At 43.4% G+C, this 70,885-nt stretch overlaps 4 protein-coding genes and 1 long non-coding RNA gene across 9 annotated transcripts in view; 3 read left to right on the forward strand and 2 right to left on the reverse strand.

The window, feature by feature from the left end:
• GALNT7 (polypeptide N-acetylgalactosaminyltransferase 7) overlaps nucleotides 1-1,948 on the forward strand; it is a 72,420-nt gene extending 70,472 nt beyond the window's left edge. For all 5 annotated transcript variants that reach the window (XM_053254220.1, XM_053254221.1, XM_053254223.1 and 2 more), the window contains exon 12: nucleotides 1-1,948. This exon is cut by the window's left edge and continues 787 nt beyond it. The gene's annotated coding sequence lies outside the window, so the exon portion shown is untranslated.
• A 9,061-nt stretch (nucleotides 1,949-11,009) lies between these two features.
• HMGB2 (high mobility group box 2) lies at nucleotides 11,010-14,872 on the reverse strand. Its single transcript, XM_053254392.1, has 5 exons — nucleotides 14,719-14,872; nucleotides 14,148-14,308; nucleotides 12,362-12,504; nucleotides 11,982-12,156; nucleotides 11,010-11,541 (listed from the first exon to the last, which is right to left on the reverse strand). The coding sequence occupies exons 2-5, from the start codon at nucleotides 14,295-14,297 to the stop codon at nucleotides 11,371-11,373; spliced, it is 639 nt and encodes a 212-aa protein (XP_053110367.1). The 5' UTR covers nucleotides 14,298-14,308; nucleotides 14,719-14,872; the 3' UTR covers nucleotides 11,010-11,370.
• A 395-nt stretch (nucleotides 14,873-15,267) lies between these two features.
• On the forward strand, nucleotides 15,268-17,344 carry LOC128326810 (uncharacterized). The gene is made up of 3 exons (XR_008308286.1): nucleotides 15,268-16,204; nucleotides 16,305-16,430; nucleotides 16,965-17,344. It is a non-coding gene; the product is annotated as an uncharacterized LOC128326810 (long non-coding RNA).
• A 25,506-nt stretch (nucleotides 17,345-42,850) lies between these two features.
• On the forward strand, nucleotides 42,851-53,584 carry SAP30 (Sin3A associated protein 30). The gene is made up of 4 exons (XM_053254391.1): nucleotides 42,851-44,173; nucleotides 46,364-46,486; nucleotides 51,217-51,315; nucleotides 53,285-53,584. Exons 1-4 carry the CDS (start codon nucleotides 43,835-43,837, stop codon nucleotides 53,405-53,407), a joined length of 684 nt encoding a protein of 227 aa, XP_053110366.1. The 5' UTR covers nucleotides 42,851-43,834; the 3' UTR covers nucleotides 53,408-53,584.
• Nucleotides 53,585-61,898: 8,314 nt separating this feature from the next.
• Nucleotides 61,899-69,412, reverse strand: SCRG1 (stimulator of chondrogenesis 1). The gene is made up of 3 exons (XM_053251999.1): nucleotides 69,101-69,412; nucleotides 64,824-65,090; nucleotides 61,899-62,664 (listed from the first exon to the last, which is right to left on the reverse strand). Exons 2-3 carry the CDS (start codon nucleotides 65,057-65,059, stop codon nucleotides 62,610-62,612), a joined length of 291 nt encoding a protein of 96 aa, XP_053107974.1. The 5' UTR covers nucleotides 65,060-65,090; nucleotides 69,101-69,412; the 3' UTR covers nucleotides 61,899-62,609.
• Between the last annotated feature and the right edge of the window lie 1,473 nt (nucleotides 69,413-70,885).

A 70,885-nucleotide genomic window follows, 5' to 3' on the forward strand; every position in this document is an offset into this window, starting at 1 on the left:
TCTAATGTGATGATTATCAACCTGTTCTACGTTGTTTTGATTTTACATCTTACCAAGCACTGCCACAGGTTTTTAGCCAGGGTGGCCTTCCTTCACAGTCATGCTGCTTTTTTGAAAGGTGAATTTTCAACATATTTAGTGCCTCCTTCATTTTTTCTCTCTAGTTCACGAGAAAAGCATTTGTCATAGTATGGGTATGTTGAGGTTCTCTTTAGTAGGAATTAATTGGTCCTGCCCTTGTCATGATTAGAGAGATTTCCAACTTGACTGTTGTACTACTTATTCTATATCGATAAAGTAACCAACTGAGGCACAGATCATGACGAACCCAAAATAATGATGCTATAACATCAATGGAACCTTTTGGAGAAGTTTGTAGTTGGTATAGTGAGTAGCACTTAAATCCATGAACCACTTGTGTAAGATGACATTAAAGCAGCTGAAGTCTTCTATTTTGCAATATCAAACTGAAATTTAGCACTAAGTGATGCATTCAGTGGAAGTGAGCACTCCAAATGTCAGCTAGAAACATACAGGCACTAACTTCCCTGCTGCATCATGCCTTACAAAACTTCTGTATATGTCTACATCTGCACAATGTAGAAGAGTAAAACTGATCCAATTATTTACTTGTGCTAAATGGAAGTTGGTTGAAGATGACTGAAATGTTTCAAAAACTTCAAAATTATTTTACGAACAATTACTATGTAAAGAGGTGTTGTAAATTAGAGATCCATGTGTAGATTAGAATGGTCGGGATAAACTATTTTGTATAGAAATGGCTTCAAAAGTTCCCTTTGGTTCTAATATACTAAGAGCCTGGAATTTGTCTCAAATCCCTGGTGTTCTGATCCGAAATGATCTAATGGTGCCATAGCATGAACAAAGATAGATACCAAGAAGTCCAAAGACTGGGAAATTATTTCTTAAATATTTGAATTTGAACATTGCCCTAAAATCTTTCATTTTGAAAAAGTATATGAAAGATCAAGACCTATTTCAATATTTTACCCTGAATTCAAAAAGTCAGAACGTGCTTAATGATCTGTTGGATTAGGGCCTCTGTGCAGATGCATTCCTATCCAAAACAGTTTGATTGATAACTCAATTTCAGCTCAAAATTAAACTCCCAAGTGATTTTATTTGAAAACACAAATATACCTTGAGTTCATAGTATAACTCTCTAACTCTCTTCAATCAACTCCTACAATTGCATAATGAAGACACTTCAATTTTAAGGTCAAATTCTTTCTCTTAGGTATGGATCAATTATGGATAACAACTAAGGAACATGGCAATTTGGTCTTAAGAAGGCCAAGTGCTTATAGCTTGGGATCTTTTCCGGTTTCTTTAATCTTCTCAGACTTCCCTTAAAAGGTGTGAATAATTACAATAGAAAATAAAGGAAGAAGAAACTGAAAGAAGTATAATAAGGGTGTGGGTACATTTATTATTTTTTGTGTGTATGGAAAAACATTCATTTTATTTGGGTAGAGGTTAATTTAATCACATTACTATGCATAAGTGAAGGAAATTGCACATAGATTGTGCAGGGGGGGGGTGTTTGTGTGTGCGCGTGCGAGAGAGAAATGGGTACTGTGTGCAATTCCATTAAAATCCAATACTATATGTGAATATGGATCTGTATTTTTAAACTCCAGGTCTTACAAGACGACAAAAGCTGTTACTCTAATGACTTTTCTTACTGTAACCCGCTTTTAAAAAAATATCCCATATCCTTGCTTTGTAAGTTGATCACTATGCATTTCTACACATTTTATAAATTTGATTTATGCAGATTTTGATACACTGTATGTTTCTGTAAAGATTGTTTAAATCTTAAAAGGGTTTATTAGGGATAAATCTGGGAATCCTATGTATATCTCAATTCTAGGTTGCTTGTTTTTTTAGATGAGGAAAATAAATATTTTAACTTGTGGTTTATTAATATACTTGCACCAAAAACAATATTTTTTTTGCTAGTCATATTCCCATTGAATCCCAATTCCTTCAGAAACTTCTGTATTTATGCATATATGAGTGTTAAAGAAAAATAGAATATTTTTTGTTCATTATTTGACAGAGCCTAATTATTCTAAAGAAATCAATAGGGAAAACTCCTTCACATTGATCCATCTTATAAATATAGAAGAAGGGCTATATGTGTACGGATGGAATCAGGTTTCTGTGTACACATACTTGGTTGAATGAGGGAACTTGTGCCTAAGAGTGTTGTTAGTCAGATCTTTGCCTAATTTTTAAAATAGATTTCCTGGTACAGATCAACAGGAAGCATACTTGAAGGTTAATGCCTTGAAAAGGCATACCAAGGTTAAGCAGAAGGTGGCACTGATGCCTAAATGATAGATCTTGAGGATTCCACTTGCAAATCAATCCTTTCCTTTTTGAAGGGAGGGGAATTCTGCCATACAAATATTGCTTTCCTCTTGCACTGTATTACAGCATCTTTAGCTGAACTATGGTAAATTGGGTGATGGGTGTGGTGGTGTTCCATGCAAGATATTTTAACAAGCTGGAAACAGAACATTTTAGGCCAACAAATACTTCTTGAGGATTATGTGCTGACTCTTAGGATGTTTTCTTTCTGCATGGAGTATGCTAATACAGATAGGGACCACACTATGGTATCTGATCAAAACTGAGGACATAAGAACAGCCCTGCTGGATCAGGCCCATGGCCTATCTAGTCCAGTATCCTGTTTCATACAGTGGCCCCCCAGATGCCTCTGAGAAACACACAGGCAGGGACTTGAGGGCTTGCTTTCTCTCCTGCTGTTGCTCCCCTGTAACTGGTATTCAGAGGCATCTTGCCTATGAGACTGGAGGGGGCCTATAGCCACTAGACAAGTAGCCAGTGATAGACCTGTCCTCCATGACTTTGTCTAAGCTAGTGGCCATCACCACATCTTGTGGCAGAGAATTCCATAGGTTAATTATATGCTGTGTGAAAAAGTACTTACTTTTGTCGGTCTTGAATTTCCCGACCTTCAGTTTCACGGGATGACCCCTGCTTCTAGTGCTGTGAGGAAGGTGAACAATTTCTGTTCACTTACTACTCCATGCATAATTCTATACACCTCTATCATGTCTCCCTGTAGTCACTTGTTTTCCAAAGTAAAGAGCCCCAGATGCTTAGCCTTACTTCATAAGTTGGTTGCTCTCTTCTGTACCTTTTCCAGTTCTACAGTGTGCTCCTTAAGATATGGTGAACAGAACTAAACACAATACTCCCAAGTGTAGCTGCACCATAGTTTTGAATAAAGGCATTATAATATTAGCAGTTTTATTTTCGATCCCCTTCCTAATGATCCCTAGTATAGAATTAGCCTTTTTCACAGCTGCCGTGCACCGAGCCGACACTTTCAACAAGCTGTCTACTATGACCCCAGTATCTTTCTCCTGGTTAGTCACCAATAGCTCAGATCCCATCAGCATATATGTGAAGTTCAGAGTTTTTGCCCCAATATGTATCACTTTACACTTGGTAACACTGAACTGCATTTGCCAGCTTGTTGCCCACTGACCCAGTTTGGAGATATCTTTTTGAAGCTTACAATCTGGGATTTCACTACCCTAAATAGTTTAGTGTCTTCTGTTCATTTGAGCACTTCACTACTTAACCCAGCTTCTAGATCATTTATGAACAAGTTAAAGAGCACTGGTCCCCGTACAGATCCTTGGGGGACCCCATGTCTTACTTCCCTCCATTGTGAAAACTCTCCATTTATTCCCACCCTCTGTCCTTCAATCAGTTACTGATCCACACATGAACCTGTCCCCTTATCCCATGACTGCTAAGTTTACTCAAGAGCCTTTGGTGGGGAACTTTTGTCAGAAACGTTTTGGAAGTCCAAGTATACAACTGGATCACCTTTGTCTACATGCGTGTTGACTCGCGCAAAAAACTCCAAGGCAAGACTTGCCCCTGCAGAAGCCATGCTGGTTCTCATTCAGCAAGGCCCATTCTTCTATGTGTTTAACCATTTTGTCCTTAAGTATGCTTTCCATCAATTTGCCCAGCACAGAAGTTAAGCTAACCAGGCTGTAATTTCCTGGATCCCAGCTAGATCCCTTTTTAAAATTCAGAGTTACAGGTGAAACTCGGAAAATTAGAATATCGTGCAAAAGTCCATTAATTTCAGTAATGCAAATTAAAAGGTGAAACTGATATATGAGACAGACGCATTACATACAAAGCGAGATAAGTCAAGCCTTAATTTGTTATAATTGTGATGATCAAGGCGTACAGCTCATGAAAACCCCAAATCCACAATCCCAGAAAATTAGAATATTACATGGAACCAAGAAGACAAGGATTGTAGACTAGGACAATATCGCACCTCTGAAAAGTATACAGTGTACTGTGCTTGATTGGCCAGCAAACTCGCCTGACCTGACCCCCATAGAGAATCTATGAGGCATTGCCAAGAGAAGGATGAGAGACATGAGACCAAACAATGCAGAAGAGCTGAAGGCCGCTAATGAAGCATCCTGGTCTTCCATAACACCTCATCAGTGCCACAGGCTGATAGCATCTATGCCACGCCGCATTGAGGCAGTAATTGCTGCAAAAGGGGCCCAAACCAAGTACTGAATACATATGCATGCTTATACTTTTCAGAGGTCCAATATTGTTCTATTCTACAATCCTTGTCTTTTTGGTTCCATGTAATATTCTAATTTTCTGGGATTGTGGATTTGGGGTTTTCATGAGCTGTACGCCATGATCATCACAATTATAACAAATTAAGGCTTGACTTTTCTCGCTTTGCATGTAATGCATCTGTCTCATATATCAGTTTCACCTTTTAATTTGCATTACTGAAATTAATGGACTTTTGCACGATATTCTAATTTTCCGAGTTTCACCTGTACATTAGCTACTTTCCAGTCCTCTGGTACAGAGCCTGATTGTAGGGACAAGTTGCGTATTTTTGCTAGGAGATCAGCAGTTTCACATTTGAGTTCCTTAGGAACTCTTGGCTGGAACAAATCTGGCCTTGGTGATTTGTTAATTTTTAGTTTTCCAAAACAGTTAAGAACATCCTCTCTCATCACCTCAAATTGGCCCAGTTCTTCAGCTTCCAAGCCTGAGAAGCTAAGTTCTGAGGAGGGTGTATGGTCAGTATGCTCTGCCATGAAGACAAATGCAAAGAACTCATTCAGCATTTCTGCAATCTCATTATCTTCCTTAATAATCCCTTTCATGCCCCTCATCAACTAAGGGTCCAACCACCTCTCTGGCAGGTGTTCTGCTTCTTATATATTTAAAGAAGTTTTTGTTATTCCCCTTGACACTTCTAGCTATATGCTCCTCAAATTCTCTTTTTGCATCCCTTATTGTCTCCTTGGATTTCTTTTGCCAGAATTTATGTTCCTTCCTGTTCTCTTCATTTGGACAGGATTTCCATTTTCTGAAGGAAATCATCTTCCCTTTTATGGCTTCCTTCCATTCACAGTTGTGAAAGGGGAATCTGGATGTCCAAAAGGAAGAATTGAGCACCTTGTTGGTTTTCTTATCCTCCTTAGAAGGAGGAGATGGCATGGCCTTTTTGTCTTTAGTCTCAAGCAGAGCCAGGTCAAAACTTTCACCAGTTAACTGAACCCTTGAAGGGTTTGGTAGCCAGATTGGAATGAGACTTCCAACTCTTGAAGCTTAAGTCAAGTCATATAGTCATATTGCATGCCAGGGCTCTGGCAGAAATCTGCATGGCATACAGCGTGGGTAAATATGGATGAGACCACAGAGGCGTTGTGTGACTGCATAGCACCTTTTATCATCTGGATTTTTCCATAATTTGCCCCCATCCCTAGGATCTGGCCTTTAACCAAGGCAGCCATGGGCACCTCAACCAAAATAACCCAGCATGTCCATGATCGCCATAGGGGCCAGATAAAAGCACTTCATGATACCTGAAAGGTTTCTGCCCTTGTCCGAGTTAGGACATTTTGAATTGATGGTCTGTGTAAAAGGTTGGGGGCATGGCCTACTATTCTCAGTGGGTGGGGAAGGTGGAAAGACCTCCTGGTTACCCGCTGATTCTATGGGTGGAGAAGTCCCTTGCCCTTCTAGATTGAGGGTCCTGTGGGCCTTGTGCAGTAACCCTGCAAAATCTCCCTGGAAGAAAATCCTGAAAGAAGCAGAATGTTCCGGGCCGGCTTTCTCCTTGCATAGTTCACCCTCCTCCTTGCCTGAAGGGGGATTGTCTGAGTCCTCCCTAGGATGACAGAAATCAATAGGATCCAACTGGAGTGGAGCCCTGGGGGCTGGAAACCCATTAGGAGAAAGGGATGGGCCCTTGGGGGCTGGAGAGCCTTGAGGAGAGAGGGTGGGTGCCTCTAGGCAACCCACAGAGCTGTGGTGATCCCGGATCAGAGCCTTCACAGGAGCAAACAAAGGCCTCTCTGCTTCTCTGGAGTGGCAATTGCCCTCTGTCTGCAGACCTCAGTTCAGCAAAGTCAGGGCCAAATCTTGTATAATGGAGTATTTTCCCACCTTCTTTGGAACTCTGCCAAGTTCAAAGGGAGATGGCTGGATAGGCTTAAGGAGAGTGGATGGGTGCCTCCAGCTCCTCTCCAGATTATCTGGGTGGCCTAGACTCCTGATCAGAGCCCACCTGGAGGGAACAGAAGCCTCTCTGTGTCAGTCACCCTCTATCTGCAGAAGCTGCCACTGCAGAGTCAGAAGTCCCCTGAGGCTTCTGTAGGAGGTTTTTTTCCACCTTTGGGGGGACTCTTCCAAGATGGTCAGAAAACCTTTTCCTCACTTTCCCTTTCCTTGCATACAGAACTTCCTCTAGGACCAGATCCTTCAGCCAGACTTGAATGTATTTGGGGATTTCCTCCACCCACACCAGCACTGAGCTCTTTGAACCCTACAGCCATTGGGAGCTGCCAAGACTCGCCACATCTGATGTATCCCAGCTAGGCTGCATGTGCTAGTCCTTGGGAACTTTATGACCCTCCTCCAGGCTGATTAAGGGCTGCCTGAGCCCCCAATATCACCTACTTCATACACAGCCAATTCCGAACCATCAGGGGCATTGGGCTACAGCTGAGCTGGACGGGCAAGTGGCAGCCTCTCCATTTGGGAGACCATGGCCACACCACCTTAAGAGTCCCACCACTTCTTCATTTGGGACTCAAAGTCTACCTGAGATTTGCATCGCTCACAGCATGTGGAAGAGGCACTCAGCCTAAAAGGGAAGCCTCTTTCTCTCGCTGCTTCCTTCACACTCCGCCGTCCCAGCATTTCATTGATGATGCTTAGCGGGCTAAAAGCAAAAGTCCCAGCTGGCTGATGCAGCCATGCCCCTTCTTTATTCTATTAGAGACACAGGGACAGACAAGGCACTGGAGCCAGACAGGTCGGAAACTGGCAGGCAGTGGGTCTGCCCCTCCTACATGGGTTATCTGAGCTGCTTTGCTATTGGCCCTGTCTCAGGAGTAAGTAGGAGGCACAACCGACCTATGCATACACTCCTCCACTAATGAAGAATATTTACCATCCTCACTTCTTGTGAAGTTAGTCCACTTCTGTCTCAACATATCCATCATCTTGAATTTGCGTGGATTGAGATGTCCCTACAACTGTACCAAATCTGGCCCAACTTGGTCTCTAGGCATTGTGATGTTGATAGGGGGATGGACGGACACACACAGCTGGCTTATCTCAAACTTACTTTCCATAAGGAATGTGGCTACAAACTCTATCAGAGTACAAGAAACTGTATTTCTAATATTACTTAGCAAGATGATCTACAGCCAATCTCAAATTAAAGGATAAATTCAAAAGGGTTACCAGTCACCTTAGCTTCACCCCCACCTTTTTAAAGTTGGTTATAATTCAGTTTGAGAGCAAGTTCCTCCCAATGTACAGAAAATATTTAAAGGCAACCCCAATACTGCAAAGAATCATGACAGAAGACAGCCACAGAACACCACCCTGCAAATCAGGGGTGCACAAAGTTGTCCTTCCAGCTGTTTTGGGATTACACGTCCCATCATCTTCAGCAAGTCAGGAATGTTGGGAGTTGTAGTCCAACAACAGCTGGAGGGACACAGTTGAGCTACCCTGCTATAAATATAACAATGCTTCATGCAGAACTTAAATCCAGTTTCTCAAACAGTTGGATTTATGTGAATATTTAAGACAACTCTTGCTACAGTAAATCTACATCCCACCTGTTCATGGTTATGTACCTATTCCATAGCAAAGCTAAAATAAAAATCTGTCTATATACTTATTTCTTGTAGACGGGCCATGCGCGGTGACGTGGTAGGAAGGAGGCGATTGGCTGAGTTTGCAAGCAGAAGCACCTGATTGGGCAGTGGGGATTCCATATGCAGATAGGGAGAAGGAGCCTGTGATGGTTATAGTCAGTTTGAATGCAACTGTTACTGGTCGGAAGATGTTCTTGATTGTAGAAGAGGAATATATCTATTACTAGCCGACCCCCGCACAGAGCATCTATGTGCTCATGGCCGGCTACCTCTCCCCCCCCATACCTGCCCGTCTCCGGCCGGGCTCAGGCTGCCAGGCCGAGGTGCCGCCATGGTGGCCAGGCCCGCCACCTTACCTCAGCGGCCAGGCGCGCACCGCTGCCTCGCCTCTGCGGCCAGGCCCGCTGCTGCCTCACCGTGGCAGCGGCAGGCCTGGCCAGAGGCAGCTGTGGGCCAGCCCAGCCGCGGAGGCAAGGCGGAGGGGAGGGGAGGGGGGGAAGTGGGGCCAGAGGTCGCAGAGGGAAGGAGGCAGCTGGGCCTGGAAGTGGAGACTGGGGCAGAAGGTGGGGGGGGAGGTAAGCACCAGCCCCAAAGAGCACACAGATGCTCTGTGCAGGGTCAGCTAGTAGTTTTTAATGCTGTATCAAAAGAACTTCCCCTGCTTAATCTTGTGTTCTGTGTGTCCACCTTGACAACCAACACTTTTTGTAACTGATTATCTCAGGAGAATCTCCTGAGATTTAATAAATCAGGCACACAGCAAAGCTTGTTCCAAATCCTACACTGGATTACTTGAACTAGCACACTATCTACAGCCAATCTTTATATCCCACATAGCTTAAAATAAAGCGGGGATCTCCTCATATAGCTATATGCCCTGCACCACAGGACCCTCCGGCAAAAGTTCATCTTGGCCTCCTCAGAAACTACCATCCCCTCCTGTAATAAGGAATCTAACTTATCTGCCAAAAACCAATCACCCAATTCAATTTGGGTTTGATTAGGATTGATTTGGACCACTTAGAGCACCAAATTTGCATGGTGGGTAGCTCCCCATGGGTGCCACCTACCATCCAAATTTTAAGGCACTTGCTTTTTATTTTCTTTTTTACTGATTTTATATATTTCCACCATAGGAAATAATGGAGATTTGAAGTTACCCTATCCTAACCCTAACATGGATCCCCAGCTTTATTTTATTTTTAAAAGGTAAACTCTAGCCCTTGGAGTAGTAAAATCATGAACCAAATGTGTGGTCACTATTCAAGTTTGGATTTTGGTGTATTTTCCCCCTCATAATGAATCCCCGAGGACTCACTGCACATCTTCATTTCTTCTGTTCATTTTGACTGTCATTGGACAGTGCCAACTGTCAAGTGTCAACTACACATACTCCACTTGCAAGGTATTGGGGTACTCAAGTTTATTTTTTAGAAATTTTTGAAGTCTTTACATTCTTCGGTGTGCAACGAATCCTCGTATTCATTATGAGGAAAGGTTATTAGGCACCAGTCAACACTTGGAAAAAATTCCTAGAACATGAACTGAGTAGTACCCCACTGCCTTGCAGGTGGGAGGGAGTATAATTTGCATGTTTCATCTGACCTCTTCTCTGAAATATACCAGCAAGTATGCAAGCGCAAGGTAAAAGGTAAAGTGTGCCATCAAGTCAATTTCAACTTCTGTGACCAGAGAGCTCTGTGGTTTTCTCTGGTAGAATACAGGAGGGGTTTATCATTGCCTCCTCCCACACAGTCTGAGATTATGCCTTTCAGCATCTTCCTATAGCACTGCTGCTCAGGGGATTCGAACTGGCAACAAGCATTTCCCTGCTGCAGCACTTAAGGTGTAAATGCTTAAGACTAGGCTTGCAGAAGGGGATGCAAGGAGAACATAAGAGACTACCTGGGGTGTGAGCTTACTCCCCACTTCCCCTTCTACCTTTGCTACAGTAAGAGCAAGCTCAAAGCCAAGCAGACACTTGGCTTTCCAGGTAGAGTTGGCAACATACACAAAGGAAACTCTAAAGCTTTGTTGTGCTACATTAAAACCCAATCATCTCAATTAAGGTGGGGGTTTTAGTTTTCTACTAGACTTGGGTCTCATTTACATAAGTTATTTCATACTGTATTCTGTTAAATGCAGCTCTATGTAGTAGGGATGTGCACAGAACCGGCAGGGGGTGGCTCGAAGGCAGGAGCATACCTTTAAGGGCCCTTACCCCTCCTGTTGCATTTCCCCTGCTGGTGCTCCATTTAAAAAGTCTCCAACATGGCAGCAGCATACTTCTCTGCCACCCCAGTGTCCTCCTGAGCCAGAAGTAAAAAGGAAGTACCTGGCACACGTACTTTTACTTCTGGTCAAGGACACCGGGGCAGCAGCTCCCTGCCATCCCAACAGACTTAAAGGCAACTTCCTCACCATAAAAAAAAATATATACCACCCTGCCTTTGAACCTGTGGAACCGCCAGTCATTCTGAGGACCATAAAGGGCCTCCAAACCAGTTCCATGCACATCCCTACTACATGTAGTAGTAGGACCATGTAAGTACTACATGGAGTAGCATGATTGCTACTGACAAACTTATAGTATACAGTTACTTATACAAAGAAATTTACAATGCTTTAAAATATGAAAATTGTTGGCAGAGATGCAACTATTAATCTGGTCAAAAATAGCTACTCCTAATTTATAAACCATCAAACTTTCAGAACAGTTCCAGCAATGAGAAAGTTAAATTAACACAACAGTGTAGTAGAAAAAGTAGTGTACATCATTTTATTACAAAATTGTTAAAAAAGTAATACAATGCAATAGGATGCAGGACAAAGTTGACTATTTTACTATCTATGTTTTACTTTGCTGAAAATTGAGCAGTCACTGAATTTCAGAAGAACCATTAAATATGCCAGAACATTTGACAATATCAGCCTTTAAATTCTAACAGTAGCAGCATTTAGCTACTACTTACATTACAATACAGGTCTCCCTACAGAGAATCACATTACCTATACACAATTCTGTACAGTTTTTATACTGAAGCTAACAATGAGCTGCACTTGACTTCACATTCTTAGCAAAATCATTGACTTTTTGAGCACAAATCTTTACAGCAAGTTATCGCTTTACTCTTCATCATCTTCTTCTTCTTCCTCCTCATCTTCTTCCTCCTCTTCTTCTTCTTCCTCCTCATCTTCCTCCTCGTCTGGTTCTGCCTTCTTCTTAGAGCCTTGTGGCCTACCTGGACCCTTCTTCCCTACATCACCCTTACCCTTGGCACGGTATGCTGCAACATCCTGCAAAAAGAATGATACTCTGAACTCCTAAACTCAGGTTTGGGTTTTTATTTATTTGATGTATTTTTATACCACCCAAAACTTGTGTCTCTGGGTGATTTACAATTAAAATCATTTAAAAACCAACATCAAAAATTAAAACCATAAATCTAATTAAAAGCTTGGGTGAATAAATGTGTCTTCAGTGTCTTTTTAAAAGTTGCCAGAGGTGACATTTAAACATGACAATATGTAAGGCATCAAATGTTTGTGGAGCTGTCAACATACCTTAGGAAATACAGTATAGTATCTCCCACCAGTTTGAGGCCATTTTCATCCTCCCACCCCCATATTAGTTTAGACAAGCTATATTGTCAACAATAGTTTTCAATGTGTGGCATAATATAACAAATCCTCACGTGTTACAGAGCACAAACTGAGAAATAGCAGCTTTTACTTACCTTCTCATATTTCTCCTTTAGTTTTGCTGCCTTCTGCTCAAAGGGTAGCTTGTCTTTAGCAGTCTGCTCAGACCACATTTCACCTAGTTTCTTTGCTGTATCCCCAATAGACAGACCTGGATGGTCACTTTTGATCTTTGGACGATGTTCAGAACAGAACAGGAAGAAAGCAGATCTAGAAGGCAAACAGCAAGAATGTGTCACAGACAACTCCTCCCATGCTTCCTTAAGCTGGGATTGTTCTAGCACTCAAGCAGCAATAAATCACTGAAATACACCTAGCTTACTTTTCAAGCCAATACCTATAGGCGTAACAGATATAAAAGCCAGTTAAAGTCTACGAATGTATTTTAGAAGATTCCTAAAGAAGATCAACTTACGGTGGTCTTTTTGGAGCATTGGGATCCTTTTTCTTCTTCTTCTCACCTTTAGGAGGAATATAGCTTTTCATCTCTCTGTCATAACGGGCTTTGTCACCCTTTGCCATGTCCTCAAACTTAGATTTTTCTTTTGCAGACATAGTCTACAGCAAAGGAAGAGAAAGGGATACCCACAAACAAATTCAAATTTTTGAGTCTTGAAATGTTAAGTATCTTCCATATAAAACAGTGGGGGCAGCACCATTACACATCCACAGCCTCTGCTGTAACTGTGGGTTGTACAGAGAACATAGTGGCAGCCAATAAAAGGCACCACCAATTCCAATTTGCTGTTCCTATTGCTTTAAAAAAAAAACTGAGCTGGTTCCAGTGTGCCCTGTTCACTTACGCCCAAGAAAGCCACACCCTTCCTCAGTAACTTTGTCTATACTGACCCTGTTCCACCTTTAGAACAGGGCAGAGAAATCCGCTTTGGGAACTAGGAACCTGCAAGTCCTAGGAAAATGCTGAAAGGTATTAGCAAAAGCTCCACACAACTACAGTAAAAAAGGAACTATACACACATTTTTGTTGGTGTTTTTTAGTAAGCTTAAGTAACTTGATGTTAGGAACTCTTGAACCAGGCCCCTGAAATGAAGCAATTCCTAGATTATAGATCTTGTGTAGCCACAAGACAGAGCACAAGCATATATTAGAATACCTCTAAATTGCCAAAACACCACTGTGCTGCTTATTATGCATTTCTAAAGAGGTCCTATAGAAGGCACGACTCATCCAGGTTACTACAAAAGTTGTCCTGGGAAAAGGCCAAGCACAACATGCTTTATCCTACTTTCTCTCTTCCTTAGTAGCAAAGCAATTCCATGAGCACAGCTGTTATGTCAACTTTCCTGCAATACATCCATATTCAAATTCATGAAAATGGATGGGAAATGGGAACAAGGGGAAGAATACCCAATAGGATAGGGTAATTCTATCTTACCCTTGATGCTGAAGACCTGTGAGAGACATTCAGATTCAACTCCCATTGGCCACAGAGTGGGGAAAGCACACTCACGAATTTTGGCAACAGTAGACTATTTTGAGCTTCCCCCACAAGGTGCTTGTGTGTCTGCCTTTTCTCCATAATCCAGGATGCTTAATGTTCAAAATTGCAGTCCTTATTGTTCCACATACCAAAATAGCAAGAATCCTCTCAGTTTAAACCACTGGGAATCCAGATATCAGTGCTATTCACCCCTAGCAAAGCCAATTTTCAAAGGTCAAGATGCAAAAAAAGATTAAAGTTAAAATATTTGCTATTATCTTGTTTATATAGCATTTTAGCACTTCCTTCCTACTTGTACTTTGCCATCCCAACAACTTTCAATTTGAGGATTGGCTTCCTAAAGGCCTAAAATGCACATTTTTGTGACACAGGCAAAAACTTTTAGCGGGTTCTTTAAAACTGCAACTTTCAGCCGTGGTGGCAAGGCCCGTCGTTCTGACGGCACTGTAACTTTCGACCACACACTGAGGGGCCCCACTGGGGAAGAAAGAGAGCCAGCCACGAAAGAGAGAGAGAGAGAGAGCCAGCTTGCTTAGCGGGCTGGAAGCAACCATAAGGCCCGACTACGCCGACGCAAGTTCCCGCCTTTTAAAGAGTTGGGCGGGCGCCTGCCCTGCAACTGCAACGCGCGCCAAGGCCGCTGGGGGTGGGGGAGGGACAGAGGCGAGGCGGGGCGGAGGGGGCCAGGCCAGGCGGGCTGGGCTAGGCCTCTCTAGGCCTGGCGGGGGAGACGCTTACCCGCCATCGCTCGGAGCATTTCTTGGAGAACTCGGCAAAGTTAACCGAAGAATCCGGGTGCTTCTTCTTGTGCTCTTCGCGGCACGTTTGCACGAAGTAAGCGTACGAGGACATTTTGCCCCGAGGCTTGTTGGGGTCGCCTTTACCCATGGCTGGGGTCGCTGTGGAGAAAAAGGGAGAGGAGGAAGGCAGGAGACGGGGGGAGGTTAAGGACGACGGAAGAGGTAGCCAGCTGCAACCCCTGCCCAACCCCAGGGACCTGTGGCGGCAACACTTTCCCGCCCAAATACTCCTGCGCCCCTCACCAGCGCGTTTTTCCCGCCTTCGGAGAGTTTCTCTCCACCCACCCACAGAGCAAGCGGCTGGCCGAGTAGCTCAGGATCCACTCCTGTTAAGGACTCCCCTGTAAACTCTCCCCTCAAAAAACTTTGCCTCTCAGTGGGTACCGTCGCTGCTCCCTCCATAAAAACAGCCCCGTCACCATTACGCAGCCGCGCCCCATAGCTCCAGGCACTCCAACTCCGTTTCCTTAAGCAAAAGAAATACACGCGTGTGGTACTCAGCCTCTTGCCTCAAGGGGTGGTGAGGAGGAACAGTAGCAGCCGCGAGCAACGCGTGAAGATCCGGCCGAGCGCTTAGATCGTCTCCTTCGTTCGCGACAACCGACTAGATCGCGTCCAACGCACTTGATATCCTCTTGTTTTCCACAGCCCTACCCGCCACAGCAACTTGACCCGCTAAGCTCTTTGGTAAGGCCCACCCACTAAGCCACTTTATTGGCTGCCCGGTGGGTTTGAATCTCTGGAAGCCACACCCCCGTATCCTTTAAAGTACGTGGTTGGTCAGGAATCCGATCAACGTCACAACTACTTTTGGTTGAGAAAGGGGTGGAAAGAAGGGGGGTTGCTTGCGCTTCATACCCGTTGAAACCGGTTAGGGAGTGTGGAAAGAGGGTGAGTGGGATTAAGAGCCCGCCTCCTATTGGAGGGCTGATCTTGTTGAAAAAAATACCTCAAAGGGGCCTGCTATTGGCTAAGGAAAAGGTTCAGAGTTACTATTGGCCCGAGGTGAGTGAAATAGCGTGGTTTAAAAATACAATAGAGGAGGAAATGGGGCGGGAAACATGAGAAAACCAAGAAGCGCTCTAGAGAGAGGGGAGGGGAAAATACGTGCGGGTGGCAATAATTTACGAGCAGAAGTTAGTCGAGTAAAAGAACTCGAGCGAGGATGTTTTATGTTTTACTTTCATGCTTAAATCAATGTGCTGGGTAGATAGGTTACGCTGTGGTTTAGGGGGAGATTACCATTTTTCTTCGTCTGCCTTTAAAAGGAGAAACGTGAAGACTGGGGTTTGTTTGGGGCTCTTTGTTTTTGTAACCGTCTAGTACAGGCCTGTATAAATCGGAAGTTAATTTTTTGCGTGCAGTGTTTATTTCCTAGTTGAGTTGTAGTCCTAACGGCACATTAAATTACGTTTCCCATTGGATGCAGTGGAATTACTTCCTAATGAATCTATTAATTAGATGGTTTTATACTAAAAGACTATTTTGCTCACATAGATGCTTTTTGTATCTTTTTAAAAAAGTAACCTTGTTTCCGAATGCATAGGATTGCGCTTTAATTGTGCAAAGGACTACTGTCTGTCCTATGATTTAAGCTTTTTATAACTGCGTCTACACTTTTAAGATACCAACAGGACCTCTGCGGTTGGTGAAATTAGTATGAAGTGTTGAAATATGGCTTCTCCTTATTTGCTTTGTGCAATGGAAAACAATTTCCGTTTTGAGAGAGTGAGGAAATAACGACTCAGCTTTGTTTATGTCACAACAAAACTGATGTCTTTAGGTATCGCAGGATTAGGCTTTGTTCTTCTTTTGAGAGACTAGCACAGCTGCCCTCTCTAGAATCTACTTTGTTTCCCCGTGTTTCTGTCCCAACGGCTTTTTTTTTTAACCTGCGGGCAACTTCAAACAATTTTGCATGTTGCTGTTTGCCACCTCCTTCGGTTTCTCTGAATTTGTTCCAACTCTTCCTCCTCCCGCGCCGTCTGCCTCATGGTAGGTTAGCCAGCTGTCTCTTGCTTCAAGTCGGGTCTTCGATCGCCATAATCTGAAAGTGGTGTGCTTGTTCCTCCCATCTATTCTCATTGCCCCAAAGGATGCTGGAAAAGGAGAGGTGAAGGAAAAAGAAGAGCCTATGCTTAGCTTTAATGCCTCGAAGGATTACAAGCAGACAAGAAGAAGCGTCCGTCATGGTTTCTGTTTGGACTAAGGCTTTTCTGTGGTAGGCAGTAACAACGGATCCAGACTAGTCATAACTACCATTGAAATCAATGAGACAAACTGGTCATAACTGACTTAATTCCCATTCTTCTGGGTTCTGCCCAACAAAAAATAGCTTGATTAAACACCGTCTTATTAGCACGTAAGACTCTCACACTTTAAAACACTCTTATTGAAACTGATAGGATGAACAAAGGGTAGCTAATGAAGAACAAGTAACCTTGGTTGTCTATGCTTTTTGGAAGCTATGATCTATGGGCATGACCCTTTTGGAGCTCATGGTTAACACATTTTCAGACCCCTGCAGCTTCCAAATTTGCCTTAGTTTTAAACTGTAATTTTCAATCATATCTGAAAGTAGTGCCTTAAGAAATTTTTCTCATATGGCCATTGTCAGTTCTGAAGGAGGAAGTACTAAGAAAAGGGAAAAAAATTAGGAAATATTTAGAGAGGTAGAAGAGTGTAGTGAGGAAAGACTCCCTATCAGTTGTTGCCTCTCAAAATTCTGACTACAGGTTTTGGTGTCTCCATTCAGGAGAGGAGCAGGCAGGACTGAAGAATTCTTGGCTGTGTACAGGGGAGAACTGATGGTTCCCATCCCACCTCCTTAAGAACAGGTGTGGCAGTTGAGACTATATGGACTGAACAACATTACTTCCCAGGGACTTTCTTGAGTAATTTAACTAAGTATCTGGATTTCATGAACCCATTTTATGTTTAGAATTGGCGGCTTGAATCATCTGAACAGAATTAATTCTTGGAAGTAACTGCTGAAACAACTGTATGGATTTTATTTTTTCATGAAATAAGCTGAAACATTGTTATGGTTGATGGTAATGTCTGTGTCAAAACTCACCTGGAATGCAGTCCAGAAAAGATTCTCTCAGAGGAGGAGTGCACCTCTACTGAGACCCTTGGCCCTAGTGAAAACCGCCTATATCTAGGAACATAGGAAACTGCCATATACTGAGTCAGACCATTGGTCTATCTAGCTCAGTATTGTCTTCACAGACTGGCAGCGGCTTCTCCAAGGTTGCAGGCAGGAATCTCTCTCAGCCCTATCTTGGAGAAGCCAGGGAGGGAACTTGCAACCTTCTGCTCTTCCCAAAGCGGCTTCATCCCCTGAGGGGAATATCTTGCTTGCAGTGATCACACATCAAGTCTCTCATTCATATGCAACCAGGGCAGACCCTGCTTAGCTATGGGGACAAGCCATGCTTGCTACCACAAGACAAGCTCTCCTCTCTAGCAGGTGCTGAGCAGCCAGAACTTCTTGCTCTCCCCCTGAACAGTCAGCCCTTCATGAGCCCAAATGACCTGGTATGCTCCAGTGGAGCTGTTGCCTTATTCCTAGAATGCCTTCCATCCCCAGAACTCTGAGAGCAAAGGTGATGTAGTGCTGAGCACCAGGGAGCTAAGAGTGAAATCATGAGAGGAGGTTCTAATGGCATAACAAATCCAGTGATTATAGATAATGTCCAAATAAAGAATCTACTTCCTATCTCCCCAGAATTTTTTTGAGGATTAGAATATTTTCATCTAAAAGATATATGAAGGCTTTATCCCAATACTGATTAGCATTGTTCTTAATCAAAATTGTTCTAGAAGACTAGTACTATTACAAATATTTATATACCACTTTTCAACAAAAGTTCTCAAAGTGGCTTAGATAGAAAGAGAAATAAATGAGATGGTTCCCTGTCCCCAAAGGCCTCACAATCTTATATACTCTTTTCTATGTATATTAGCCCTTCTGATATTTGTGATTCTGAAGTTTTTCAACAAAACAGTATCTGACCATGCCATATGCTTGTAACTTGGAAAATAAGGCACACAAATATCAAAAAGAGGAATAAGATATGGAGGCTAGACACTCTTAAAATATATACTATAATATATGTTAAATTTGAATTAAGGGAATTTTATGAATTCAACTGTAGTGTAGCTATGATGTGGAAAGTGATATGGGACACTATGAAGACATATTGCAGATGTCACCCCTGCTAACTTAGCAAAGAGGCATCTTTCAAAGTGGTGATTCTCTTATATTTAGCAGGGGGAGAGCAACTGGCCCTCTCCAACCCTAGCACATCGTCCCTTCAGTGGCTGTTGCTGGCATCTGCCTTATGTTTCTTTTTAGCTTGTGAGCCCTTTGGGGACAGAGGACCATCTTCTTTATGTATTTATTTTTTCTATGTAAACTGCTTTGAGAACTTGGTTGACAAGTGGTATATAAATATTGTAGTAATAGTAGTAGCAGTATTTTCCAGTGACTGACACGCTGCACAGACTTACAAGGGTAGAGCAAGAGCTCTGTCCTCACAAGGAGCAACTTAACTAACAGTGTGTGAGGTTTGCCTTGGAGTGCTGGATAGGCTGTAGGAGAGGCAAGTGATTTTTGCTTTTCTCCCACACAAAAGCCCTTTTTGTGTCCAGGAATATGTCCATGATGGTCACACAGCCCTCACAGACATTTTCCTAAAAACAAAAAGGGCTTTTGCAGAAGCAAAAATCACTCCCTTCCATCCATCTAGTGCTGTAAAGCAAACCTCTTTAAGTCACCCATTGTGAGTATGATGCTCTGCTCTTTTCTTGTAAGCCTGCATAGCATGTCAACTAGTGAGTTTACTTTCCTAATATAAAAATTTGACTGGTAACTACAGGGCACCAGTCAATGATCATTTACTCATGGGGAAAATGCAATTGATAATAGTGGTATAGGATCCTCTACTTGCAAAATAACATAAGAACAACCCTGCTGGATTAGACCCAAGGCCTATCTAGTCCAGCATCCTGTCTCACACAGTGGCCCACCGGATGCCTCTGTGGAGCCCCCAGGCAATAGGTGAGGGCATACCCTCTCTCTTGCTGCTGCTCCCCTGCAACTGGTATTGAGAGGCACTGTGCCTCTGAGGCTAGAGATGGCCTACAGCCATCAGACTAGTAGCCACTGATAGACCTGTCCTCCATGAATCTGTCTAAGCCCCTTTTAAAGCCATCCAGGCTGGTGGCCATCACCACATCCCGTGGCAATGAAGGAAAAGTGTTGTTTGCCCTGGGACATGTGCCTGGAATGTTTGAGTGCTCCCCTGACCTTGTTTAGATCATGGAGGAGGCTTTAGGTGGGGGCATATGCTGGACTCCAATTAAGATTCCAGGTCTGTGGCTGTGACCACCTTTCGTCCATGACCTGTCTCCCTTCTCCCAGATCTGTGCTGTAATGCAAAGGGGAGGGATAGACAGTGCACCTTCTCCCTGTTCCATTCTGGGAGCAGAAGAGGAAATGGGGCAAAGGTGCTTGGTCCATTCCTCCCCTTTTTATTGCAGTGCATACAGATTGGAAAGCGGAGGCATGGCTGGGGCTCTCTTGAGGTAGTGACCCCAGCCCCAGTGCCCTGGAGACTGTCTTGGTGGCCCAGCCGATGAGACAGAGCTATGGGGGCTGTGGCCTCTCTTTAGTGTCCTGGCAGCCCTTCAGTTTGTACGAAGCAGCAACGTGTGCTGCTGGGCTAAAGCAGAAGGTTGTGGTGGTGGAGTCCAGAGGAGGAGGTCAGTCAACACAAAAGCAAAATTGCAGAAAAATTGAGGAAGAAGGAGAAAAACAGAATATGGGGGTGTTATGGAGGTGGTACAATAAATGAATGAGCCATGCCACCACAAAATAGCTACTGATGTGGGGGGTGGGTGGGTTAGGGTTAGATTACGAGCCAGGAGCTGTGGGCCCCATTCCTTTTACTACCTAGTGTGCCCCAGGTACAGGCGAAACTTGAAAAATTAGAATATCGTGCAAAAGTTCATTAATTTCAGTAATGCAAATTAAAAGGTGAAACTGATATATGAGATAGATGCATTACATGCAAAGCGAGATAAGTCAAGCCTTAATTTGTTATAATTGTGATGATCATGGCGTACAGCTCATGAAAACCCCAAATCCACAATCCCAGAAAATTAGAATATTACATGAAACCAATAAAACAAGGATTGTAAATAGAACAATATCGGACCTCTAAAAAGTATAAGCATGCATATGTATTCAGTACTTGGTTTGGGCCCCTTTTGCAGCAATTACTGCCTCAATGCGGCGTGGCATGGATGCTATCAGCCTGTGGCACTGCTGAGGTGTTATGGAAGACCAGGATGCTTCAATAGCGGCCTTCAGCTCTTCTGCATTGTTTGGTCTCATGTCTCTCATCCTTCTCTTGGCAATGCCCCATAGATTCTCTATGGGGTTCAGGTCAGGTGAGTTTGCTGGCCAATCAAACACAGTAATCCCATGGTCACTGAACCAGGTTTTGGTACTTTTGGCAGTGTGGGCAGGTGCCAAGTCCTGCTGGAAAATGAAGTCAGCATCCCCATACAGCTCGTCTGCGGAAGGAAGCATGAAGTGCTCCAAAATCTCCTGATAGACGGCCGCGTTGACGGCAGGACTTAATGAAGCACAGTGGACCAACACCAGCAGATGACATGGCTCCCCAAATCAACACAGACTGTGGAAACTTCACACTGGACTTCAAGCATCTTGCATTGTGTGCCTCTCCATTCTTCCTCCAGACTCTGGGTCCTTGGTTTCCAAATGAGATGCAAAAGTTGCTCTCATCAGAAAAGAGGACTTTGGACTACTGAGCAACAGACCAGTTCTTTTTTTCTTGAGCCCAGGTAAGACGCTTCTAACATTGTTTGTTGTTCAGGAGCGGCTTGACAAGAGGAATACGACATTTGAAGCCCATGTCCAGGATCCGTCTGTGTGTGGTGGCTCTTGATGCACTAACTCCAGCCTCAGTCCACTCCTTGTGAAAGTCCCCAACACTTTTGAATGGCCTTTTCCTGACAATCCTCTCCAGGCTGCGGGCATCCCTGCTGCTTGTGCACCTTTTTCTTCCACACTTTTCCCTTCCATATAACTTTCTATTAATGTGCTTTGATACAGCACTTTGGGAACATCCAACTTCTTTTGCAATTACCTTTTGAGGCTTTCCCTCCTTATGGAGGGTGTCAATGATGGTTTTCTGCACAACTGTCAAGTCAGCAGTCTTTCCCATGATTGTGATTCCTAATGAACCAGACTGAGAGGCCATTTAAAGGCTCAGGAACCCTTTGCAGGTGTTATGGATTGATTAGCTGATTGGAGTGGGACACCTGGAGCCTAGACTGTTGAACCTTTTCACAATATTCTAATTTTCTGGGATTGTGGATTTGGGGTTCTCATGAGCTGTACGCCATGATCATCACAATTATAACAAATTAAGGCTTGACTTATTTCGCTTTGCATGTAATGCGTCTATCTCATATATCAGTTTCACCTTTTAATTTGCATTACTGAAATTAATGAACTTTTGCACGATATTCTAATTTTTCGAGTTTCACCTGTATGTAGGATTGCATATTTGTGTGGATCTAGAATCTTGCAATTATTTGGTTGATGTACAAAGAGACCTGCTCCATCACACCAACACTCCATCTAGCCTAATATTTGGTTTCCAAATGTGCCCAGCAAGATGCTTCTGGAAAGCCTACAGCGGAGCATAAAGGCAACAGGACACTGTGGCTGTTTGCCTCCCAGCAACTAGTATTCAGAGGCATACCATTGCTGATGCTGGAGATGTTATATATAGGCTGGATTTAGACATAACACAAAACTGGAGGTTGGCAAACCCGCAGTTCAGTTTTGAACTGTAAATCACACCACAGATGTCCGTCAAACCACGGCCCGCCAACCTCCTGTTCCAGGACAGGGGAGCCCTTCCCTGCTTCTCAGCTGCTGAGGCTGATCCCAGCAAGCTCCATGCCCAGACTAAGGGCAAAGCATCAGTGCATCACAATTGGCCACCATCTTGAAGGCGGTGTGCTGAGTGAGATTGTGCGTTTTCGGAGCGGTTGGCCCACCCTCGGCATGTAAAGGGCATTTAAGTCCCTTTAAATGCCATGCCATGCCAGTGCTTCTTACATAGGAATATAGGAAGCTGCCATATACTGAGTCAGACCATTGGTCTATCTAGGTCCGTATTGTCTTCACAGATTGGCAGCGGCTTCTCCAAGGTTGCAGACAGGAATCTCTGTCAGCCCTATTTTGGAGAAGCCAAGGAGGGAACTTAAAACCCTCTGCTCTTCCCAGAGCGGCTTCATTCCCCTGAGGGGAATATCTTACAGTGCTCACAGATCAAGTCTCCCATTGAAATGCAACCAGGGCAGATCCTGCTTAGCTATGGGGACAAGTCATGCTTGTTACCACAAGACCAGCTCTCCTCTCCTTCTGAAAGCAATGGCACTACTGCCTCAGAAAGAGCACTGTACCCAAATAGTCCCGCACAAGCACAATCTTGGTGGGGGGTGGGGTTCTGGTTGGGGCACTGTTTCCCTGTTACTCTGGAAAGGGAAAGGAACATGCAGACTTCCAAGGAGGGGACATACATATAAGTGAGGACAAAGGATTGGGGGTCGGGGTGGTGTCCTGTCTCGCTGTGACCTAGGATGGTGTTATGAGGGATCACCCGCTCAAAACAGTCCATGCAGACCAATCTACACTCCTGCTCCACTGGCAGTTAGCTGCTGGTGTGCCTGCCCTCTCGTGAGAGGGCCAGGCTACTGGGAAAGACCATGTGGCTGTGACCCCTAGGTCTCCCTTCAGACGGCACTCTCACAAGTTGAGCTAAACCACCAAAGGGGGCTCTGCTTGTGTGGGGCCCCCAGCTCTCCATGGTAAAAAATAGAAGAGAATCACTTCAAACTCCCCTTCCCTGTGAAGCCTTGCACACACCCAGAGGAGATTTTGACACCCCATATGTCAGATCTGGGCCACATGTGGCTCTGGGGGAAACACCAGGTGGGTGGACAGATCTTTAAAATCCATTTAAAATTCCTGGGCTCAGTCCAGCATTGCACCATATACAGATCTGTTGGCATGGGGAATTGCGGGAGAGAGGAGCCTGAATTCCAGCGATCCCAGGTCAGCGGACAGGTATTAAGTGTTTTGCTCCCTGAGAAGGAAGCGGCAATGGTGTATGTTCACCAGCACAAAGACTCCAGGTCTTTGTGTGACATAATTGGGGCACCCCATCACAGCACCGGGAGTGGAACATTTGGCGGGGTGTTTAAAAGGCAGCCCCAAGCAGGGATTCTCGAGCAACCAAGTTCTATTTTTTTTTCACAGGAAGGTTGGAGAAGCCCTTTCCCCTTAGGGGTTTGCGCTCCCTAGACCTAGCAGAGCCGGTCAGCAGTACTCCAGTCGGGGTGCTCGGAAGCGGCAGTGGAACAAAAGGAGCATGCTGTGCCAGGCCATGGGGATACCCCCTTACAACTCATGAGAAGGACCACAGAGGGGAGGGGAGAGAATTGCCAAGCAAAATCTCTAATGATGCCCGATGGCAAAACATCCCCTTCTCCCACTGACTGCTCTCTCATGAAAGTGCCAGGCCATTGGGGCTCTATGAAGGAAAGCCATGGGGATGGGTACCCTGGCAACTGCTCTCCCTGTCTTGGCAACTGCTGCTAAGTAGCTGTCAAAGCTTGCCCCCTGCCAGCCTATCCGCCCATGTGTGCACCCTTGCTTGTGCCCTGAAATAGCAACCCTGCTCTAGCTTGCCAGGAAGGGGGGGGGGAGCAAGGGGCAGAGTGGGAAAAGGGAATGTCCCTGTGTGACTGTGCCTCATGACAGGCTGACAAGCCTGGCATGGAACATGGCGGCATCCCTGTTGCCCAGCAACTGCATTTCTGGATTGGAAACAGGAAGAGCAGGGCTGGTGCTCAGAAAGCTGGCCAGTGCGAAGCACTGCAGGCATGGAGCGGGTGCGATCCTGGGCATATCTGCACTGCCACCTCTATGACTGCAGTTTGAAAATAGGCACGAAACCACAGTTATGGTGGTATCTGAGTTCAGACATAACCCTCCAGAAGCCAAACTGGAAGTCTCGGCGGCAAATCTTTGTGCAAACTGAAGGTTCTAATTGGAGTTTAGTGCGGCAAACTGGAGGTAGCTTTTGCTGCGAAATCGTGGTTTCATGAATTTGGACATACTGGAGTTCCAACCTCTGTCCCATTTAACTCTGGTTTCATGTTATGTCTGACTCCAGCCATAGTCATCCTGGCTAATATCCATCACTAATATCCATCCCTTCCTTTGTCTAATCCTCTTTTAAAGCCTCCTGGGCCTATGGCCACTGCCACATTTAAGGCAGTGAACTCTATACATTAACTATGTATTATTTCTTTTGACAGTCTGGAATACTGCTGCCAATTTATTTAATATGGTGCTTCCACATTCTAAGATTATAGGAGAAACATTTCTACTCACTATTTTCAGACTATGTGGAATCTTATAAGTCTCTGTCATATTCCACCCCCCACCCCCCCTCAATCTCTTCTAAACCCGTTACTTGTATGGAAGATGCTTGAACCCCTCAGCCATTTTGGATGCCGTTTTCTGTACTGTTTCCATATTCCCCTCAGGGGATGGAGCTGCTCTGGGAAGAGCGGGAGGGTTTCCAGTTCCCTCCCTGGCTTCTCCAAGATAGGACAAAATTTTATTTTTTTTATAGGACAAAAATTTTTTTATTGAACCAACAAACTACCAAAGCATACAGTATGTTCTCCAAGATAGGGCTGAGAGAAATTCCTGCCTGCAACCTTGAAGAAGCCGCTGCCAGTCTGTGAAGACAATACTGAGCTAGATAGACCAATGGTCTGACTCAGTATATGGCAGCTTCCTATGTTCCTAATCTTTTAATGATTGTAATGTTGTGTTAAAGTACTCTTTTAATGTTGAGTTAAAATACTCATATGCTTCTGAATTCTCTTGGAGAGGGAGCGGGGAGAGGGCAGGAATTTTCAAATGAAACCAAAGAGTATGTAATGCCCCTTAGACGATCTGCATATATCTCTGTTGAGGGTTTTTGTTGAAGTGTGTCAGTTGTTAGGGTTAAATGGAAAGGGCAGGGACATTTTTTCTGTTCTGCATACATTTTATCCCCCTCTATGTGCACAAAAGTTGTTTGCACTTGATGGTGAGAGATGTGTATTAGGCTGGTTAAAAAAAAATGGTGGCTTGATCAGCCATTTCAGCTTTCTACCCTAGAAATTAATAGTTTCCAGTGCCGGTTTACTACTGTGTTAGTAATCTACAACCTTTCACAACAATAAAATATGAAAAAGGAAGCATGTTAAACCTCTCTCTTCAATCTCTGGGGCATGTTTATTCTAAGGCAGAATTTACAGGAGCTGGAAGATAAGAACATAAATGGGCTTGCTCACATCAGAGAGAAGCATATACATCAGATAAAATCTTTTTGAAATCATTTAATTATGTGCCAAATCATCAAGGCCTACAAAGCCTCTGTTTAAACTTAATATTTTTCATCTGTGTAGCTCATTCTATTCACATCCATGTTAATTTCCATATTCATTATATGGCCACAGTGGCCCATTTTTGTCCTTGTTTGTGCTAATGTACATGTGATTTTTTTTTCTTTTTGTTTTAACTACTTGAAGAGTTTATGAGAGGAGGAGGAGGAAGAGCAATGGCTTTTATCCTCCGGTGAATGTGTGTCTGAGTTTAAACAGGCATTTTGCATCCATGTATATAGGAAACAGACTAGCACAATTTATAGAATTTACCAAAATGATTTCCTCAAGATACATATCACTAATAAGAAATGCCACTGCATAAGGGCATTTGAAATGACAAGTGTGCTAAAGCTACAAGCCTATGTGCACTTCATCAGGGAATAAGCCCAACTGAACACAGCAGGATATACTTTGGAGTAAATATGCATAATACTGCACTGCATGTGTGCATTGTGAGAACTCAAATGAGTCTGATTTGTGTTTTCTGTAGTGCGATAAGTCTTATGACTTCCTATGCTCCTTAAATTCTTTACTGCTAAGTTTTAACAGGGAGTGATATTATTAGGAGTACCAGTAATGTAAAAGTTACGTAGGAATAAAAAAATCGACGTTCCACCAAAATGTCTTGTTTGAGAATTGTGCTTAAATTGCCCTGGAGCTGTGACTAAGGAATTGGGTTTGCCCTTTTTTCCTGGCATTGGGATTAAGTCAGATTGTTCCTTGAGGGAGAGAGTTTCATTCTGCCTTTATACTGTGGTTTCCTTTCCTGCAGAGTTGAAGCCATAGCTGAAAGCCTAGTGTAACAATAAAACAGTAAACTATTCAGTAACAATGAATCTGCCTTTTGCAGCACAAAGTGCTGGTAGTATTGTTGCTTATGGGAGAAGCATGTTATATGAGAAATGAATTCAACTCTTGACTTTAGAAACAAATGTCATTCGTACACTTGCCAACAAAATATTAGAAATGGGCATTCTTAGGAGAATTTGCAAATAATCACCATCTAATTCAGATCTACTTCTAGGTTTCAGAAATTAATTGGGTTCTCATATCCATGTAACCAGAGTAATGATTTTAAGGGGGGAATGAAGTAAGTTGAAAAATAGTTCTATTTCTTTTTCATATAATTAAAGAAGGGAGGCAAACATGTCTCTGTTCCCAACATAAAAATCATAGAGTTTCCTGTACAAATACTCTTTCTTGAAGCATGGTTTAGCATTATGTGAACAAGATGAAGGGAACACTGGACTCACACATGCTCCCATTCCTTCTTGCACATGAGACAGAAAGCTTTCACTTTAAGAATAAATTGCAATTCTGCATTACATATGCCTGCTGCCCACTTCCGTGAGAGATGAGACATTTCACAGGCAATGCTACTTGGATTCTGGTTTCCTTTGGAGGAAGATCACTGGAAGTTTATAGTGCTTTGTAATATTGGATTTACTACAAATGTACAACTTGAGCATCTGAGCATTAGGTGGAAGGATGCAAAATGTGCACTACTACTACTGCTACTAGTCAGTAGCAGATTACATTGAATCACTCGAGAGACACTCCTGCACTCTAAGGTGCCTTCCATCGGATTCAGTTCTGTCTCCATTCAACACGAGAGAGTGTCTTTTACACTCATCACATACACATCATTGGCAGGATGCGGATGGTGGTGGGGAAGTAAACTTTTTATGACTTTTCCATTTTCTAAGTCTCCCATTCAGGAAGCAGTCTGGACCATTCAGGCAGCTTAGCTGTTTTGTCCCAGATTCTGACCAGGCATTGCTTCAGGGCAACAATACAAAATGTGGTTTGTTAACAAACAGCGAACAGTGGGCCACTTTGGGCAGTATCTTGCCAGCCCACATGACTAGAAAAGGGATGTGCCAAGAATGCATTCATCCTGACATCTTTTATGACATTCTAACACCATGCTGGCATGTCCCTTTTATCATATGGGGATGCTATTCATCCAAATAGCCTCTCTAGATGTGCTCCAAATACATTAGTATTTATTATGATTTATTATATATTGTTTTCTAACAAAAAAAAGTTCTCGGTTGATATTTGAGATGCATGTAGAGTGGCCATTCAGATGTATAGCCCACCACCACACCATATATCAAACCATGGTTCGTTCTCCTGTTTTATGTTAGTGAACCACAGTTCCCTGAGATAGTATGTAACATGGATCTCCAATTCTTGTCTTTTGGGGTATGTTTAAGTGAACATTTTCACTCTCTTTAGGAACACATGAAGGTACTTTATACTGGGTCAGACCCTTGGTCCAGCTAGCTCATTATTGTCTCCACTGCCTGGCAGGAGTTTCTTCAGGGTTTCAAGCAGGAGTCTTTCCCAGCCCCACCTGGAGATGCCAAGGAGGAACTGAAACTAGGATGTTCTGTATGCAGAGGATATGCTACCGCCCCATTCCCAACTCCCTCCCTTGTGAGAGGGGAAGGGGAGTATGGAAGCCCAGGGCTCTCTTTGGCTTGTTCACATAGAGCATGATTTAATGTTACATCTGAACTGGACCTCTGAGTTCCAGAGGAAGGCCTCCTGGGCAGAAGGTCAAGATTGATCCCCCACTGGGAAGAGTAACCCTAAGCAGGCACACCCAAAAGACTGAAGTCAGTCAGTCATGTTTATTTACGGTCATAGACCAAAATTTCAAAAGACTGAAGCATCTCAGCCAATCAGAGGGATAATTGGCTGAGATACTGCAGCATCTCAGCCAATCATCTGGCTCTTGCATCACATAGGTTGGCTCTTGCTCCAGCCAGCCCATCTAGCCACATGCCTGCTGCATATTTGCTTGTCCATCCAGCAGACCTTATTGCTCCTCCCTGACTGCTTCATTTATGATGGAAGCAGTTGGCCAGCTGCTTGTGAGCCTTAGAAGGCTGCTCCTTTATTCACCACAGAGTCTGTGACATCAGAAAGCAGTAGTCCTGGTAACAGAGGTTTCCATCCTCCTTGGAAAATCCCATCTTAGGCCAACTGCAGTAAGATGCAATTAGGGTGGGTGACAAGGATTCCTCTCCGGTAACAGCGGTACCAAAATGAAAGCTTTCAGTGAAAAGCATCTGAGATGCAGTGGCATTTGAAATAAAGACTTCTGTGCAGTTAACTATTTTACCCTAGTAGGGTTTGCTCATTTGATTTGTATCCTGTTCTATCCCATAGGCTCAGAGTAGCTTATGCATTTTTATTTCTAATAATCCTGTCTCTAAGGGGCTCAAAATCTTTAAAAAGATGGGGGGAGGGGCCTGTATCTTTGCAAGCTGTGTGACTGGCAGCAGAATAGAATCTGGTATTGGAATCTGACCGTGCTGATTGTGTAATTGCAAATCCTGGAGCTTGTAAGACTATGGAGGCCTGGTTTTTTTGTTTGCTACAAGTGACTTAGTATCCCCACAGAGAAACATCTGGATCACACTGGGCACTTTTACTGGCCCTGCTGTGGGCTGTTCTTGTGGTCTATATGTCCCTGAGCCTTTGGACAGTCCAATGTCCTGCATTGGTTGGAAGATAAGTAAAGAGAGATGACTCTGCTGCCACTGATTCATTGGTTAGTGGCAGCAATAGATGGTCTCCAGACCTGCCTGCATGATCTGTGTATGCGGGTGTGCATGCTTGATCTAGTCCCAGGCACCATTGTTGCCCCCTTTTGGGGGCGAGCAGCCAGTGGCTGAGGCTCCTTAAACTCTCCTGTGGGGAGTTGCACTCTGCATTTGATGACTGTCTCCATGTTTAGGATTGCCAGGCAGGGTGCAATCCTAAAAAACCCAAAAGGTTTCATCATGAGCATTAGGTCAGCAGTAGCAGTGGTGGGGGTGGACTGAAGTACCTTTCATTCATCCAGAGATAACATATTAGCTGACATTCTGACTAAATTACTCAGGAGCACTGTTCCCTCTAGGAGGGATTCCCAGATGTTGTTGACTACAACTCCCACAATTCCTAGCCAAAGGTCACTGCAGCTGGGGATGCTGGGAGTTGTAGTGAACAACATCTGGGAATCCCTGTTAGAGGGAACAGTGCTCAGGAGTCACTCTAGATCAGGGTTTCTTAACCTTGGGCCCCCAGATGTTGTTGGAAGGTAAATCTTGCCTCAGCAACCTTTTGGACTTCTTTGAGGGTGTCAACGAGTGTTTGGATCAAGGTGATCAAGTTGACATAGTATACCTGGACTTCCAAAAAGCTTTTGACAAAGTTCCTCATCTCATCAAAGACTCCTGAGGAAACTTAGCAGTCATGGGATAAGGAGACAGGTACATGTGTGGATTGCTAACTGGCTGAAGGACAGGAAACAGAGGGTAGGTATAAATGGAGAGTTTTCACAATGGAGGGAAGTAAGAAGTGGGGTCCCCCAGGGATCTGTCTTTTAATTTATTCATAAATGATCTAGAAGCAGGGGTAAGTAGCGAGGTGGCCAAATTCGCAGATGATACCAAACTCTTCCGGGTAGTGAAATCCAAAACGGCTTGTGAGCAGCTCCAAAAGGATCTCTCCAAACTGGGGGAGTGGGCGACAAAATGGCAAATGTGGTTCAATGTTAGCAAGTGTAAAGTGATGCACATTGGGACGAAAAACCCCAACTTCAAGTATATGCTGATGGGATCCAAGCTGTTGGTGACTGACCAGGAGAGGGATCTTGGGGTTGTGGTGGACTGCTCACTGAAAGTGTTGACTCAATGTGGGGCAGCTGTGAAAAACGCCAATTCCATGCTAGGGATCATTAGGAAGGGGACTGAAGATAAAATTGCTAATATTATCATGCCCTTCTACAAAACTAGGTGCAGCCACACCTGGAGTACTAGTACAATTCTGGTCACCACATCTTAAAAAGGACATTGTTGAACTGGAAAAGGTGCAGAAGAGGGCAACCAAGATGATCAGGGGCCTAGAGTACCTTTCTTATGAGGCAAGACTACAACACCTGAGGCTTTTTAGCTTAGAAAAAAGACGACTGCGGGAAGACCTGATAGAGGTCTATAAAATCATGCATGGTTTGAAGAATTTGGAGAGAGAGAAATTCTTTTCCCTCTCACACAACACTAGAACCAGGGGTCACTCCATGAAATTGATTGCCAGGAGGTGTAGGACCAACAAACGGAAGTACTTTTTCACACAACACGTGATCCACTTGTGGAACTCTTTGCCACAGGATGTGGTGACAGCCAACAACCTGGATGGCTTTAAGAGGGGTTTGGATAACTTCATGGAGAAGAGGTCCATCAATGGCTACTAGTCGGAGGGCTGTGGGCCACCTCCAGCCTCAAAGGCAGGATGCCTCTGAGAACCAGTTGCAGGGGAGTAATGGCAGGAGAGAGGGCACGCCCTCAACTCCTGCCTGTGGCTTCCAGCAGCATCTGGTGGGCCACTATGAGAAACAGGATGCTGGACTAGATGGGCCTTGGGCCTGATCCAGCAGGGTTGTTATGACTACAACTCCCAGAATCCCTAGCCACAAAGGCCCTGTCTGGGGATTCTGGGAGTTGTAGTCCAACATCTAGGGGCCCAAGGTTAAGAAACCCTGCTCTAGATAATTTTCAGTTGGACTTCCTGACTATCTTTAGAGATGGTGGCTGACATCCTGTGCGGGAGACACTGTTCATGGGAACAGGTTAGTCTTGATGGCATCTCTTTCTTGGTGTGGGTTGGGCCACGTTTTTCTTATTGGGATTGGATCATGCAGAACTACCAAATTCAAAGCTCTAGCCTTCATTAGGATTTATGTCAACTGAGTACTGTTGTGCATTGGTGGTGTTTGGCCCAGAAGTGAGTAGCTTACCCTTTTTGTCTCTTTCAAGAGAGGCAATTGTACATACTAATGCAAGGCAACTGCAAAGTATAGAGTTAATACAAAAACAGATGATAAGCAATAAGTGTGATACATTTTTAAATGCATGCAGTTGTTCTGGCCTTAGAATATTATGCTCACATTTAACTGAACATTCTTTTTTATAAAATGGGAAATTATATACACTTGCTCTTTGCTGTGTGTGTGTTTGTATTTCTTCCCCCTCATTTTTCTCTTATGCCTGTCACATTCTGCTAGACCCATTTGAATGTCTCCAGGCAACTGTCTCTGTAAACAATGCTACTTCCACACTGGACAGCATACAGAAATTTTCTTTGACTTGGATAAAACTTTATTCCAGGAATAAGGAAGTTCATCCTTGATGTTCAGTGAATTTTTTAAAAAATGAGAAATGCATCAAAGAGATTGATCAGGTATGACCAGTTTGAACAACATAGCTATTGAATCAACTAAAACTTTTAGAGTAACTGAACAAGTTTGAATCACAGACTTTAATAAATGTTTGATTTACAATTCCATTGTTTAGAGATGAGCTTCCTGGTTATTTTGATGCCATTTCCCCCTCCCCTACAGGTCAAAAGTGACAGCTGCCAATAGGAGAAAATGGGGAAATGCAGGTCTCTTGCATAATTATGATTGGGCAGCAGCATGTTTTCCCCAGTTCTAACAACAACAACAACAACAACAAAAGTAGCATAGGCAAATGCATGCTTTTCCTAACTGTTCTTGTTTTGTTTGCAAAATGGAGTGTATGCTTTGAGTTCTAAATCATTTTTTCAAGTGTGCAGCAAACACAAATATTTTCCATAGTCATTTTCCATAGTCGTTCTCCCATGTAGCAGCAGTGAGAGGGGGTGGCTGCGAATGGCTTACAATGCTCTTGCAGTGCAGCGTTGTTCCATATTGCAAGGGAAACTGAAACAATGTAGTTTGTGACAGCCTGCACTGCCTCTTTTGTATTTAAGTAGCCTCTAATGCACTGTATCTACCCTCAGCACTGTCAAATAGTGCTTTAAAACGCTGTGGTAGAAACTACTACAGATATTCCATATAAAACACACTCTGGGTTACAGCAATGGTAGCTATACTGCCCCTTCTTGCTGGTCTCTCAAACCTGCTCTTAACTCAAAGCCAGCATTCAGCTGAATGCAGACACCTTGTGCTCCGTTCATTTTCATCCAGACATCTGTGCTTTTAGCCCTATCACAGTGCCAAGTGTAAAGAAAATCTAGGGAATGGTGTGACCCTAATCCTCTCCCTGCCAACTAGGCAAGAAGCACCTCTTTAAGTGATGGTTCTTGTATATTAAGCAGGGGAGAGCAACTGTCCAATTTCATCCCAGCCTGGCATCTCTCCAGTACCTTTTGCTGGGTGTCTGCTTTGTAGGGTTGTTTGTGAGTTCTTTTGAAACAGGGAGCCATACTCTCCTACATTTTACTATGTACTCTGCTTTGAAAACATTTTGCTGTGAAGTGGAATATAAATACAAGGGTTGATCAATAAGTTCATATAATGACATAGAAAGAAAGCAGCAGTGGTGGGTTAGGTATCCACAAAACATGTGGATGGTTTCCCTGGACTTAAATATACGTACTATCATGTTTCGATACACCCTCAGCATCGACGCTTCCTACGGTTTCAGATCAGGGGGGTCTCCTATAAATTTAAGGTCTTGCCGTTCAGCCTCACGACCGCACCGAGGGTCTTTATGAAATGTCTGGCCCTGGTGGTGGCGTTTCTGCAGGAACAAGGTTTTCAGGTGCTGCTGTATTTAGACGATTGGCTCATTGTGGTGAGCACCAGGTTGCGGTTCTGGACGCTCTCAAGATCGTGATAGATACGCTGCAGGAGCTGGGTTTCCAAATAAACTTCAAAAAATCTCAGTTGGAACCCACCCGTCAATTCAGTTCATTGGACTGATTTTCGACACAACCTTGGAAAAGGTCTTCCTCCCAATGGGTTGTATAGTTTATCTCCAGAGACTAGCAGCCATTTTTCTAGCCGGTGGCCCACAGACTATGCGTTCCATACAGTGCCTGATGGGTCACATGGCATCGAGTACATATGTACTACCTCAGGCGCGTCTTCAAATGTGCATCATTCAGAGATGGGTTTGGGATGTATTCAATCCCCTTCGGGATCCGGGCCATCTAGAGTGCACGCCCCCTTGATGGGTGCAGGCGACGGCAGAGTGGTGGACGAAGTTTTGGCATTTGAGTGTCAGTACTCCCTTTTAAGCTCCTCGAGCTGGGTGGTCACAACAGACTATCAGAGCTCAGTTGGGGAGCACACATGAACGGGCTTCATCTGAGTGGACACTGGTCCCCCAAAGAGAGGACTCAGCACATCAATTATTTGGTGCTGTTGGCCATTTTCAACGTTCTCAAAAGTTTCTTACTCATTATCGGTGGTCACACAGTGACCATACAAAACAACAATTCAATGGTGAAAGCCAACGTCAATTGACAGGGTGGCACGCCATCGCGGAGCCTTATGTTTCAGTCTCGGGACCTTTGGCTTGGCATGTAGCACATGTGGTAATGCCTTAGGCAGTTCACATACAGGGTTCCCTGAATGTTCAGACAGACACTTTGAGCAGAATGACGGTGGTCTCCCACGAGTGGGCATTGCATCAAGGTGTTTTGAGGGACATATTTGTAACTTGGGGGGTCCCAACTCTGGACTTATTTGCATTCCGGGACAATACACAATGTGTCCGTTACTGCTCCAAGGGAGAAGAGGGTGAGGGTTCTCTGGGCGATGCCTTTATCTGGTCTTGGATGGGCCCTCTTGTTTATGTGCCCCCCCCCGTTTCCCCTGATTCCGAGGGTCCTGCACAAACTGAAGGTGGCTTGGGCCTGGGCAATCCTGATAGCCCCATGGTGGCCCAGGAGGCCTTGGCTTCTGACCCGGAGGCACTTGGCGATGGACTGGAAATGCCTGTCTGCCCTGACGGACCTGCTGTCTCAGGAACAGGTGCTCCACCCGGATGTTCAGTCTCTCCATCTGATGGCGTGCAAGGTCCTGCCTACTTCCCGTTGAGACTTAAGGAAGTTTTAGTTTCTGCTAGAAAGCAGTCCACATGGAAGTCATATGAGCACAAGTGGACTCGTTTCACTTCCTTCGCTTCCCTACATGGGTTTGATGCATTTAATTCATCAGTGCAAGATGTATGTAACTATCTATTGTCCTTTAAGGAATCTAGTTTAAAGCTTTCATCCCTTAAGGTGTATTTGGCTGCCATTGTGGCACGTTTTCCCTCTGACTAGGCTTCATAGTTTAACGATCCGGTAGTAAAAAGTTTTCTGAAAGGTATAACACACATGTTCCCAGACAATCCAGTTATGTCACTGGATTGGGACCTGTCAGTAGTCTTGGCTGGTCTACTACGGCTGCCATTTGAGCCTTTGGCTTCAATCGATCCCCATCTCCTGACCTGGAAGGTCACCTTTTTGGTGGCCATTACCTCCACCAGAAGGGTGAGTGAGTTAAGGGCCCTGAGGGCTGACCAACTGTACCTTAAGTTCCATAAGGACAAGGTCGTACTCAGGACAGATGTCAAGTTCCTGCCCAAAGTGGTGTCTATGTTTCACCGTTCATCCCCACTCACTTTGCCTGTGTTTTTTCCAAATCCTTCATCGGATGCGGAAACGAGGTTACACCATTTAGACGTTTGAAGAGCATTGTCCTTCTACATTCAGAGGTCTGCTGAGTGGAGAAAATCTCCTTGTTTGTTCTGTACGATGCACCACGTGAAGATCTCCAAGTCTCTGCCCAAACCATGTCTAGGTGGATAGTTTCCACGATTGAACTTTGTTATCAGTTGGCTCATAAGCAGTTGCCTGCAACAGTTAAAACACACTCTGTTAGGTCCACGGTGGCCTCTGTGGCCTTTGATCGGGCAGTCCCATTGGACACTATATGTCAGGCAGCTACTTGGGCTTCACTCCATTCCTTTATCTGTCATTATGCAATTGATACCAGGGCACAGAATGATGCTGTATTTGGCAGGAGTGTCCTGCAATCCATTTTCAGTTGATGTACTTGTTTCTGAAATAAAGAATTCTGGCAGATTATATTTGCTTCTGTTCTTCCCTCCTCCTTGGGTGCTAGATTGTTATGCGCCCATTTGTGTAGAAGACAGAGACCATGTTGAAGAAAACAGGTTACTCACCTGTAACTGGTTCTTCTAGTGGTCATCTGTACTTCTACACACCCTCCTGTCCTCCCTGCTGGGTTCACTGAAGCTGGCTGAGGGGGATGAGGAGTGGCGCAGCCGCATATAGTGGCTGGGGGCAGGGTTCTTGTCCAAAACAGGAGAAATCAAGCTTGTTAGATTCCGACATGGTCTCTGCACAGGTGCATAGCCCATTTGTGTAGAAGTACAGATGACTACTAGAAGAACCAAAGTTACAGGTGAGTAACCTGTTGTTTTTGAAGAGGTAGAAGTCACTGGTGGCCAAATCTGGGTAATAGGGAGGGTATGGAACTAATTGGAGCCCCACTTTTTTTGATGGCAGCCATTGCAACGATGGACCTTGTCCTGCTGAAAGAGCACACCATGGTGCAATTTGCCACACCATTTATTTGGCTTGTCATAATTTCCAATCAACTGTGGATAATAGTAACCAGTGATCATTGCTCCACATTGGAGACAGTCATTCATCAAAATTCCTGATGCATCCCAAAAAACTGATGCCATGACCTTGCCTGACTGCTGACTGCAAAACACAAAATTTCATCTGAAGTGGTGAAGATGGGTGTTTTCATACCATGCTTTGCTGTTTCATCTTTGGATCAAAATGGTGAAGCCATGTTTCATCCATGGTAACGTATCAGAAAAAGTCTGCAGGATCTCTCCTGAACTTTTTCAAAAGTTGTATTGAATCTCACAGTTGAGTTGTCCTTTGCTCATCCATCAACATTTGTGGCACCCATCTTGCAGAATCCTTTCAGCTTGAGATGTTCCTTCAAAATTGTGTATTGCCATATGAAATGCCAAAAATGTAAAAAATATACCTGGCAGTCAATCATTGATCATTCACAAGAGCAATCATTTTTGCGATAATTTCCTCAAGACCATTTTGCAATTATCTTAATGGCCATCTACAGCGGTTGTCATCTGCCCCACTTAAATTCAGCACACCACTTAGCAACTATTGAGTATGCAAGGGAGAGAATCTCCCCATGTCTCTTGCAAATCCTCATGAACTTCCTGCATGGACATGCCATACAGGTACTTGATGATTGCACGTACCTCTGTTTTCTCCATTTTTCATTTTTCTGTTTTTCAGCTGGCATGCATCACAGAAGTGTTCCCAGGAAAAAGCAACAAAACCTATGGATACCAAATTTGCTATGGAGTCCTCCAAAGAGTACTAGGATGCACTAACACACTTTAAAACTAATATATCATTTCTTTCAATGAAGTTATTGATCAGCCCTTGTATTTTTTTATTAGTAATCTGTGTGTGTGTGTATAGTTTAAAGAACCATGAATGCTTTGGAATGTGGTGTCCCTTCCTCTTATTGTCACATCAATTTCTTCAAGAAAACAAGCAGCTTTAATGTTATGACAGCTGTCATACCAGGCCTGAATAGCACTTCTGCATTATGTGGGTTATTGTGATGTTGCATTTGGTGACCAACTGGAAAAATTGCATTGTGCAGCAGGGGTGGCCAACCTTGGGCTCTGCAGGATGCGTACATGTCCTTGCAGTTTGATATGTTTGGGGAATAGGCCACTGTTGGGTGAGTGGCTTTATGGCTACTGGGTAGAGGTGCCCAGAGATATGTGGTGGAAACCTTTCTGCAGAATTTCCCCATATTTAATTTTTTCAACAAAAAAGTTTCCATTTCAAAGATTTCATTGACTGACATCCGGACTATCTATCAGTGTGAGACAGACTATTGCCCTGTTGCTTGAGTGGGGAAGAGGCAACTTTCACCAGTCTTTCCTTCCCTCTCAAGCCCACTGTGCATCACCAATATATGTCCCTGGAGGTCGCACAATCTTCAGGGAGTTGTAATTAATGCTTTTCAGGTGATTATGCCTAGGAAATGTATGTGAGGGTTCATGTATTTCACTGATTTATTGAGCATTCCAGGAAAAACAATATTCCATATAAAGCTTTGAATTTGTTTTGGTATAACAAAGCACATGAGATGTCTTTTATTGAACTCCCCTCCCCATCAAATATTTCTGTTCAACAATTTGGCTACTTGACAAACTTTAGAGATTCAGTGATGGAAATTAATGTGGTAGAGATGGGGTGAGTGTTTGTGAGTGTAGGTCAAATGATATGCCAAATCAGATCATAATCTATTTTCATCAGGAAAATTTGTGTAGTGGTGTGTTAGGAAAAGATGCACATTTTATGCAAAGGAGGGGGAAGTTTGCATGGGAAACTTTTCCAGTAAACTCTGAACTACAAATTGTAGGTGTCACATCCTCGTTGCATTTTCAGCAGCTCCTACATGGTAGTCAGTTGACAGATAAATGAAAAAGAATTAAACTAGGCAATGGGAAAAGAAAAATTCAGTTCCAATATTATTAGGGAAGACCCGGGGGGGAGGGGGCAGTGTGTCAAGAGCTACAAGCACATGCTATCTTTAATCCATAAAAATCATGAAGCAACTGTGGATGACAGGGCTCTGCTCTAATGCTATGGTTGCAAAACAATGAAGGATGGCATATTTTTCTTACAGCCACTTCTTTGGGTTAAGAATTACTTTCATTACAGATGTAAGGTAAAGTGTGCCATCGAGTCAGTGTGGGTGAATGCTAAATATAGGGTTTTCACTGCAGGGCTAACAACTTCCATAGGCACTGGCACAAGGCAAAAATTGTCAGTTTGCCAACTTCTTGAACATGTAAAGTTGTGTGTTAAATAGATGAATGGTTCTGAACTGGTTTAATCTCTGGGACAATTAATTGAAAGTAGTACACAGTGGCTCACATCATATACCATGCATCAAGGCATGGGCAGCTGGATGTATGTAAATACTGCCAGTAGTGTTGCAGAACAGGGCTGTTCCACTCTTGTCTTAAACATGCTTGTGCAAATGCAGTTGCAAGATGCCCATTGGAAATAATGTACGTCGTGCAACTGCATTTGTACAACTGTAAGACTGAGCAGAATAACCCTATTCCACAACACCAGCAGCTCAGTAGTGCTAACATATGCTCTAGTGTGGGTGGCAGTGCTCCAGCTGCCCTTAGAGGCTTTATCTCCTTGGATTGAGCACACCAAAAACAAAATTATTCTGTCCAAATAGCCTGCTGTAATTCTAATTGTCACTTCTGTTGGACTTAAATTTAAAAGCAGTCCTATGCACTCTTATCTGTAAGCCCACTGAAGATAAGACTTGCTTCCATGCATGGGGTCAGGCTGCCCATAACAGCACTGGACTGGACTGGACTGTTAATCCAGTGTTGCCCATCTATGCAAGGTGGGAAAGGGGTGATTTTCATGAATCTGCTCTGCATGAAAATATATCTCTGAGTAGTGGGGGTCCCTCAGCTTTTTTTCAGGAAATACAAGGAGCTGCAGAGGGAAGGAAGGGAACGGCAAAAACCATCGCCTGACTCCTTGCATGAACAGAACATTCTTCTGTTTCAATATCTGCTAGTCTGGATAATGCCCATGGTCTGAACTATAGAAACTAAATAATACATGTAAATTATGAAGTTTTCCTCAGGACATAATGGTCTGCATGCATATACTGCTGTTAAAGGCCCAGGAACAGGTTATAAATCTATATAATGTACTAAAATGGAAAATACAACAGGGTCCTCTTATTTGATTAACCTGAGCACAATCGGGGCCATTCCCTGTCTATTCTAGCCTTGATTCTGTAATGCTTTTAAGACGTAGTGAAGATGACAGACTCTGCTGCCACCCCCCACCCCTTCTGTAATATATCCTTCTTTATATAGCTCCTGCTAAACTAATCAGAGGTACTTCTTAAAGCAGTGACTCTTATATTTAGAAGAGGGAGAGCAACTGTCCATAGTGAATTCAGAATAGCATCTGTCCTTTGACTGTTGCTGGTGTCTCCTTTGTGTTTGTGAGCCTCTTTGGGATGGGGAGTTGTTGTTTACACAGTCAGACAAGTGTTATTGACTGGTTTGTTTTATCCAGACATCGAGTCCTTCCCAAGGACCTGGGATGGCTGAATTTTATTATCAGTGTATTGCTGTTATTATTATAGATATCATCACAGAATATAGGCTGTTCCCAGTAATGTTGCTTTTTGTAATTGGCTGATGGTGATTTCTGTGGCCCTTATGGTGTTGAGGTGCTCTTCAAGGTCTTTTGGAATTGCACCTAGGGTGCCAATTACCACTGGGATTATTTTGGTCTTCTTCTGCCACAGCCTTTCAATTTCAATTTGTAGATCTTTTTATTTTGTGATTTTTTTCTATTTCTTTTTCTTCTATTCTACTATCCCCTGGTATTGCTATGTTGATTATTTTGACTTGTTTTTCTTTCTTCTCGACTAAAGTTATATCTGGTGTATTGTGTGGCAGATGTTTGCCTGTTTGTAGTCGGAAGTCCCATAATATTTTTGCATCTTTATTTTCTACAACTTTTTCAATTTTATGGTCCCACCAATGTTTGGCTACAGGTAGCTTGTATTTTTTGCAGATGTTCCAGTGTATCATCCCTGCTACCTTGTCATGCCTTTGTTTGTAGTCAGTCTGTGCGATCTTTTTACAACAGCTGATTAGGTGGTCCACGCTTTCATCTGCTTCTTTACAAAGGCGGCACTTGCTGTTTGTTGTTGACTTTTCTACTTTGGCTCTGATTGCATTTGTTCTTAGTGCTTGTTTTTGTGCAGCCAGTATTAAACCCTCTGTTTCTTTCTTCAAGTTGCCATTCTTAAGCCATTGCAAGATCTTGGTTATGTCTGATTTTCCACTTATACTGTGCAAATATTGACCATGCAGTGGCTTATTTTTCCATTGTTCTGCTCGGTTCTTGACTTGTTCTTTCTTGTAGGCCTGCTTTGTTTCATTGGTGTTGAATAGTTTCTCGTTATTGACCATTTGAAGTGCATCTTCTTCACTGTTCTTGATATATTCTTCAAGGCCTCTTTTCTCCTCCTCTACTATTTGATGGACTTGCAGCATTCCCCTTCCACCTGAGCTGCAAGGGAGGTATAACCTATCTACATCACTGTGGGGGTGCAGAGCATGATTGATGGTCATGATTTTCCTGGTCTTACGATCTAGCGTCTCTAGCTCTGCCTGGGTCCAGTCTATTATTCCTGCAGTGTATCTGATAACAGGTATAGCCCAGGTGTTTATGGCATGTATGGTGTTCCCGCCATTGAGTTTGGACTTGAGGATTTTTCTAACTCTCTTGATGTATTCATTTGCAATTTTTTCTTTTAATTTCTGTGTGTGTGATGTTATCAACCTGGAGAATGCCCAAGTATTTGTAATGTTCTTTCTCTTCCAGGTTCTTGATGTTGCTTCCATTGGACAGTTCTATTCCTTCGGTTTTTGGTATTTTTCCTCTGTTATTATTAATGCAGCACACTTGTCTAGTCCAAACTCCATTGCTATATCGCTACTGAATTATTAATTATTATTATTGCTATGCAAATAGCTTTGAGAACTTTTCTGTTGAAAACCAGTAAATATTACTATATACTTAAAATATAGTAACTGAATTGTAATCTCTTTGTAGATTCTGTAGCAATGGACTAATTTGCCATAAGTGGAAGAAACTATTTAGATGAAACTATAACCTTTAGAAATAGAAGAGATATAACGATGAGGAAAATTGATATTTTAGCAAAAATATTCAAAATAAAAGCAGGAAGAGTGCAGAATTTTTAAGGACAAGGTAATATTCCAAGCTAACTTTTAAGGATAAATGTTTAAAAAGAGTATTATGCAAAGGATAGATGTATAGTATAAACTAAAACATATATATCCTGTAAAACAACTGTGTTTTGTTTTGTTTTTAATCACCTCTAAAAATGAGCTTGGATCAATACCTTATTGTAAAATGTTCTGCTTTCTTCCTGCTTTTAACTTTGTTTGAAGGATGGATCACAAAACTGAACCAAACCAAACCAGGCCCATTTTGAGCATTTGCCTTTTTTAAAAAAGTTGCTGTAGAAAATAATTTCTGTAATCTGTTTGCTTTCCAAAACATTGTTTGGAACTAAAAGGCTAAGCTCTATCATTATCCAAAGGATGGAAATAAGATACAGAAACAGAGGAGCGGGAGCTTTAAAACATTAATTTTATATCCTTTAAAGTCAGTTTTGAGTTGAGGTGTTTCAAAGTCCCTGAAAAAAAATAAGGAAAGATGGCTCAAGGGGAAATTCCAAAGAAATGGAAAGCTATGGTTCTATGAAAACTCCATCCTTTATCGTGTGGAGCCTTACTGTTCTGGCAGCAACCAGGGCTGTGAGAAGAGCTGAGTAGCCCGACTGATTGCATGCCGTATTTCAGTGTGTACAAATGTGGGCCTTTCTTCTTTTAAACTGCAAGATGGTGTGCACCAATGAGATTTTCTTATGAGTCTCTCTTTGATATTGATATATTCCATTCACATACTCTCTCCAATCATACCACTTGAGCATTTTTTCTAAAATGGTACGAGTTAATAACGTCACAGAGATTTAGGGGCTGCGCTCTTAAAACAGTAATACTCTTTCTTGTTTGGACAAAGACCTTACCATAATTCCCTCCACTGGAATGAAAAGCTCGGTTTTTGCAAGCAGAGAATCTGCTTGCAATGCTTTTTATATTGCGCGCTACTGAATACAAAACGATACACCCACCCCCACCCCGACCCCGTAGTTAAACAAAAAGTCACTGCTGAAGCTACTGAATGTCCTATCTATCAAGGAGCGGGGGAGGCAGAGTTTTCAAAAAACGCTCCTAGCCCAAGGCAAAAGGGCCACTTGAATGTGTTTCATGGAGGGGACCAAAAGTGGCGGCTGCTGGCTGGCTGATTGCGATTACAAAAACTCGGGCTTGCCTAGCTTTGCACTGTCATCAAAGGCAGCAGCTACAAGCTCCACATGGAGGAGGACGCGCTAGGTTTCCATGAAGGCTGGCGGGCTGGTTACTGCGACTGACGCTGGGAAGGGTAAATTGCAGCAACAGAACTAGGCAGCTGCTCCATTTTCAAGTTGCTCCCTGGCCTTTAGATTCCAAGTGCTAACGGAGCCGGCGGGGGGGGGAGGAGAGATAGGGAAGCGCCGCCTCTCGTGTGCAGCAGGCAACTATGTATTCCTCTCCACACGTCGTTTGGCAAACAGAAGGAACGCGGTGATGCGCTTGCTCTATTACAGGGGGCAAGCAGGATATTTTTGTGTCGATGCCTAGCATTCAGTAAGCTTGGCGACGAGTGCTCTTCTGCTCCATTCTCTTAAGGCTGACAATCGCCTGCCTCCCTCACTACGGCCAGTTAAAATGGCCTGTGCGTATGCGCAAGCAAGGCTGCTGCAGACCACCACCGCTTTGTAAATACATCAATACAGGGCGCAACAGTGCATGTCGGGATCAGTAGTCCGTAGTGCCGCCTGTTTTTCGAGAGAGGGCGGTACAGGAGAACTACAATTCCCGTGAGCGCCGGTGGACGGAGAGAGACGAGGGCGGAGGAAAATAGTGCGAGCACCCTCGGTTGCTGCTTTTGCTACTTTACTGCAGCGGCAATAAGGAAGCGGCTGAAAAGTCTCTCGCATATGACAAGGAAGGGAGGCAGCGGAGTGACCTGTCGGTTGCTTTGATGAGAGGAGGGAGCTGGAGCTTTAATTACTTCAAGCGGGGAGAGAGCGAAGGGGCTTGCGGTGCTTTTGCAGGAGGGGCAGCGACTTGCTTGTCCTGGCAAGCCGAGACTCGTGTTCGCTTTTTTTACACAGAGAAAGCCGGCGGGGGCGGGGAGGAGAGTTGTGTTTTCCTCTCCTCTCTCCGCACCTTCCTGGTGTCAAACTGAAGGGAAAGCTCCGTGAACTCCTGACGCAGGAGTTCAGACGGGCCAGGGCTTAAGCGCTCCCGCACGGTGTGTGGGTTCAGCTACCTGTCTCTGCAACGCCCCGCGGAACTTGCTTGGCCCAAGCGGTGCTAGAGGGAGCTAGCCCCCCCGCCCCACCTTCTCCCCTTCTCCTGCTTGACAAAAGCAGCCACGGAGGCGGTGTCTAAGTGCGGGAGCCGCAACGCCGCCTAGTTGAGTTACTTTACTTTCGAGGCTGCCGCCGGAGCCCAGTCCGGGCAGGGCATGAACGGCTTCGGCCCCGAAGAAGTGACCCGCGGCGGGGGAGAAGCCGCCGCCGTGCCTGCCGTGGTGGCCAGCGCTGCGGCCGCGGTGGAAGTCTTGCCGCCCCCGCCGCCCCTCCCGCAGCCGCCAGCCGGGCTCGGGGCTGCTTCCTCCGCTGCCGCGGCAACCGCAGCAGGCTCGGCAGGTCCCCCTGGCGCTGCTGGCCCCGGCGCAGGGCAACTGTGCTGCCTGCGGGAGGAAGGCGAGCGGTGCAGCCGGGCTGCGGGCAACGCCAGCTTCAGCAAGCGGATCCAGAAGAGCATCTCGCAGAAGAAGGTCAAGATTGAGCTGGACAAGAGCGTGAGTACTGCTTGGCGGGGCTTGGGTGGTTGTGGGGGCGAGAAGTCCACCGGGAATTCCCGGCTGCTGCTGCTTCGTGCTCGGATGACCGGTCGGCTTCGGACTCCAGTCGAGGGCAATGGGGGCATTGCAGTCCAAAGCTTCCCCCACAGTATACACCCCACGTATATTTTTCCCCCTTCGAAAGCCACACGGGAGGGGGCGGCGGCGAAGGAAACAAAAGCGAAGCGAGGCAAGGAATGAATGGGTGAGAGATGCTTTCCTTGGAACGTCGATCATTGCACGGGCTTCCTTCTCTCTTTCTGAAAATTATGCATATGCTGGGCCAATCTGGTGGCCTTCAGTCCAGGGGGAGTCCACTAAACAGGCCTCTATTCCTGTTGCCCTCTTCTCCTCCCCCCTCCCCGTGACTTGTGTTTCTTCCTTCTTCAGGGATTGCATCTGAATGAAAGTGGGGGGGGGGGTTGGTCCTATAGGGCTTTCCAAAGTGTGGCGGCTCGAGGCAGCTGTTTTTAAAAATGTGTGTGTGTTGTGCTTGCTGCCGCGGTGGGCTGGCTTTCTCTCTTGTTTTGCTTGCCCTTGGTACAGTTGGTTGCGTGGCTGACGTTGCAAAAGAGGAGCAGCTCCAGCTGCTGGTCTTTGTGAGTGCGGGTGGCAGCAGGGGCTGCCCTGCTCTTTTCCACGCAGCCATCCCTGTCTTGTTTTGTTGCTGCTTTCCCCCCGACGACTCCTCCTCCCCCCGAAATCATGGTGGGTTTTGTCAGAAGGGGAGATCATGTGAACATTCATAGCTGCATGAGAAACCGGGCTCCCTTGGACCTGTTTCGCTTTCTCTCAGGACTCTGTTTCATGGAGCGCTTCTGTTTCTCGGGGGAGGGCAGTACTCGGCTGCTCCGCCTCTTGCTGCTGCAGTGTTGCACGTCCCACTTTGCCACTGTGTCTTTTTCCCCTTGGCAGCCATCAGGCTCCTCATAACCTTTTCTTTCCATGCGAAATATCCGCAATCGGAGGTGCCTCAAAGGCTGGCCGTCACCTACCTGTTTCTCTCCCACTCACTTCATAGTAAAAGGAAGTGCAATAGACGTTCCTAGAGTCGGAGCACGTTAACCTGCAGAGTAAATGTCTGCCGGTTGATGGTTCCCTAATGCAGAGCGGAGACTCGTTCGTTCCGGTTAAAACGAGCAAGTACTAAGAAGGTCCTTTTGTATTGTACTACTGACGTCGTTAAAAGTGCGTTGTTAAATGTTGGCAGCAAATGGAGGTTGCTAATGAAGCCGCTGAGTTTGTGACTCTTTATCAGGAGATCATGTGAAGACGGTCTGGCTTTTGGTAAACTGTTTGTATTGCTTGCCCTAGTTGGGATTGCTTGTTCTGAATCCTGTTTTATATACGAGACTCTTTTTGAAGTAGGAGGCTCTGATAGACTTGCAGTTCTGATCCTACATATTTGTATCTCTCTGTATCCAACCAAGTTCAGTGGGACTTGCTAGCTCGGACTGCTATTGCAGTTTTTGCACATTTATTAGGAAGTAAGCCATATTGGATGCAGTGGGATTTATCAGCACAGTCCTAGCAGTTTTACTCATAAAGTGCTATCCTCAGGTTAAAAATAATCTTCATTCCAGTGCTTTTTTGTATATGTGCAAAAATGAAAAAGAATATGCCATTTCCCCCATATACTTGAATCTTGACAAACCTGTAAGCTACTGGTTCACAGCATTTCCATATAGGACCTGGCCCCTAAAACTGGCAGTATTAATCTGCCCTTTAAGATCTTAAAGGTACAATCCTAGGTATATTTGCTTGGAAGCAACCCCACTGTCTTTTTGGTGGGGCTTACTGCCAAGTAGGTGTGCATAGGTTTATTGTTCAAAGTTGCTAAGCTTTGAGACAACTGACATCTTTCTTACCTTCATCTTGTCACTTCCTCCCCATCCTTCAATTCTGGCTGTATAGATAAAAAGGCTTCACTTGGCTTTGTCTTTACTTGACCAGATGTAGTAAAAGACCATGGCAAAAGGCATCCAAGTCAGCTGCACTGCAGTAACTTTTTAATGCACCACATTTTCTCTGGTAGGCTTTACTGGAAGTGCATGTGTGCTTGACTAACTTCCTGCAAATCACTGATGACCTTTGGTGCAGCATATGCATTATGAAATAATTGTTAACCTTCTCTCTTTAAACTTTTAGGCGAGACATCTTTATATTTGTGATTTCCACAAAAACTTGATTCAAAGTGTTCGAAACAGAAGAAAGAGAAAAGGCAGCGATGATGATGGTGACTCACCAGTGCAAGATGTTGACACTCCAGAGGTAGCTTAATAGTTCGTTCTCACTGTGTGTGTGTGTAATATATATGTATATAACTTTTTAAAAAAATAGAGATATGGTGGTGCAGAAACCAGGTCAGGGGTACTGCTAGGCACAGACCTGGGGGCCCAGGTCCGTGTGCTCACTCTCCTAGAGGGCCCCATGATTTTTCCCCAAGGGAAAAGAGGTTGCCTTTTATATTTCTGGGATGGCTTGGCCTAGAGTTCTGGAATTTGGCTCAGATGTAGGACAAATTATGTATTGATTTTTATATTTGGTACAGGGTGTTATTATGCTGATGACACCCAAATATTTTTCTCCATGTCAACATCATCAGGAGAAGGCATAACCTCCCTAAATGCCTGCCTGGAGGTGGCGAAAGGATGGATGAGAGATAACAAACTGAGTCTGCATCCAGATAAGATAGAGGTACTTATTGTGTGGGGTTGGAATTCAGGAGATTATTTTAATCTGCCTGTTCTGGATGGGGTCACACTTCCCCAGAAGGACCAGGTACCAGTTGTCACTGGTAAGGAGGGGCAGTGCCCCCCAAAAAACAAAAACACACTAATGAAGGATCAGACTTACCTGCAGCAACCTTCAGAGCAAGAAGCTTCTTCCAATCACTCCTCCCCTGCCTGTAACTTCTTATTTTGGTTTTACCAGCTGGAACTTCTGCTACTTAAACTTCTCCAGTCAGCCCAATTCCTAGGGACCTCCTCCTGGCACTGCCCCCAGGAAGAAGTTATGCACTTCCTGGTTGCTTCAAGGAGTAAATTTTAAAATACATTTTCCAATTCTTCTTGAGGGTAGTGCCAGGAGGAGCCACCTAGGAATCAGATTGTCTGGGGCAGCTTGAGTAGCAGCTGTTCCAGCCAGTAAGACCAAAAGAGGAAGTTGCAGGCAGGGAAGAAGGGTCTCTCGCCACGATGGAAGATTCTCTGGCTGCTGGTAAATCTGATCTTTTACTAGCTTGTTTGTTTGCGGGGAGGGTGGATGCAATCCATTTCTCCCTTCTGTCCTTATTTCTGCCTTTTGTCCGTCCTTTCTGCTTTTTGCCCTGGCTTTTTTGCTTCCTGCCTTCCCACACACACCCACTCCAGTGTTTTATATTTTCTACTTCTGCCCCTGCTTTTCTGCTTTTTTTCCTTTCTGTTTTCCTCAGTGCTGGCAGGCTTAGGTAAATACCCAAGCCCATAGGCTTCTGTCTTTGACCAGGTTCTCCCCTGCCCTTCCCACCCACTCCAATGCACACCACCAGCTCCTACTGCCAGGCATGCAGTCAGGGGGTGCTTCTGGGCACAAACCTCTCCCTGGTGTCCCAGGTTGAGGCAGTGGCCAGAGGTGCCTTTTATCAGCTTTGGCTGGTACACCAGCTGCACCAATTTCTTGAGATAAAGGACCCCAGAACAGTAGTACATCTCGTGGGCACCTCCAGAGTTGACTACTGCAATGTGCTCTATGTGGAGCTGCCTTTGTATGTAGTCTGGAAACTGCAGTTGGCCCAGAATGCGGCAGCCAGATTGGTCTCTGCGTCATCTCAGAGAGACCATATCACTCCTATCTTAAAAGATCTACACTGGTTGCCGACAAGTTTCCAGGCAAATACAAGGTCTTGGTTATAACCTCTAAAGCCCTAAACAGCTTGGGCCCTGGGTATTTAAGAGCCCGTCTTCTTTGCTGTGAGCTACATTGAGATAATCAGGAGTGGTTCGTCTGCAGTTGCCACTGGCTTCTTCTGGTGTTTACTGGGGGACGGGTCTTCTCCATTGCTGCCCTGAGGCTTTTGGAACACACTTCCTGCTGAAGTAGCCTTCTCATCTCTTACTACTTTTTAAAAGGCAGTCGAGACACATTTGTTCACCCAGGCTTTTAATTAGATACTGTTTTAATAGCTTGATGGTTTTTAATAGTTTTAACATTTTAAGTTTTGAAATTTTGTAATGTTTTAACTTGTTTTTATAGTTTTGTTGTAAACCGCCCAGAGACTTGCATTTTGGGCAGTATACAAATACGTTAGATAAATAAAGAAATAAAATAATTGGTTTTGAAGCAGATCAGTCCATCTGTTGATTTTTAATTATTGTGCTGGATTTTTTAAAAAAAACACCTCTGGAACTGAATCCCCTCCCCCACCCTTGAACCATCATTCCACCCCCATGAGGAGGAATTTGCCCATTGCCTTCATTAAAAGGTTCAATATCACCCACCCCTTTATATTTCTGAATGGCTTGGCCTACAGTTATTAAATTGGGCTCAGATATAGGTCAGATTAGGAGGTCTCTGTGTATGGATTTTGAAACTAATTGGTAAATTAGTTTATTTTAAATTTTTTATAAAATGTCAAAGTCCTATAAGTGACTTGTTTGATGGCATAAACATTACAAAAACTTCTGGAATTGAATCCACCCCCTACCCCCGCCGAACCATCTGGAATTGAATCCGCCCCCCACCCCCACCGAACCATCGAAGGAGTCTGCCCTTTGCATTCATAAAAAAGTGTAATATGACTGGGCTTAGAGTTCTGAAATTGGGTCCAAGATTGGGTCCAAGATTTCAAGGAAATTGGTCAAGCCTATGATTTGTAATTATTTTTCCCTACTGTAGTAAAGCTGCTAGAAAGAGTTCTCTTTCCATAGTATACCTCACATTTAGTGAAAGTGGAACTAACTGTTATATCTGAATAAACAAACACTTTTTTTTAAAAGCGCTATGCTCAAGTTGGTTTGTTATCCAAAAGGTCTGCATGAGAACTGTGCAGCAAGGAGCATGTGTTGTGGTTTTTAATTTTTTCCCTTATGAATGCACTATATGTCTGAGTTGGTTTTGTGTTTGAACTGTGGAGCAAGGGTCACATGTTGTGTCCCGGTTAGTTTTTGAATGATGAAGAAGCTGTGTGACTCCCTTAGGGTTTTTGTTTGTGTCAAATGCACTTTGGTACAGATCTGTGGATTCGTGGTGAGTGAGCAAGAAGATGTATGGATCCTTTGAGGGTTGTGTAGTCCTTTCCCCAAAAAAATGCCCTCTGGCCCACACCTATGGGTTTGTGCTGAAATGTGTAATATGTATATGTAAAGGATGCTTACTTTGCAGGGCGCCCCTGTAAGCTCATTAGGTCCAGGGTCCAAAATTACTTAGCTGCACCTCTGCACCAGGTTTATGATAATGCTAAACATCTTGATGGGGAAAATTGCATATCGTTTGTTTGCAGTTTGATTGTCGAGCTTGGTATTGGGACTGGGCTACATCAACTTTATCATATGAAAGCCGCTTGAAACTATCTTCATATGTGTCTTGCTGCCACCACCGCATGTATTGTAATGTGGATCACTTTGTGGCTCTTGAGTTTGACTACAAACATATGAAGCTGCCTTATATTGAGGCAGACTACTGACCCCCTAGCCACCTAATGGTGCAGCGGAGAAATGACTTGATTAGCAAGCCAGAGGTTGCCGGTTCAGATCCCCACTGGTATGTTTCCCAGACTATGGGAAACATCTATATTGGATAGCGACGATATAGGAAGATGCTGAAAGGCATCATCTCATACTGTGCAGGAGATGGCAATGGCAAACCCCTTCTTTATTCTACCAAAGACAACCACAGGGCTTGGGGGTCACCAGGAGTCGATACCGACTCAACTTTACCTTTTACTGATTCCCTGCTAACTGAGCAAAGAGGCACCTTTCTAAAGTGGTGATTCTGTTTATTGACCAGGGGAAGAGCAACTGGCCCTATCCATTCCCAGCAAAGCATCCCTTCCAGTGGCTGTTGCTGATGTCTATCTTATGTTTCTTTTTTAGATTGTGAGCCCTTTGGGGACAGGGAGACATTTCATTTACAGTGGTCCCTCGACTTACAAACTACTCGACATAAGTATTTTTCGAGTTACAAACGGCAGTTTTAGATCCGGTTTTAGATGCGGTTTTTTCGACTTACAAATTTTTAGATGGGGTTTCCTCGACTTACGAATTTTACATGCGGTTTCCTTGACTTGCCTGCCTGTTTACTGCCTGTTTATTCTTGAAAAGAAATGTTCCTGTGCAGTTTGCAAGCCTTACTTGGGGTCTGGGTCTTTTTTCTAGGCTCCGGAACGCATTAATCCGTTCCCAATGCATTCCTATGGGAAACCGCTTTTCAACTTACGAACTTTTCGACTTACAAATGTGCATTCGGAACGGATTAATTTCGTAAGTAGAGGGACCACTGTATTTTTATTTCTCTATGTAAACTACTTTGGGAACTTTAGTTGAAAAGCGGTATATAAATATTTGTAGCAGTAGTTGAACCTAGCATATTGTCAGTGTATTATCCACACTGATACCAATCTCCAAGGTTTCAGACAGAAGTCTTTCTCGGCTCTATCTGGAGATGCCATTATTTTTAAACTGGGACCTTTTTCTAGCAAATCATATGTGCTCTACCACAGCTCTAGTCCTTTTACTTTGAAAGCAGCTCTTTAAGGTTTCGGGAGTGTCATCCTTCCCATCTAGTACCTAAGATGTTTTAACTGCAGATGCAGGATATTGAGCTGCAGGCTTTGTACATGCACATAATACCATCTAATACTAGAAGAGCATGGAGAGTTTTGACACCAGCACTACCTGTTCCTGGGTTTATGCTGAGGGAGAAGAGAATGAGCATTGCACAGATGGCTTTATGCAGTATCTGTGTGATAAAAATACTTGTAGATTGGACCTCAGTTCATTAAAGAACCATGTTGTTTTTTCCAGGTTGATCTCTTTCAGTTGCAAGTAAACACACTAAGAAGATACAAAAGGCACTTCAAGCTACAGACCAGACCAGGACTTAATAAAGCACAGCTTGTTGAAGTACGTGCAACTTTTATTTTTTATTAACAAATACAGTGCTATGGGATATGGCTTTTCTTAGTCCTCAACCTTTGCATACAAGACTCACTTTATCTGCTGATGCTTGGTTCCTCCTCCAGTTCATTGCCATATTCCTAGCCAAACCTTCTGCTCTTTCATATTAATATTTACACAGAGGTAGGCAAAACTGCAGGTGAAACCAAACTGGGTCAGTAGGACACCAGGATTACACGTGATACTCAGTTTCAAGTGCAAAGTGATGGACGTTAGCCAGTATTTGTTTTACATAAATGGTGTAGGGTTTGGAGTTGCCTGTAGCCTACCAGGAAAAAGATCTTGGAGACGTAGTTGAAAGCTAATTTAAAATGTCAACTCAGTGTGTTGTAACAGTGAAAAAACAACTTGCTGTTAGGAATGATCAGGAAAATGATTGGCAAATAAAACCGCAGGTGGTATAATGGTGCGTCTGTATTTGGAGCCTGTTTCCTTGGTTGCCTCATCTCAAAAATATAAAGCTGGAGTGTGCAAAAAAACCCAACAACTAAAATTGGTGGCTCTGACAACAAGAGCAGAAAGAAGCATGGCTTTAGGAGAGGCTTATAAAGCTGAATGACTACAGGGATTGAATAGAGAGAAAATGGATTGCACTCAAAGAACACTAAACCTTGGGTCATCCAGTGGCTGTGGTGAACTAGGACAAATGCATGGTGGTACTTCTGGAATGAATTGCCACAAGGTGTGGCAGTGGACACATCAATCTACTTCTGGTTATCAGGTGCTGGGGAAAAGCAACGGGTTAGCTATTAACAAGTTCTGCTAGTGAGCTTCCAGGAGGGAACTAGGAACCTTGAAGAGAATCCTTTTGAAGCTCCTCAATCTGCTTGGTATTTCAGTGTCAATATTTTGGTATCATCCACAAATTTGGCTGGCTCACAGTTCACTTATGAATAACTAAATAATGAGTCCCTGTACAGATAATTATATACAGTCCTTACTGTGGGAAATATCAGTTTATACCCACCCTCATTTTGCCCTTTCTTAACCGTTTACTGATTCACAAGAGGATCTGTTTCTTGACTACTAAATTTTCTGAGGAGTCTTTGGTAAAGGACTCTGTCAAAAGCTTTTTGAAAGCTACAAAAGTAAAAGGTTGTCATCAACTTGTAGATTATGGCACTCCCAAAGATTCTAAAAGCTTGATGAAGCAACATTTTTCTTTGCAGTAGCCATTGTGGTGTATATGTTTGGCAGTTTTACCTTTTTAATCATGTTTTTTTTAAAATTGACCTTAGCCTGTGGTTTCTTGGAAACCCTCCATAGCCTGGAACCTTTTCTTTGCAAACAGGTTTAATGTTGCTTATTTTTGCTAAAATATCAACTTCCATATTTGAGTTATTTATGAATTCTTAGGTGAACACCACGGAGATTTATGATGTTAGATTAATGATGTTAGCCTACAAATGTCTCTTGTTTGGCAGTAAAAAAAATTCTCCCTTTCTAGAGGCAAGGCAGTACTGGATTAAGTTATTCAGAGCCTTGCTCTTTCCAGTTGTTGTCTGCAATAAAATGGAGCATCAGAAATAATTCCCAGTGTTCCAAAGTTCCCAGTTATATTGTTAGCTGTCTGTCTCATATACTTAGAATATGTGTTAAAATAGTACTTGATTGGGATAGTTTGGGCTTTGTGAGATTTTGTTTTGGATAAAATTGGGAGTAATGGTTTATCCAAAGCAAAATACTGCATAGAACTCAAACTGAGCACAAGATGCAACTGTCCTTTTTTTTTTTTTAAATGGCATATTGGGTGAACTGACACTCATTCCTTATATGCTAGAGAGGAACTGAAAATAAGTTGTTTTCATGCTCCAGTTCTGAGCACATTTTCTTGGAAAGAATTAATTATAATATTCTTCATGTGCATAGTGAGTAGCAGAACTGATTCTGAAAGAACTGATTTTTTTTCTTCCAGATAATTGGGTGTCATTTTCGGACTATTCCAGTGAATGAAAAGGACACCTTAACCTATTTCATCTACTCTGTGAAAAACGACAAGAACAAATCTGATCTAAAAATGGATAGTGGTGTTCACTAAATAAGCAGATTTGTGATTTGCAGACATAAAGACTGTTTTGGATATGCTGAAGCTTTCTTTGTAACTGGTATTCAGAGGGATAATTCTGATGTTATTTTTCATGGGGAAAATACTGCTCATAAATGATATTTCTGTGGTAAAAATATTTTAAATAAATACTATTGATGTTGTAGCGTTTCCGTGTATGGTGTCTTTTCACATGTTTGTAAGGCTATTAATGCTCAATCTGCATGTTAACTTACAGAAACAAGATGAAATATGGAATGTCTTCCAATTCGTTTCTGTAAAACTAACCCAGATGCTGCGATTGAAAAAAAAAATATCACTAACAGCATGTCTCATAATAGAACTACTCTGTACTTCAGTTACAGAGATGAGTAACTGCATTTGAAGATGGTTTTCAAGATATGTTTGGCATTGCAGATAGCAACAGACTTGCTGAGATCTTTCATCTTCATGTACCCTCTATTATTACCTCTGACCGTTATTACCTATGTCTTGGTGCAATGTTGAAATGAACAAACTATGTCTTATATTTGTCTGGCAAACTAGCATTGAAAAAACATGACTTGAAATGGGCTTAACTATGGCTTGTGCTAACTATGACTTGCTATATCTGAATTGACAAGCCATGGTTGTGGCTGTTGCTTTACTACAGACATGGGATCGGATTTATGAAGTAGAGAGACGTAGCATCTGCTGTACACATGCACTGATAATGAGATGGGTAACTGTGGTGAAACTGGTTCTAGATGGAGCCCGGACAAGGTGATTCACTCTTGAAGCTGAGAATGGTAATGGCATTGGATTGGGGAGATCTCTTCACATTCAACAGCCTACTTTGAGTTTCCTGGAGCAGGACCCTGGTGTGCAGCACATCCTTGCCCCAACCAGTGGTACCAGTCCAACTCTACAAGCTATTTTTTAATTACCTATTTCCCTCGGCTCCGTCTGTCTTGGCATATAATGCTTCCTGTGTTAGAATAAGTTCCATTGAACTGAAAGAGTTGAACACCAAAGATGCTGCTGTAGTTAAAATCTCCTCAGCAGTGCTTGATTAGTTGAGGGGTTATACTTAAATTTATTATTTAAACACCCCAAACAAGAAAACCTGCATGTATTAAGCTTGATTTGGTGTTTATTTAGTTGCTACTGATCTGAAGGTTTACATTGCCATCTTCTAAGATCTGATTCATGAATTCAAATGATCTTGAAAGTGTAGTTTTTATTTTTAACATGAAAGTCAGCAGTTAATGGTCACAGCTTTCTCGAAGGGTACGATCTTGTGCACACTTATCTGAGTAATATTGCTAAAATAAATAGCCTATACTTCTGAGCTACAAAGTTGTAGAAGTTTGGGTGAGTCACCCAAAAGAAAAGCACCTGAGGAGTTGCTATTCTCTCTGTTTTGGAACTCCTCAGGTGCTTTTCTTTTGTTTGGTAAACTCCAGTAACACTGCACTGTCTGCACAAAGATGTACATGGCAGCTCTGTCTTGTGGTTGAATACAACCATTCAGAAAATCAAACAGAACGAAAAGATAAACTCATGTAGGTCTCTGTCCCCACGTAATGCTTTTGCACTGGAAGTAGAATAGAGCTAAAGGAGTGTCAGAAATGAACAAAGAACAGTCAAACAAGCTTAAAGTAATGGTTTTTCAACAGTGTGGCTGCCGATAATAGCTTTTGAGCTCAGAAATCTAAAAACAACTAAGACCCTAAGTAGCCTGTTTGCATGTTGTATTATTGCTCTTCAATAAGAATTGATTGGCTCAACTGCAAGGAAGTTATGCAAGTAATAAGATCACTTAGAGGGGTGCCTGTGCTAATGTTCCGGGTCTGAGGTGGAGTTCCCAATACATGTCTTGAGTCAGCTGCCATACTATAGCCCCTCACGGAGAGATGCTGGAGCCTTACAAGAAGGAAGACCTGCTGCTTGACACAGTTAACCTACACCTGCATATAATACAGAAACTGGAGCGATTATAGACACTTCAGAGAACAGATGCCATATTTGAAATGACCTCAGACTGCAGAGATGGACTGATGCCAAATCCCAGTACAATAAGGTTAAATGAGCACTTAGGAAGAGGATTAATACAAACTTCCATTTTGTATAGTCCTTTTTTCCCAATGGATTAACAAAACCACAGTGCTTTATGCCAGCCCTACCATGTAGGTTTAAATTACTCTATATTAAAATGGGAGACTGAAGATAGGATATTGTGGTTTGTTTAAGGACAGTCCGTGCATGGCTCATCTGAAATTAAGTGATTATTTACAGCCTTATGCTCTTAATAATTATTATGCAGTTTATATTATGAAGTATTACAAACAGGAAATAAGAGCCAGTGTTCAAATAAAAAGAGAAACTATATAAACAGTAGCATTATTCTGAAATATTTCGGTGTTATAGTGGATAAAGCATGGATACATATTAATGTGCTCCAGTGGTACAAAAAAGCCAATGCTTTTTTAATTGGGTTGCCAGAAACATCTTATCTTAACATACAGAAAGTAAGGGTAGTGTTATGCTAACTGGCAAATTTGTTGGGAGTACTTTGTTCTGAGTAGCCACCTAATGGTGCAGTGGGGAAATGACTTGACTAGCAAGCTAGAGGTTGCTGGTTCAAATCCCCGCTGGTATGTTTCCCAAACTATGGGAAACACTTCTATCAGGCAGTAGTGATATAGGAAAGATGCTGAATGGCATATCATACTACGTGGGAGGAGGCAATGGTAAACCCTTCCTGTATTCTACCAGAGACAACCACAGGGCTCTGTGGTCACCAGGAGTCGACACAGACTCAATGGCGAAGTGGGGAAATGCTTGACTAACAAGCAGAAGGTTGCCGGTTCGAATCCCTGCTGGTACAGCTGTATCGGGCAGCAGTGATATAGGAAGATGCTGAAAGGCACCATCTCATACTACGTGGGAGGAGGCAATGGTAAATCCCTCCTGTATTCTACCAAAGAAAACCACAGGGCTCTGTGGGCACCAGGAGTCAAACTCGACGGCACACTTTACCTTTGCTCTGAATAATAAGCTAATAAGCAGCAGATAGAATAGGTGAATGTTAAGCATTCAATGGAAGCTGAAAGAAGGTTAGTGAGAAAATCAGAGGAGAAGGGATGCTCTAGAACCAGCCTGAGGCGCTGTAGCTTTTTGGACCAACTCCAATCATCCCCAGACACAATGGCCAATAAGTAGGGATAAGGGGACAACTTCAACAGCAGCTGGGTGCTTTCCAGACAGCAGCTTAAAATTGCTTTGCTGTGTATAGGCTTGGTGTGCATTTGTACAGTCTGGGTTTTGACACTGTCTTACTGGCATACGGGAATGGCAAGGTGCAGTCCGCACAGCCACAACCTGTATTCGGATCTTATTGTGGCATTTCAGGTTTAAAGTGTTGTATATGCATTACAAAACAGGAGCTGATTTTTTTTTTAGTTTTGAGAACAGTTTGCAGGGTTTACTCAGAAGCAAATGATTTAGTTCAATGGGCTTCTTCCCAAGTAAGAGTGCATAGATTGCAGCTGTAGAAGTGTGGCTTGCACAGAGGCAGAATATTTTTTGCCTACTTTTGTTTTTTGCAAGAGCCAGGTGCTCTTGCTGAAATCACAGGATGGGGCCAGAGGAAGGGCAGTCCCCGATTAAGGGCAGCTAATTATTTCAATCCGATATGAGGGCTGGAAAGGTTGCCACCCCTGTGTGCCCTGGTGGCACGGCTTGGTTGGAGAACATGCCAGTGGCAATCTCCTCCTGAGCCTTCTGGAAATGCCCGTGTGCGAATACACTTAGGGGAGGGAAAGTAGTTCGTCACCCACCCACCCCTCTTCTCTCTCCACCCCCCCTCCCAGGAGCAAGTGATGTGAAATCAGATGGCAGTTTCAAAATGTAAGGGTTAACCATGAGATCTTACATCACTTTCTCCTGCACAATGCCTCAAATGTTCATGTGTCTGCCATCTTGGATCGGGGTATATGTCATTATTACAAACTGCACCATTGAAGTGTCCCTGTGTATCACTCACTATAGCTGTTCCAAATTTGGTTCAAATGGGTTAGACAGTCCTCAAGTTAGTGCACTTGTGCCTCAAAAGTTTTTGCATCTGCCATCTTGGATCGAGATTGGTGACAACATCGCCCACTACGCCATTTGGGCATCCCTATGTGTCTCCACATCTGTAACAAATTTGGTTCAAATCAGGTGGTTCACAAGTTAGTCCTCTTGCACCTCAAAATTGTATGTGCCCACCATCTTGGATTGGGGCAGATGACATCACAAACTACACCGTTGAGGCGTCCCTATGTGTCACTCACTGCAACTGTACCTAATTTTGTTTAAATTGGTTACAGTCCACAAATTTTTTGCTTGTGCCTCAGATGTTCACATGGCTGCCATCTTGAATTGGAGTGGATGGCATCACACACCATACCCTTTGGGCATCCCTATGTGTCCCTATAGCTATAGCAAATTTGGTTCAAGTTAGCCCACTTGTGCCTCATAAGATTTTGTGTCCGTCATCTTGGATTGGGATGGATGACATCATCACAAACTACGCCATTGACGTGTCCCTATGTGTACCTACTACTGTACCTGATTTGGTTCATATTGGTCCAGGAGTTGAGAAGTTGGGGGGGCGGGCACACACAGAGAATGCTGGCTGATCTCATAAGCCTACTGGAAAGTAGGCTAATAAAAAGGGATCCAGCAATATTAGCAGCTCTGCAAAAATAGTATAGCTCAATAGCTCCTGAAGCATATGAGAAATGCCTTGCTTTGAGAATGAAAGGAAATGTTGCATTTCCTTGTTGAAAATAAATGTTGAAAAATAATTACAATACACTGCTCTAAGAAAAGCTTTCCATCCAGATTCCAAATGGAGATTTTAAACGAGAGAGCTTTTGCAGCAGCCATAGGCAGCTTTTTACTTTCCTGCCCTTAAAATATTCCTTAGAGGCTGAAGAAAGAAACAATATTAAACTTCCCGAAAACTCATGATATCCATACTTTAAGACGATGAATTATTGTGCCCTTCTGTACAGAGGATGGCCTTTAAATATTTGAAATTCGTTAATGCATTTCTGTCCTTTTCCATCCCCATATATGTATACTATACATACATGGTTACTTTGCTTTCCTTCATCTGTGGGGGTTTACCAACCATCTTTGGTGGACCACAATACATAGATAGTGATCTGTGCTCGGCTTAGAGGGTCACAGATTCTTCATACCTGTCTGGTGGAACCGCTAAACTTAACACAATTAAAGGTGCTCGATTGTGCCTGGTACATTCTAGCTGTAGGTGTTTATCAGTCATTTGACTTTACTAGTAACCGGCACAACTTTGCATGTGCTGCACAACTTAAAACCAGATATTTAACAGGAAGAAATTCTATAGCAGTAGCATGTATACTTTAATTAAGAACATAAAAACAGCCATGCCGGATCAGGCCCATGGCTCATCTAGTCCACCATCCTTTTCACACAGTGGCCCACCAGATGCCACTGGGAGCCTACAGGCAAGAATTGAGGGCATGCCCTCTCTCCTGCTGTTACTCCCCTGCAACTGGTATTTACAGGCATCCTGCCTCTGAGGCTGGAAGTGGCCTATAGCCATCCGACTAGTAGCCGTTGATAGACCTCTCCTCCATGAAGTTATCCAAATCCCTCTTAAAGCCATCCAGGTTTCCTCAGGAAACAATAATTACAATAATGTATAGTACCAGCTATTTAAAAAGGTCAACACAACACAACACTATTCAAAAAGGTCAACACAAGCTAGCTCTGTCTCTACAGTACAATTTGCATTATGTTTCTTTGCAGTTATTTTATTTATTTGTTAGATTTATATCCTGTTCTTTTGGCAATTTACAGCTTTTAACAAAATAATAGTAATCCCATCCCAAAAGGGCTCACAATCTTTAACAAACAAACAAAAAAAGTTCAAAAGGGGGAAAGGTGTCCAGGGAGGGGAGGGTCCAGAAGGTTCTTGTTCCTTTGTAGGCCAATGGAGGGGCCTTGCTGCTTTGCCCCCTGCTCTGCTACAGCCTGATGGGAGTGGCTGCGGAGGAAAACTTGGTTCTGCACAAATGGGAAGGGGCCAGATGACAGTTGGTTCTCTTGAGGCTGATGGAGATTAAAACTTAATGGTTTTAGCTGAGAATAACCTGGAAACTTCACAAATTCCTACAGATCAATGAGGGGCGGGGGGGGGGGGGAATATATATATATATATATATATATATTCCCTATTACCAAACTTTTTTTTTTGGTCTTGCCTCCAAGAAGTATCTATCCACAGTGTATCACTTCCATATAGAAGACTTGGCCCTTTAACTGCTGCTTGGAATACAGTACATGCAAGTTCTTCTCTCTTTCTCTTGTTATTTGGAATGGGGATTTCTACAAAGCTAGAGGAATCTGCACACGTTTTCTTCTTCAAATACTTTTGCCACTATTGTTGGAAGCTTCTGGCTAAAAGAGTGTCTATCAGAACATAATTTGCAAAGGGCTATGTTAGGAGATATTATTCAAGTACTACAAATACATGTAATGGACTCTAATGCCATTTTGCTAGAAAAGCAGCTTCAGAAAGGAGAATTTGTGGCACTGGGGAGGAAAGAAATGTTTCACCCTTTTTCTGCTGCCATGTAAGTTAACGTTATACCTGAGTATGGTTTGATTTAGCTTTTTGGGGGTGTTTTCTTTGCATGGTTTGTACCTGAACATACAACGAAAAAGCTGTGGTCAGTTTATTTAGTGCTCCTGTTTCCATTTTTTGTAATCCATAAACATTATTAACAGGTAAAATAGATACTTGCTTTTCTGGAATGTCTTTCATATTTGTTTGGACCAACACGCTTGAATGTCTCTTATTTGGCCATTACCCTTCTGCTCTACTATAAGAGCTTTATGCTTGTTCTAGTGAGATGCCTACCAAAATGGTGAGATTTTTATGGAAATATGGCTCTAAACTGGGCTGTAGCTGAGTGGGTGAGTCACCTCTATTTCCCCTTTCCAAATTATTGATCCCAGCTTTCATTCCCTTGGCCTCTCTCTTTGGCCCCTCACCTGTGTCCACTGCCTCATCTGGATGCTAGTCAAGACTCTGCCACCTTTCCTTCTTCCCATTAGTATTTAGCTGTATCTTATCCCTGTGGCCATGTTAGAAAGATCTGTGTGATTCCATCTCTGTTGCTCCATCTGGGCTCTGCTTCTTGCGTGTTTCTTCATCAGTTCTTCTTGTACTATCAAGATGCGTTCCAAATGGTGGGATATTTATGGAAACGTTCTAAACATGGAGTGCAGATGAATGTGGGAGTTGTCCCTATCTTCCCTGCCCAACTGATTTTTCTCATCTTATATCCCCCTGGCCCTACTAAACACTTCATGAGCTGAGGAGGGCAGAGGGAGAAAACACACAACTGTACAAAACTACATTTAAAGTAGAGGAAGCCAGCTGGTCTGCTGGTCGATGAGGTCACGATTGCCATCCCTTCTGCACTGACAGCCTGTTTTTTTATTGGATGGGCGGCATTTGGGCATTTCTTTCCCAGGTGGAAGATCATAGGTTCCTTTATGGGCATGCTTCTTATGGTATCTCCTATTCATGCCAGTAAAGTAGTTAAGGTGAGCAGACAGACTTGTGCATGCGGTTTGTTTGTTGGTTTGTTTAACTAACATATTTTTATACCACCCAAAACTTACGTCTCTGGGCAGTTTACAACAAAACAAAATAAATGACTACAGAAAAGATTAAAACATTAGTTAAAACAAAATAAACGGCAACAAAAAAAGGTCAAAACATTAATTAAAACTAAATAAATGACAACAGAAAAGGTTAAAACATTACAATTTAAAAAATTTTAAACAATATTTTAAACCAATGTTAAAACTATTAAAACAGTATTTAATTAAAAGCCTGGGTGAACAGACGCATCTTTAAGGACTTTTTAAAAAGTTGTCAGAGATGGGGACCATCATTATTATGTGAGATACCATTATTATAATTATATTCTTGTAGTTAGACTAAGCAAACCACTTATACAATAATATTCACTAAGACATTTTCTTTTCTTTGTTTTTGACTGCACACAGTTATAACTAAATAAAATTCATTGTCCCACAAAGACAAATTTTCTCCTCCCAGTTTTGAACTATGTTTTCAGCTGTCTTGCACACACCCAACAAAGCTTTCCATACAATTTGCATTAGCCTTAATGTTTTTTGTAATCTCAAAAAGAGCCCAAAATCTAAAGGTGATGAAGCATCTATGTAAAGGGGAAAGCACAAGGTTCAATTACCGGGCCATGGAACAACCTAAAGTATACAGAGCAACAACAAGGGACTCCATGCAGAAATATCCTGCATGAATCTTTCCATGCAGAAATAGGCTCCATCCTCTTCTCTTGAATGGCAATCTAAGTAGAATAACATCAGTGTAAATGACCACTGACTTACTCTCTAGGAAGCAGAAATGATAACATTTGTTCTTATTAGAATATCATTTATTTATATGTCGTATTTATATATCGCCCTATACAAATCTCAGGGTGGTTTACAATCCACTTTGATTTTTCACTCTACTGACTGAGAGAATAAATGAAGCTTTTATGTAAGTCCTGCCTTGATGGTTAAAAAAATGGTCATTCAGGTAGATACAAATATTATAATGAAATCAAGAATTTAAAAAAATAAAAAGTCTAATCATATAAAGCAAATTAGTACAGTAAGATCATCTATGCCAATAGCATATAGGAGAGGAACAAGTTCTGTTACCCACTTTTCTGGTAAATGGACATTAAGATATCTATCAAATTAGACAGATGAGGTCTGGCTATAACTTTAATAACTTTAGACTGCAATCCTTAAATCTACACTTACTTGGAAGTAAGATGGAAGTCCATTACTTGGAGGCAATGGACCCACCAAGATAAATGGTATTCATTTGTGTAAACATGGTTAGGATTAGGCTATTGCCTTATTGAAAGAAAAGCGCAGTGCATAAATAACATTCATGTAAATAAAATAATAATAATATAAATAAAATTAATGCATACATTTAGAAGAAGAAGCATATTCTGCTTGGCATGCAACGTCCATCTTCTTTAGGCCAGTAAGCCCTTAAACATTTTATTCTAGTTTTCAGCCACAAAGTCCTGCATTTGTCTTCCTTTCCCATACGCAATTGTGTTTTTCAGGGGCTGTTGCAGGGAATCACAAAAGATATCTTTGGCCCAAAGAAGATACCTCTGAAAGAAATTGCCAGAGATTTAAATTAGGAAATATCTCTTCACCTATACAACAAAACTGTAGGCAAATCTTTTCATCATGCAGATAAACCCAGGCTTCTATTTGGTCTTTAAACTAAGAGATTCAGGCCACATTGTACTGTGATAACCTGAAACCTGAGATTTACTTTCATCCCATAAATTAATAGTGCTTTTGATTAAGCATGGTCAGGATTAGGCGGTTAGTTTTATTTGGGGGCAGGGGGACAGTACATGCATACACATGTGCTTCTCTAACAAATAATCTTTTGTGCTTTACACAGATTTACCTTATATGTTATACTAGACTGTATCCAAAGGTTCCCTTTCTCTGACAGAAGGAGCTTTCTCTGGAGGAAGGAGTTCTCCCCCATAGGAAGTTTCATTCACTTGAGGAAAGAACCTTTGGCTATAGCCCAACGGCTGACATTCAGAGCAAGGAACCACATGGGGAATGAGCAAGATTGTGCTAGACAGGAAGATGGTTTTGTTGCGCCAAAATGGGAGTTACACAAGAACTCTATAGTGTTATAGCGCTCTTGCTCAAAAGTTCCCACTGAAAGAGAAGGTATGTTGCGATTGCACAATTGTTGCTCACGCATGTTTGCGGTAGTAGATACTACCACAATCAGTACTCACGTTCCAGACTTAGACAACTAGCTAGTGCATCAGTTTTGTGCTAGCGTAAAGTCCTCCTGCAAGCAATTTGTTGCTCTGAATGGCAGCCACTGTCTCCACAGAACCTATGAATGAGGTGGAACTTAAGAGTCAAAGACAGCCTGAACTCCAAAACTCCCTAGAAGAGAAGGGCATTAGCCTAGAACACTGGAAAATCATGTCTTTTGCTTGCTTGCTTTTCTAAATCGAGCTTCTGGGAATGGGGAGATGCTAAGTATCCAGCTTCTGGGTGTTCTTGCTGCATAAAATTTGCTTTCATCACCCCATGTTTTTTCCCATTACCACCACCACCACCACCAACCACCACCACTACCACACATCACTTCCAAAATAACTTAGGTTGTAGGAACATAGGAAGCTGCCTTATACTGAGCCAGACCATTGACCCACCTAGCTCAGCATTGTCAACACTGATTGGCAGCAGCTCTCCAAGGTTACAGGCAGGAATCTCTCCCAGTCCCAGCCCTACATGGAGATCCCACGGATTGAACTGGGACCTTCTCCATGCAAGTATGTAGATGCTCTTCCACTGAACTATGACCCCATCTCCTAAGGGGAATATCTTACCGCACTCAAATGTAATCTCTACAAAGCAGATGGACTCTACTTATCTAAGGAGGCATTTCATGCTTACTACCACAAGACCTGCTCTCCTCCCTTTTTCTCCCTTCTCCAGGAGAGAAGAGCTGGTCTTGTGGTAGTAAGCATGAATTGTCCCCTTTGCTAAGCAGGGTCCACCCTGGTTTGCATTAGAATGAGAGACTATGTGTGAGCATTGTAAGATATTCCCCTTAGGGGATGGGGCTGCTCTGGGAAAAGAAGAAGGTTCCAAGTCCCGCTGCCACCACCTGGCATCTCCACGATAGGGCTGAGAAAGACTCTAGTCTGTAACCTTGGAGAAGCTGCTGCCAGTCTATGTAGACAATACTGAGCTAGATGGACCAATGGTCTGACTTGGTATAAGGCAGCTTCTTATGTGCCTGTGCTCACTTTTCTGTGCCAATATTTACAATAAGCAGCTAGAACCATGGGCCTTTCTTGTAACAACTCAGAATGGTTGATTCTGTACCAGATTCCTTGATGAACGAATGGACATAGCTTTGGATCGATTGCTCCATCTACTTTAGTTTGTAGATGTCTATTGCAGCAAAAGCCAGTAGTTTTGCATACATCATGTGGCCTGATCCTCAAATACCTGAAAGTTTACTAGATGACTAAACAAAAAACAAAAAAGGAGAGGTCTGGAAGGAAAAGCAAAATGAAAGAGAAAAACTGATAGTGTTCTTTTGTCATAATCTGGCATTCAAGCTTGAACATTTGGTTTCTTTTTCTTTTTATAGTCCAGGGCTTTAACCATCATAGATGAAGAACTATATTGTCTGCTTTGGAGCTCAGTGAGGCTTAATTACACATAAACATGTACTGGATTTGTGGCCATAGATACAGTATGAACAATGACTTACTTTGGGCAGCAGAGTAATTCATTAAAATTGCAATAGCAGACCATCTCACAGCCTTGTCCCTCCCAGAAGTGATCCTGAAGATTCCCATCAATGGGTCGAAGACCTGCCACTCCCTCTGGTATGCTATGACAGTTGCGGTCGTTCAACAGTTTCCTGTAGCAGGAGAGGCGGCCCAACGGTGTCAGATGGACACCAAGCAGCATGCTCAAGAAGAGAAGAGCGGAGGGAGTCTTCATTTCTTAATCTTTGCAAGACTTTGCAAATATTCTAGTGAAGAAAGAAAGGCTTGTTAGATAATCGGTGTGTCTGCATGAAAGTACTGCTGGTATAATGTTGAATACATTTCTTTACTCCCTGGGCATCTTGAAGTACATATTTATCAGTATTATTTACACAAGTGCCTAATAATACAGGCCTGCACAGCATAAGGCCCAGGGGCTGAATCTGGCCCACAGGGCCTCTCTTGCTGGCACTACAGGTAGGAAGATCCTGCAGCAACAGCAGGAACCATTAATAATTTTTAATAATTTATTTTAATGTAACGATTAATGTGCTGAAAATTGATTTCAGCTTCCGCCCAAGTCACGGTCATTTCTTGCCCCCTGGTGTATTTGAATTGTGCATCCTTGGCCTAAGATGTGCTAGGGAGATACTGTACAAAAACGGAAAGAGTCAGACCCTTTGCACACACTCGCAGTCTAAAAAAACCCAGGTCTGAAGTGCCAGTAGCAACTTGGCAATTTCGCAAGGTCTCTTTGGAACAAGAGTTCTGAAGACTGAGATTGGCATGGCACTAGTGACAGTCTGTGAACATGTTATGATGGGGGCAACACTTGTGGCGGGGCACGCCCGAAAATGTTCTTCGACTCCAGCAGTCACAGTTTAATTTGAAGATGTGTGGCTAAACCCTGGATCACTGCTAGAGCTAAGTTTCCAGATTCTCCTTCAGCCACAAATGAGTTGTGTTAGAAGCAGAGAGGGGTTTGAAGAAAGAAATCTCATCCCAGTGGCATATCCTAATGGCCTATGCAGGCCATTTGAGATAATTACAGGCCATTTTTATTGATTTATTTTGGTTTTCATTTATATCCTGCTCTTTCTCTGAGGAGTCCAAAGTGATGTACATGTTTTTGTTTTCACAACAACGCTGTGAGGTATGTTAGGCTGAGGGATAAGTGGCTGGCCCAGAGTCACGCAGTGGATTTCAGGGCTGACCTGGGATTTGAATTTGGGCCTCCCCAGTCCCATCCAGTGCTCTAATCACGACATCATACTGGCTTTCAAATTGGCTGTGAGGAAATCAATAGTTATGAGCTGCTGTTCTTCCTAGCTGCTGGCCAGACCCCTGATCTCTGCTATCTGCCTTCTCTCCAATCAACTTTATAAGGGAAAAGGCTGTAGTTCAGTGATGGAGTGCATCATGCATGCTTTGCAATAAGGAAGGTTCCAAGTCCAATCCCTAGCATCTCCCTATAGGACACAGAAAGACCTCCTCCGAAAGTCCTGGAGAGCTGGTGTCAGTCAGTATGTAAGACTAAGCTAAGCTAGATAGACCAGATGGCCTTACCTCAGTATGAGACTTCATAAGTTCAGCTGAAACTGGTTTAATTGTTGTAGCTTCCATTTAAGTAACTCCTAAGATAGGTTCTCAAACTTGGGTCTCCAGATGTTGTTGGCCTATACCTCCCACCATACCCAGTCTCAACGGCCTTGAGAACACTAGTCCATCTGGGGACCCAAGTCTGAGAGCCCCGCCTTCAGTTATTTCGTCTGTAGAGGAGTCTGGTGAAGTTTTGGTGACAATTATCTCTTATCACCTCCAAGAAACATTACAGTATCCAGATGTACTCTCCTCCCATCCCAGCATGATATGGCCCAGCATGAACCTTAGAAGGGGCTCTCGGGTTAGGGGGGACCCATGGAAGGCAATTTGCCAAAGGTCCTCTGAAACCTAGAATTGGCCATGGATGGAATTTAGAGGTAGACAATAAGGTTTAGCACTTCTGCATTTCTCCCAGGGACCAGACTGAAGTGTGTAGAGAGAGGGTCTATCATTGACAGATTAAGGAGCTTTGTGTTAATGTCTGCTGTAAATTGCTTAGTTTTGAAGATGATGTACTACCCAAATGCTTTCTTAGAAAAACACATGCCCAGGGTTAGATCCAAATATTCCTAATGAATGAATGAATGATTCACTGAATGATTCACTGAAAATACTTTCTCTGATGGAGGAATTTCTTCCTCCAAAGGCTGGAAAGCTTTGGATCCAGCCTCATATCACCACCACTACCCACTACCACTGCAAATATTCATATACCACTCCTCAGCCAAAATTCTCAAAATTCTCAAAATTCTCATAGAAAAATAAATACTGTAATACCTATACAAGATAGTGCCCTGTCCTCAAAGGTCTCACAATCTAAAAAGAAACAGAAGGCAGATACCAGCAACAGCCACTAGAGGGATGCTGTGCTGGGGTTGGATAGGGCCAGCCCCACAGTATACCAGGCTTGGTCCTTTCTCATAATTGAATGTATGTTCAGTTATGTTTTTTGAAACCATGTTAATTATAAAAATAAAGAATCCTATGACTATGAAGTCACAACTGCAGGGGGAAAGGGTTCTGGAAAACATTTCTACTACCGGTAATTTAAATTCTTCAATTTTGTGGACAGCGATGGAAGCCCCTCCTCGTGATTTTCTTTCATTATTTATTTATTATTATTATTTTACATTTTATATCCCGCTCTTCCTCCAAGGAGCCCAGAGAGGTGTACTACATACTTAAGTTTCTCCTCACAACAACCCTGTGAAGTAGGTTAGGCTGAGAAAGAAGTGACTGGCCCAGAGTCACCCAGCAAGTATCACAGATGAATGGGGATTTCAACTTGGGTCTTCCCAGTCCTAGTCCAGCACTCTAACCACTACGCCACGCTGGCTCTACACTGGCTCTACACTGACTCCCATAACCACCTAATGGTGCAGCATGGAAATGACTTGAGTAAGGAGCAAGAGGTTGCTGGTTCGAATCCCCACTGGTATGTTTCCCAGACTATGGGAAACACCTATATCGGGCAGCAGCGATATGGGAAGATGCTGAAAGACATCATCTCATACTGCATGGGAGATGGCGATGGTAAACCCCTCCTCTATTCTACCAAAGACAATCACAGGGCTCTGTGATTGCCAGGAGTCGACACCAACTCCTTTACTTTACTCTGACTCCCATCTTACTGTCTGGGCCATCTCCCGCCCTCTGTGCTGCAAAGTTGGCCTCTACTTGAGCTGCATTTCCACTCCTGAGTTTTGAATGTGATATGTCAAAATGCCCCATTTTCAGGCTGTGAAAATAAGGGTGTCCTGTACAATGTGTGCCAAATTACAGGTTTCTAGATAGTGCTGAAGTTCCTTAACAATTTCGAAAGACACTTTCTGCCCATCATGTGAAAGGAAAGATGTACAAATAACCCATTTCCAGACTCTTCTAGTAATCAGTCTGACTGGTATCCATATGGCCAAATGCACACCCTGATTTTGCTTTCGAGTTGGTACAAAGGTACACATCTTATTCATTTTGATACATCTGTAAGTGAGATGAACAGGCAGTTACAAAGATCCATCTGTGTAACTCTAACTCTGTCTCTCTCTCTCTGTGTATAATATGGTGAATAGGTCCAACAAAACATATATTCATTCAACTAGCGTTTCTGAAAATGAAAACTGTCAACCTCCCCTTTAATTTGCCAGGACAGCCAGTACATTGTGTGTGATGCTGAGGACAGCAGCTAATCCACTGAGGATGGACTCCATGAATTGCGTCTTTGTAAAGACCATCAATGCTGCAATTCTTTACTGGGACTAGATTTTTATTAAAAACCCATTTAATTTCTGTAAGGAAAACAGATTTAAAAAATAATAATAATGGGGGAAAAATTATCTTCTTCATAGTCATCCGTTCCCCATCCCCACCCTCCTATTAATATTCCATGCAAAATACCAGGGTTCCAAGGTTTTGTGTTTGTGACACTTAACATTCTGTCCTAGTTATATAACGAAGAAAAGTTATCGCCTATCATTGGCTGCTTAATCAAAGTTTTAAAGCTAAATCTTACCTCCCCATGTGTGTCAACCCTATGAAGGGTAGGGGCAACCACCAGCTCCTCTGGGTGTTTTCTGCTGTTTCTGTCTAGCACATGGCTTAACTTCTACCCTTTCTAACTAGCCCAGAGAGAGCGGATACATTAGGATGATCTACAGAGGAAGCAAAAATGGCTTACCTTCCTTGTGGTTTGCTTCTGTTCTTTGCCTCCCTGGCACTGGCAGTTGTGCCTGTTCAGATGCTCCAACAGAGAGTTAAGCTACACGGAGATGAAGAAAGGGAGGACTAAAAGGACCTCTTGGATAAATCCTCCTTTGTCTGGCCTGCCTCCTATTTGCAAGTGGCAGACTCTCTTCTCCATCCAGCCAGGGGCGAAGGGGAAAACTGCATGAAATACCTCCTTCAGGGAACATCCTGCTTTGACAAGGGAGAAATGAAGAGCCCCTTTCCAACTGTAAACAACCAGCCTATACATAATTCAGCCAGAGTGTAAATAGATGCCCTACAGCAGAAAGAACAACCACCACCAAATGCTGTGCAGTGTGATATAGTAAATGAATGGAAGAGGCATGTGTGTGTGGGTGGGTGTGAAAGAGAGGAAAGGATATCAGGGTCATTCAGATAGTTAAATCAGACGTGTGCGGCCCAATCCTTCACTAAAAAAGTAAGGGCGGAGAGCTGTTCTTGTGACAGCGAGCATGAATGGTCTTCTTTGCTAAGCAGAGTTTGGATTGGTTTGCATTTGGATGGGTGAATATATGTGAGCCCTGGCTATTGTAAGATTAGGGCAGTGTTCTTCATTGTAAGGCCTGGAGGCCAATGGTGGTTCTCCCCCCCCCCCCAAAAAAAACCTCTTAAGAGTGGCCCTCTGACTAATTATTTTGTGCAGTATTTAAATATGATAGATAGATAGATAGATAGATAGATAGATAGATAGATAGATAGATAGAAAGAAATATTTATTGGGCCTGTGTGAAGCTACAGCCAAAACTGAATACCCTGCACAGTCCCCCTGTTAGGGATGTGCCCGAATCATTTCGGTGCCTCATTAGATGATTTGGGCACATCCCTACCACCTGGCATCATGCAAAGACAATCATTCTCACCATGCAGTGTTGCACTTTGCCGCACACTGTGGTATGTGGGGGTCCTTTAAGGGAAATGGATCCCTTTTGAGCCCTTGAACCATCTTGGAAGGCATGCACAGGGTGTTGGGAAGTGCCCTCTCTTCTTTCTCTATCTTTTTAAGCGGCCTCTCAGCACTGAGAAAACCACAGTGCAGTGCAGACGTCAACACAGTAGGAAAGGGCTCTCACATTGAAGGTTTTCCCCCAAAGGGGGCCTCACTTGGAAAATAGACCACTGCCTTAGGAGATGAGGCCATAGCACAGAGGTAGAGCATCTGCTTGCATGCAGAAGGTCCTGGGTTCAGTCCCTGGCATCTCCAGTTAGGGCTGCGAAAGACTCCTGCCTGAAACCTGTGTCTGTGTAGACCAGGGATTCTCATCGTTGGGTCCCCAGATGTTATTGGACTTCAGCTCCCACAATCCCCAACCAATGGCCTCTGGGACTGGGGATAATGGGAGTTGAAGTCCAAGAACATCTGGGGACCCAACGTTGAGAATCCCTGGTGTAGACAATACCGAGCTAGATGGATCAATGGCCTGACTCAATAAAAGGCATCTCCCCATATTCCTGTGTTCTTATAAGGCCTGATCTACACAGGCAGGGCAGTGAGGCTGCTGAGAGGACCATACAATTTCAAGTGCAGGTGGGAGAATCCCATGAATGCTCTTCTCTATCAAAAGGCCCCTCCATGGAAAAATCTGTCATCGCAGGAAAGGGGGTTGATTTAGAATCTGCTCTAATGTTTGTTTGTTTTTTAAATAAGGGGTTAACATGGCACTTGCACAACAAAATTGTGCTAGTGCCCAAAGATGCCATTGCTGCACTAAATCACAGG

The sequence above is a fragment of the Hemicordylus capensis genome, chromosome 5 (assembly GCF_027244095.1).
Source record: "Hemicordylus capensis ecotype Gifberg chromosome 5, rHemCap1.1.pri, whole genome shotgun sequence".
In the NCBI taxonomy this organism is placed as follows: Eukaryota; Metazoa; Chordata; class Lepidosauria; order Squamata; family Cordylidae; genus Hemicordylus; species Hemicordylus capensis.

Excerpts from the sequence above, each read along its gene's own strand:
- HMGB2 (XM_053254392.1), bottom strand. The coding sequence starts at position 14,297 with ATGGGTAAAGGCGACCCCAACAAGCCTCGGGGCAAAATGTCCTCGTAC. Across the intron at positions 12,505-14,147 it reads AATGCTCCGAGCGATGGCGG|ACTATGTCTGCAAAAGAAAA; the intron begins GTAAGCGTCTCC and ends CCTTTGCTGTAG. Across the intron at positions 11,542-11,981 it reads TAAAGGAGAAATATGAGAAG|GATGTTGCAGCATACCGTGC; the intron begins GTAAGTAAAAGC and ends TTCTTTTTGCAG.
- SAP30 (XM_053254391.1), top strand. The coding sequence starts at position 43,835 with ATGAACGGCTTCGGCCCCGAAGAAGTGACCCGCGGCGGGGGAGAAGCC. Across the intron at positions 44,174-46,363 it reads AGATTGAGCTGGACAAGAGC|GCGAGACATCTTTATATTTG; the intron begins GTGAGTACTGCT and ends TTAAACTTTTAG. Across the intron at positions 46,487-51,216 it reads AAGATGTTGACACTCCAGAG|GTTGATCTCTTTCAGTTGCA; the intron begins GTAGCTTAATAG and ends TGTTTTTTCCAG.
- SCRG1 (XM_053251999.1), bottom strand. The coding sequence starts at position 65,059 with ATGAAGACTCCCTCCGCTCTTCTCTTCTTGAGCATGCTGCTTGGTGTC. Across the intron at positions 62,665-64,823 it reads GAATTACTCTGCTGCCCAAA|AGGTATCTTCTTTGGGCCAA; the intron begins GTAAGTCATTGT and ends AATTTCTTTCAG.